We start from the raw sequence: 71,907 nt of genomic DNA on the forward strand, positions 1-71,907 counted from the left end.
GAGGATGACGTTGCCATGGAAGTGCAGAGCCCTAAGGTTTGTGGGATGATGAAAGGGGTTCTGAGAGAGAGTGAGAACAAGCAAAGTTTTCCTTCCTGGCATCTTCAGTGTGGGAGTCATCTTTGGGCGTTTGGTATTTTTGAGCCCGGCCTAGGGGAGAGTGAAATAAAGGTGTTTTTTGAGGATGAAGTTGCCAGGAAAACGCAGAGCCCCAAGGCTTGTGTGGCAATGAAAGCAGCTTCTCGAGAGAGTGAGAACAAGCAGTTGTTTTCCCTCCTGGCACCTTTGGTGTGGGAGATATCTCTGGACATTTGGTATTTTTGAGACTGGCCCTGGTAAGCGTAGAAAAAGGTGGTTTTGAGCATGACATCGCCAGGACATACAAATCCAAAAGGTTTGTGGGGTGATGAAAGCAGTTCCTAGAGTGAGTGAGATCAAGCAACAGTTTTCCCTCCTAGCACCTTTTGTGTGAGAACCATCTCTGGATACTTGCTATTTTATATTAAGACTTTTTAAGGGTTTATGAAAGGGAGGTCCTGCCTGACCAACTTGATCTCTTTCTATGACCATGTGACCCGCTTTCTCGATGAGGGGAAGGCTGTGGATGTTGTCTACCTGGACTTTGGTAAGGCCTTCGACACCATCCCCCACGGCATTCTCCTGGAGAAACTGGAGAATCATGGCATAGACAAGTGTACCCTCCGCTGGATAAAAAACTGGCTGGATGGCCGTGCCCAGCGAGTTGTGATTAATGGAGCAAAATCTGGTTGGCGGCCGGTCACCAGTGGTGTCCCCCAGGGCTCAGTTTTGGGGCCAGTCTTGTTCAATATCTTTATTGATGATCTAGACAAGGGGATTGAATGCACCCTCAGTAAGTTTGCAGATGACACCAAACTAGGTGGGAGTGTTGATCTGCTTGAGGGTCGGAAGGCTTTACAGAGGGATCTAGACAGGTTGGATCAATGGGCCAAGGCCAATGGGATGAGGTTTAATAAGGCCAAGTGCCGGGTCCTGCATTTTGGTCACAACAACCCCGGGCAACGCTACAGGCTTGGGGAAGAGTGGCTTGAAAGCTGCCCGGCAGAAAAGGACCTGGGAGTGTTAGTGGACAGCCGGCTTAACATGAGCCAGCAGTGTGCCCAGGTGGCCAAGAGGGCCAATGGCATCCTGGCTTGTATCAGGAATAGCGTGGCCAGCAGGAGTAGGGAAGTCATTGTGCCTCTGTACTCGGCACTGGCGAGGCCTCACCTCGAGTACTGTGTTCAGTTTTGGGCCCCTCACTACAGGAAAGACATTGAAGTGCTGGAGCGTGTCCAGAGGAGAGCCACCAAGCTGGTGAGGGGTCTGGAGAACAAGTCCTATGAGGAGAGGCTGAGGGAGCTGGGCATGTTTAGTTTGGAGAAGAGGAGGCTCAGGGGAGACCTCATTGCCCTCTACAACTACCTGAAAGGATACTGTAGAGAGGCAGGGGTTGGCCTCTTCTCCCAAGGGAATAACGACAGGACCAGAGGAAATGGCATGAAGCTGCGGCAAGGGAGATTTAGATTAGATATTAGGAAGAATTACTTTACTGAAAGAGTGGTCAGGCACTGGAACAGCCTGTCCAGGGAGGTGGTGGAGTCACCATCCCTGGAGGTATTTAAGAAACGTGTAGACATGGCTCTTCAGGGCATGCTTTAGTGCCCAAGATTATTGTTTGTGGTGGGGTGTTATGTGTGGGGTTGTGGGTGTGGAGTTTAGTAGGTGGGGTGTGGGTTTTTGTGGGTTTTTTGTTTTTTTTTTTTTGTGGTTGGACTCGATGATCTCAGAGGTCCCTTCCAACCACTAAGATTCTGTGATTCTGTGATTTTTGAGGCCGGCCCCAGGGAGAGTGAAAAAAGGTCACTTTCATTATGAGATCACCAGGAAAGTGCACATCTGCAAGGTTTGTTGGGTGATGAAAGCATTTCCCAGAGAGAGTAAGAACAAGAAACAAGTTTCCCTCCTGGCACCTTCGGTGCATGAGCTGTCTCCAGGCATTTGGTAATTTTGAGCCCAGCCTTGGGAAGAGTGAAAAAATGTGGTTTTGAGGATGACGTCACCAGGAAAGTGCCCAGTGCCAAGGTTTGTGGGGCCATGAAAGGGGTCCCAAGAGAGAGTAAGAACAAGCAACACTTTTCCCTCCCGGCACCTTTGGTGTGGGAGCAATCTTTGGACATCTGGTATTTTTGAGCCCGGCCCTGGGGAGGAGTGAAAAAGCGTGGCTTTGAGTGATGTCGCCAGGAAAGCACAGAGCCCCAAGGTCTGTGTGGTGATGAATATTCGAGCCCTTCCCTGGTGTTGTGGTTTAGCCTCAAATGGCAACAAAGAACCATGTGGCCACTCTCTCAAACTCCGCCCCCCCCTCCCCCCGCCAGGGAAGAATCGTAAGAAAAAGGCAAAACTCGTGGCTTGAGACAAAGGCAGTTTAACAGAACAGCAAAGGGAACTAGAAAAAAAAAATAATAACATGGATAGAGGAACGTACAAACACGATTACGGTACCACCGCTTACTGACTGGACCGGAATGCTCATGCACACTCCCAAGCGGCGACGTCCTGCCCTCTTACCCCGCAGCTCCTGGCTACAGACTGGGCATGACTCACATGGGATGGAAGACCAGTGTCCCTGTCAGAGCCTTGGGGGAATTAACCCTTATCCCCACTGGAACCAGGACACCTGGGAGAGTGAATATTTCTTATGTTAAGGACAAAGTTGCCAGGAAAGCGTGGAGCCCTAAGGATTGTGGGGCGATGAAAGTGCTTCCCAGAGACAGGGATAACATGCAACGCTTTTCCCTCCAGGTAGGGAATTGTGGGAGCAATTGCTGGATGTTTATGATTTTTGAGCCTGGCCATGGGGAGAGTGAAAAAAAGGTCTTTTGGAGGATGAAGCCGCCAGGAGAGCATGCTTCCCAAAGGTTTGTGTGTCGATGAAAGTGCTTCCCAGGGACAGTCAAAACAAGCAATAACGATCCTTCCTGGCACCTTTGGTGTGGAAGCAATTGCTGGTCATTTGCAGTTTTTGAGCCCAGTCATGGGGAGTGTGAAAATAGTCTTTTTGAGGATAAAGTTGCCAGGAAAGAGTGGGGATGCAAGGTTTGTGGGGTGATGAAAATGCTTCCCGGGGAGAGTCAGAACAAGCAACACTATTTACTTCTGGCACTTTTGGTGTAGGAGCAATTGGTGGATCTCTGCAATTTTTGAGCCTATCCCTGGGGAGAGTAAAAATTGCTTGTGTTGAGGATGAAGTCGCCAGGAAAGCGTGGAGCCCAAGGTTTGTGGGGCAACGAAAATGCTTCCCAGGGACAGTAAGAAGAAGCAACAGTTTTCCCTCCTGGCACCTTAGTGTGGGACCGATCATTGGTTGTTTCGAATTTTTGAGCCTGGCCCTGGGGAGAGTGCAAAAAAAAGTTGTTTTGAGAATGAAGTCAGTAGGAAAGCATGCAGTTGCAAGGTTTTTTGGGCAATGAAAGTGTTTTCCAGAGACAGTCAGAAGAAGCAAGAGCTTTCCCTTTGGTGTGTGAGCAATCGCTGGTTGTTTACAACTTTTGGAGGACAGCCATGGGGAGACTGGAAAAAAGGCTTTTCTTCTGAGGACAAAGTTGTCAGGAAAGCACAGAGCACCAAGGCTTGTGGGGCAATGAAAGCATTTTCCAGAGACACTCAGAACAAGCAACAGCTTTTACTTTCATGTCTGAGCAATCTCTGGTCTTTTGCAGTTTTTAGCCCAGCCCTGGATAGAGTGAAAAAAGGCTTTTTTTTGAGGAGTAAGCTGCCAGGAAAGCGTGCAGACCTAAGGTTTGAGGGGCAATGAAAGCACCCACCAGGGACAGTGAGAAGCAAGAGCTTGCCCTCCTGGCACCTTTGGTGTGGGAGCAATTGCTGGATGTTTGCAAGTTTTTAGCCCAGCCTTTGGGAGGGTGAAAATTGCTTGTGTTGTGGATGAAGGTGCCAGTAAAGCACAGAGCCCCAAGGTTTGTAGGGTGATGAAAGCGCTTCCCAGGGACAGGGATAACATGCAACGCTTTTCCCTCCAGGTACCTTTAATGTGGGAGCAATTGCTGGATGTCTGCAATTTTTAAGCCCGGCCACATGCTCAGTGAATAAAAGGTTGTTTTGACTATGAAGTTGCCAGGAAAGCACAGAAACCCAAAGATTGTGTGGTGATGAAAGCACTTCCCAGGGACAGTGAGAAGAAGCAATACTTTTTCCTCCTGGCATGTTTAGCATTGAAGCAATTGCTGATCATTTGCAATTTTTGAGCATGGCCCTGGTGAAAATAAGTCTTCTGGAGGTCGAAGACTCTAGGAAAGCACAGAACCCCAAAGGTTTGTGTGTCAATGAAAGTGCTTCACAGGGACAGTGAAAACAAGCAAGAGCTTTTCCTTTGTTGTGGGAACACTTGCTGGATGTTTGCAATTTTTGTGTCAAACCCTGGTGACGGTGAAAATAGTCTTCTTTGAGGATGAAGTCGCCAGGAAAGTGCAATGGGGAAGTACTTCCCAGCGAGAGTGAGAACAAGAAACAATTTTTCCTCCTGGCACGTTTAGTGTGGGAGCAATTGCTAGTCATTTGCAATTTTTGATCCCGGCCTTAGGGAGAGTGAAAATAGGTCTTTTGGAGAATGAAGTCACCAGGAAATCATAGAGCCCCAAGGTTTGTGGGGTGATGAAACCGCTTCCCAGGGAGAGTCAGAACAAGGAAAACTTTTTTCTCCTGGCATGTTTAGTATGAGAGAAATTGCTGGATCTCTGCAATTTTTGAGCCCAGCAATGGGGACAGTGAATATTGCTTGTTTTGAGGATGAAGTCACCAGGAACACACAAAGCTCCAAGGTTTCTGGGTCAATGAAGGCACTTCCCCAGAATAAGCAATTGCTTTCCCTCTTGGTACCTTTGGTGTAGAAGCACTTGCTGGACGTTTGCAACTTTTGAGTCCAGCCCTGGGGAGACAGAAAAAACGTGATGTTGAGGATGAAGTCGCCAGGAAAGTGAGTAGCCGAAAGGTTTTGTTGGATGATGAAAGGGTTTCCCAGGGACAGTCAGAACAAGAAACACTTGTTTCCTCCTGGCATCTTTAGTGTGGGAGCAATTGCTGGACATAGTCAGTTTTTGAGCCCGGCTCTGGGAAGAATGAAAAAAGGCTGCTCTTTGAGGATGAAGTCGCCAGGAAAGTGCACACCCAAGGCTTGTGGGGTGATAAAAGCACTTCCCAGTGACAGTGATAACAAGCAATAACTTTCCCTCCTGACACCTTTGGTGTGGGAGTGTCGGGGCGGCTAGCGGAAAAGTACAAGTATGCAAGAAACTCGAGGGCATGCCAACCTTGCAGATCTGGGACAAATAACTCTGAGGAGTCAGGGAACAGCTGGCCTTGCAGGTCTGCAATAAATAACCTTGAGGAAGTAGGGAGTAAGCAACAAGTTATAACTGTAGCTTCTAGCACATAGCAAAACCATAGCTTCTAGCATGTAGCGAAACCGCAAGTAGGAGGGATTATTGTAATGAAATATTTAGAGCTAAGCCAATCAGAAATGATAGAATTTGTGTAATTTGTGTAACTGTTAAGTAGCTGTATAAAAGGCTTTCCAATGCGTCTAATAAACTGACATCTTGCTTGCATCAAGCAGTGTCCCGTCTCTCAATCGCGGCATGGGAGCTCTTGCTGGTCATTTGATATTTTGGAGCCTGGCCCTAGGGAGGTTAAAGAAAGGTTATTTTGAGAATGAAGTCACCAGGAAATCGCATAGCTCCAAGGTTTGTGGCATGATGAAACTGCTTCCCAGAGAAAGTGAGAAGAAGCAACTGCTTTCCCTCCTGGCACCTTCGGTGTGGGAGTAATCGCCGGACATCTGACATTTTTAGGGCCTAGCCTGGGATGATTAAAAAAATGTTGTTTTGAAGATGAAGTCGCCAACCCCAAGCTTTGTGGGGTGATGAAAGGCCTTCCCAGAGACACTGAGAAGATGCAACAGCTTTCCCTCCTGGCACCATCAGTGTGGGAGTAATTGCTCGACATTTGCAATTTTTGATCCCAGCCGTGGTGAGAGCGATATATGTTAAGAGGTTTAAGTCATTAGTCATGTGCGGAACACAAAGGTTTATGTTGATATGAAAGTGCTGACAAGGGACTGTAAAGAAGAGCAACGGCTTTCCCTCCCAGCACCTTTAGTAAAGGAGTAGTGAGTATACGTTCGCAATTTTTGATCGGTTGTCTGGTGAGAGCGAAAAAAATTTTGTTTTAAGGATGAAGTTGTTAGACAAACACAGAGCCCCATGGTTTGTGGTACTATGAAAGCATTGACAGGGGCAGAGGGGTGTATGTAAATTACAGTATAGCAACTTTTGGGCTTTGTACTGGGCCATGTTGTTTAGATGTAAACTACTTCTGAGAGTGGAATGTTCCAAGAAACATCACCTTTTTGAAGTGGTTACGCTTCTTGATGTTATCAGTATAAACAGTACAGTACTACTAAATTAAATGTTACTGATGTGTTTCAACTGGTTTTTAATGTAGTTACTAAACTTCATTTCCATATTGTGGGAGTAGGCATTTGGATGCTTGATTTTTCTGTTCTAGAGAAGAGAGTTTCGGTACAGATTATTTGTACTTGAAGGCAACATATTTTCATTATGCACAACATACCTGTGAGCAGTGACAAATTTTGCTCAGTGTGACCAAGTTTTCCAAAGGACATCAAGCACAATTCATACATATTCTCTGGCTCTAAGGGAACCTTTGGCACTGGGAGTGTAATGAAGACCTAGCTAGCGTGACCTGGGACTATGCCTATATTCTGTCCTTTTACAGCAGCAATATGAGGAGAAAGCAAACAACGGGAGGCTTGATAATAACTGGACAACAGCATTAATAGAATTTTATAGAACTAAAAGCTTTGAAGGTTGGGAATGACAGAAAATATTTTAAAGCTGTGAGAGAGTAGGTGGCCACTAAACCTGTCATTCCACATAACTCCATGCAGATGCAAGTGCCTCAAATCAGCCAAAGACCTAGAGAACAGACAGTTCTTGAGATCACACTGAATGGTTATCCTTCTTGTATTCATATGTCCTGGGGGGACTGTCTGGCAAGATCCAGAAGCCTGAGACTTTGTTGCGGCATATAGATAGATGTGAGTAGGAGAATGCATTTTACCAGGTTGCTTTGCCTATGCCACATCAGCTCAGAGAGTATCTCTGGCACCCAAAAATTGGGTGCCAACAAAGTATTACAGGGACAACCCATCTGTTTTAGGCCCAGCCTGAATATGCACAGAAGGGGGTATTCACTCAGGGAGGCAAGGCCTCAAGACATCTCCAGTCCAACCTCCTGCTGAAAGTGGAGTCAACACTGAACTAGAAGCAGTTCAATGCCTAAGGGCTTTGTCTGGTTTGGTCCTGAAAACCTCCAAGGAGAGACATTTCAGTTGCTCCGGGAAAACTGTTCCAATGTTTGATTCTCCTCGTCATGAAATCTTCTTTTCTTCCTATCAAATTGGAACTGTATTCTGGGTTGTTATTAAGAATAGGAGTCCTTAGGTTTTGATTTGTGAAACAGCAATACCCAGTGTCATACTCTGGTATGCTGGCAGCGAATAGCTCTGCATTTGCACCTGAATACAGGGCTTGTAATACACACAGCCCTTCTACGGAATGCTGTGCTTACCAGACATTTGTTTCTGAGGGTACCTGTAGAGCAATTCTTCCTCCATGTATATCTTTGTGAGACGAGCTGGCATGCAAGCAATTTTTAAAAAGTTCTGTGTGCACTGGCAATAGAAATGTGTCTATTTTGGACATTCTTGGAAACCACTAGCAAGACATGACATTACTACACTGCGGCATAACTTGCAAAGCAACAGTTATGGCCCACTTTCCCACCGCTGCTGCTATTCTTTCTCCACGCATTCTCTCTTTCTGCAACCCACTCATATTACAGATGTGCTGAAGAACAAGAGGCCGACCTCTATTCCCTGGAAACATTCATCAACTTTCAGGGCTTATTCTGATGGTTTCTGGTATTTAGACTCTAGTTTGCTTCTCCCCTGGGACTAGGCAAGGTCACCATTGGGGGAGAAGGGGATATGGAGGCTATTTCCAAAATATCTTGAAGAAACCGGCATTCTTTCTCACAAATTAAATGACAGCACAACATGGTGTGGATAATGGGACCAGGGAAGAAATCTGTCCTCCTTGGACAGTTTTTTGTCAAGATGAAAATCTGCTGGGGATTCACGACATAAGCAATGTGAGACCAGGGGAGTCAGTCTTACTTGCAGTGCTGATCTGCTACTGGGTCTGGGTAAGGACCTGCATTGCACATAACGGCAGCTCGCTGAAGCAGAGGACACTCCAGTGCCCAATCTACAGGCACCCTTTAAGGTAAGTTAGTTTCTTTTGTTTTGTTCTGGGGTTTTTTTGGTTATTTTTACTTACTCAATGTGCAGAGCAGCCAGTGAATTACAAGCACCACCTTTTCCCTGATGGTAATGGACCAGCTCATGCCTTCCTTCTCCTGTTACCTCTATTTGCTATATTAGCTTTCTCTCGCAACCTAGGGGCTGCTCTAACATTGCCTCCAGGACCTGCTTACCTCCCTCAGGTTCGTAAGTGTATGCTAAATGCTTTTCTTTGATCTTGTCTAGAACTCATCTCCTAGCAATCATCTGAGCTTGCATTCTGCAACAGGAATCTGTCTAGCGTGCACATCTACATAGTTGAATTGCAAAGTATGGCCTTGGGATAGAGGTACTGTGTGTTTCTGAACACTATCACGGGCTGATAAAGTTCACCCCCTATGGTGTTACTGGCCTGTGCTTCCCAAAGATACACTTTTGGTATCCCAGGTTGCTGCAGTGGCAGGAGCTAGCTGCCTTTGTGTGCCATTGCCTGGGGAGGCAGCAGTGCAGCTGGGGAAAGTATGGGATGATAAATAAGACTATCCTTTCCTAAGATCATGCTAGACACATCGATCTTCAGAATGACCTTGTTTTTCTGTTAATTGTTCCAATCAACTGGCAAGATTGTACCCCTCCGTTTTTTTTGTTTTTTTTTTTTTAATAGTAATAAAGCTGATGTAATGGACTCTTTTTCCTTTGTGGAAATTTGGCAACTTTTTCCCTGTGAGGCCAGCAACTGTAAGCTGGGATGACAGTCTCCTGCAGTCAGATGGGATTTGGCAAGTATCTCTGGAGGGGAGTGCACTGTAGGGAGCACCTAGGACTATATGGGCAGTGTCTTCCTGAAATGTAAACTTCACTTGTAATGATTCACTTCTTGCTAGACATTCTTGACCCCAACTGATAGTTACAGGGGGTGATTATATTTGTTGGTATGAAATAGGCAACAATTTATGCCTCTACAGGCTCAGATATTTTAAGTCTACTCCCCATGTTACTTGGCTTTATGCCTAACGATGGATTTTTGGACAGTTATTCTATACTTTGATCAGGTCCTCTACCTGTAATAGTGCCAGACTGAACAGAGTTAATCTGGAAGTAAAGAGGTTGCTGGCTGGCTGGCTGCCAGCAAATGTACACAGTAAAACGTTCATGCGTTCAGCTGCCTGTCAGGATAACTAGTGACTGACTCCTGCTGATCAGGGTGTGTCTCAGTTGCAGTGCTGAGGGCCCAATGCAGGACAGCAGGCAGCGCGTGCTCCAGCAGAAATCACTGAACCAGCACTCAAAACTCTGCTCACTGTGTGCTTGCCTCACACAGCATGGCCAGAACTGAGGCAGTAATAGGTCTTGTCACTCTGCATGAGTTTCACACCGACCGGTAAGAACTGGGGGTTGTTAGCTTCTATGGGAGATGGTGAATCTCTTAAGGCACTGAAGGTGATGCAGGTTTGAGGCCAAGGGGCTGAAGCTTGATTTTCATGCAAAGCTAGCTATTTAGACAGCTAGATAACTCCATCTATGGCCCTATTTTTAACAGAAGATTAGAGCAGACAATCTCCAGAGGTCCCTTCCAACCTAGACTTTCCTGAAAGAAAATGACAGAATTATACAAATTTTGTCTAAACTGATTTTTTTTTCCATATATGGATAATATGCAGTCTTACCTGCCTATGTCAGAAGAGTAAGGGGATACGGCTTTGTGAGCCTCAGTGGTTTCTGATGAGGAGTGCTAAGATGCCATGCCCTGAAGATCCTACCATGGATCACCTTAAGCCTGCTGGTCTGAATTCTGTAGAGCCACAAAGTTGTCATTGTGCTGTTTTGCAAGGGCCACCTTTAAGGACTTTGTACCTTTAGTCCAGTGCCGGCCAGAAGCGACCTGGAGTGGCTCCTGCAGGACCTCTGCAGCATCCTGGCTAGTGTTCCAGCAAAGGGTTCATTGGCCTGGCATCTCTGCCTTTGCTGAGCTTCATGCTCCAGGTAATCTTCCTGTAAGGTTAACTGTGAGGGAAAGAACTGTGACGAAGGTCTCTGCATGCAATCAAATTTAGTGCAATCTGGTTCAGGCACTCAAGGTTTTTGAAGTCGGGGTACCAGTAAGTTACACAGTTCCTGGTTATATTTCTATTATTCTGCTTCCTGTTCTGAGAGGCTGTATCATTTCAGATTTATGATCTGAACATGCTGCTTTGGAAAGCAATTTTAACCTGTCGTATTTTTGTTCTGCTGGTTTGGCACTGACTCATTTGTCCCTGGCAGTGTACTTTAATGCTAGTGAAGAGAGAGGGAAAATGGTTTTAAGTAAAACTTTTACAGAGTGCTTGCAACCTACTTGTTGAGTCCAAGAGTAGAAACGAGTCTGTTCACCAGCATAATAATGTGCTTTATCACCTGTCTTGAGGGAACATTGCTGGAACCTTTACTACATCAAACGGAGCAGGTGCTGGTCTCCTTCCGCCGGATTCTTTTCCGAGCCCCACGCTTCCACGTAGCTGCTGCCTCGGGCCCGGAGGAAGCGAGGCCAGCGTGGCGTGCCCGCCGCTCCACCTCCCCGTGCCTCAGCCCTCTCACGGCCAAACACCCTCCGCCTCACACCCTTGTCCCGCTACCCCCGGCAAGACGGTTAACGTGCCCAACGGAAAGCGCTGACGCAGCAGAGCAGCTCGTCTCCAGGGTAACGGGGAGGCGGCGGACGGGCCAGGACGCGAGCATAACCCCGCCTCGCGCCACGCCAGCAACCGCAGGCCGCGCCCTGCCGGGTTCGAGGGGGCGCGCGCTGCCTGGCCGCCTCCGGGGCGGGGCGGAACCTGCGGCAGCGGCGTGAGGCGTCCCGCTGGCGCGGGCCGGTGGTAACGGCAGCGACCGCCGTCCTTCGCAGCCCTCCCGCCTCGCTCCCTCCGCCTGCCGTCCGGCGCCATGTGCGAGCCCAGCAAGCAGGACATTGCCGCCATCTTCAAGCGGCTCCGTTCCGTCCCCACCAACAAGGTAAGGGTTCCGGGGCCGAGGGAGGCGGCAGCGGCTGCGCTCCGCCGTTGTGACACGTCGCACTGCCGGCGGGGCGGGGGAGTACCCGCCGACCGTCACGCCCCGCCGAGCCACCGGCGCCCCGGTCCGGCTGCCCACTGCTGGGGGTCGGCGCTGTGAGAGGCGGGAAGGGCCGGGCGGGCGGGGGCGGCTTGTCCCGGTGGTGGGGAAAGCCCTTCTCGGCCTTGGCTCGGGCAGCCCGCTGGGCTGCGCTGGGATGCGCTGGGCGTTCTGGGCTCAGCCCTTAATTCATAATGTCATAGAGTGGTTTAGAGTTGGAAGGGACCTTAAAGATCATCTAGTTCCAGTCACCCTGCGATGGACAGGGACACCTCCCACTAGACTAATTAGGGGGGTGCAGCTCCTTTTGGGTACCTGGTGTGTAAGAATTGCTGGAAGGAGGGTCAGCTTGGCTAAAAATAAAAATCAGGTTCCAAAACAGTGACAAACTAGAATACTGAATGTGCTTCAATGTGTTTCAGTGCCGACTTTAGTTTTTCAGTGGTGTGGAGCCCTGTTAGTTTTTTAGTATCCGTTATGTGTGAAGGTGTGCAGTGGCTAGCTGTGAACTGGGAAAGGTGCCTCAGACCACAAGGTGACACAGCAGGAGCTATGTGCTCCTGTGCTGCTTTTTAGTGCCGTCTGCTCCATTGTATTGGCTTTATGACATACACTGGGAATGTGTCTGAAAAACACTAGGAAACTTCGGATTAGCATTGTGAAGAAACGCCTTGGTTTTGTTCTATGGGAGTATGAATCTGGAGGTCTGTCTTTAGTCGAAAACTGACTTCCACACTTTGAGCGCAGATCGTTTAGATTGTATGGGTAATGGACACACATCTGGCTTCTGAAAAAGCAGAGCTCAAAGATAAGCACACACCCATTGGTTTCTAACACAAGTATTCCTAAAAACTTCCTTTGCAGTGGGGTAAAAAGTTAATCAAGGAAAGATCCTGGTCCCAACAGGGCAGGGTGAAGAGAGATCTTTTACAAGCTCCTGAAATTCACTGGCACTGTGTCTAAGAGATTCATTAGTTCTCTAATGCTATTGTGATGCTTTTTCCTGTACTGGGATCACAAGAGAATCAGAAAATATTGGCCACAGGTGGCAAGGGTTGAAAGCCTGAAGATGGAGTGCCTCAAACAGTTCCCCTGTACTGAACTCATCGTTACCATGTTAATAATTACCATGTTAATAAGTTGGATGTGGTACCCGTGGTTGCTCAGGCATATCTGTCTGTCCTTGCTGTCATGTCAGGTGCTACGTAGAAATTTAGTGCCAATGTTGACAAAGCAATACTGGCACAATATGTGCTGCCATTCAGACTAGGTCAGTTTGAAAGAAATAGTTTAGGCGCAGAGATCTCATTAACACTGCAGTGAAGCACATTCTTGTTGATCTGTAAAGACAGAGAGGGAGGAGAGCATGGAACATCAACAGCTTAGATCTCACAATTCTCCTGTGGTCTTGTATCTGCCCAGTCTTCTTAAGTAGAAGTTGTTGCTGACATCAGTCTATCCTCTTGTGTTTGATTACATCTTGTTTTGTTTCCTTTCTCTTGTGTTCCTCTTATTCAGTCTGCCCCTTTTATTTGTAGGGCTTTCCTGCTTGGAAAGAAAGACATGTGAAAGTGCAAATATTGGAAAGGTTCTGCATTAAAAGCTTAGTAATATGCTTTAACTGTTTTGTTTACATGCACAGTTGGGGAAGAACTGGTATCTCTTCTGTGCAGCATCTGGGATTAATGACTGCCTACTATAAGCAGGGACGTTCATTTACACTGTGCTAGGTGCTCCACAGTAGTTCTTAGTACAAATGATCTTAGGAAAATAATTCTCATTTAAGTAAATGTGTGGTGTAATTTGTGGATTATAGTGTTTAAGATGATATTTGAGTAATTGTCTTGAAATTTACATAGCTGTAATTTGGTCTTAGTTTCCTTTATGAGAAATAGGTTTTTTTGCTTTCTTGGTGTGTCTTTGGGTATTTTGTAATATACAGCTGCCTGACGACATTTAACAAACATATCACAATTATTAAATAGGATGTATTTTGTACATATAAAAATGTTCATAGTCCTTAAGCTACTTGATTTTGTTAACTTGAGCATTTGTAAAGCTCACCTGTTTTGAAGACTTGCACCCTTAGGCTGTGCTATATAGTCTTTTTTTAATCTGGCATTGATCTTTTCCTCTGAACCTGTTAGTTTTTCATTCTCTTCTCTCTGGTTCTTTCTTTTCATTTGTTGATGGTAGTATTCAAGTCCCTGCTTGGACACCCAGATCAGGGATATGTGTGTTGTGGTGGTTTATCAGTTGTTCAGTGTGTGTTGTGGGTGTGGTATTTTGTCCCAGAGCAGAGTGTAGTATATCATGTCTCACCTAAATCATTTTAGGACAGTGTCAGTTCCAAAATGGGCAGTCCCGTCTTCTTCCTGTGGCAAACACTCCTGTTCCCTCCCTTACATTGGCATTTCTGGTCATGTGGCTGTGATGTGAGTTGGACCTACCTTTGCTCTGAGTCAAAGCGGTGCAGTGCTGTTTTCGAGTAGGATCAAGAAGTGTGATTATTATTACTGATGCAAGAGAAGAAGGAAAGTATATCTGGATACGGTGGCTGGGAACTAAGAGAGTAGCTGCTTGGATTTACATCAGCTTCGACCAAGTGTGAAACTGCCTCCTGAGTTTTAGCTGGTTTAGTGTTCAGGCAGCTAGCTGTATGGTAGCTTTGCATGCTAGGAATGGCAAGCACAAGGAGATGCGGAGCTACCCTGTGGCAGTACCCCCACTAGATGGGAAGTTGAAAGCATCTATGTAACTGTGACCACAGGGATAAGCTTGCTGAACCTGCTCACCTCTTCTGAAGTGACAAAACTGTTTCTGTAGGCTGTATGTTATTACATTTCCATATCCAATAACGATATATATTATGTATGTATTTATTAGCATAGATATCTTGTGCAAGGTGGATGTTGTATGATCTAATGAGTGCTTGCTGTGGATTATAGCCAAATCTTTGTGTTTGCTCTGGTACAAACATCTCAAGTAGGGCTTTTGCTCTTTTTTTTTTTTCAAAGTGACTGTTACTGAATCTAGGCTGTCCTGAAATGCTTTAACACAAAATAAGCAACAAGAATGCAAGTGTATTTTAAAAGCAATAGATTACTTAAACATATCCTTTAAATTTATTTTCTATAATTACTTTGATATATTAATTGTACCTAAATCAGTACAGAAAATATACTGTATCTGCTTTTAAGATAGAAGCAATTTCATAGGGTGGCTGTGAAATTGGTTTTATTTCTTTCCTAATTCTTGTTAAATTTTCTGTGGTGGGAAGCACCACAATTGAGAAAACTAAACAAAATTAGTCTAAATATTAATGAAATATGCTTGTATTTTTGTTGTTCTTATATTACTTTCACAAGAAAATTAGATGTTCCTGCTTGCATCACAATCCTAAAAGCTATAGTTTTAAAGCATATGAGTAATTTTCACAGGTGTCTGGTAAATAGCTGATAGAGATGCCTGCATAAGTGAAGATACTGAGCTATACTGCTATGTGGCAGCTAGCTTTCTAGGTGATGTAATTGACTTTCAAGGTGTTGAAATTAAGAAGTGCTTATAATTGTATCGGTGAGGAGGATCTTTAGGGATGTTTATAACTGAAATTTTGTAAACATGGGTTTTTTTTAACCACCTGCTGATACTCAAGATTCTTGTTTTCTGTTTTTACTCCAGGGAATTTCCACAGGACTTAACAACTGTAAGTCTGCTTCGCACTCTTTCATTAGAAGTGAGACCAGGGCTGTTCTGTTAGCTTTGGTTTCAAGCAGAATCTTCTCTTGTTTTGTTTTCCCCATCCTCCTTTTGCCTTTTTAAGAAAAAGCCTGAAAATAGACAATTTAAAATGAAGACAAGGCTCATGTTGTTTTTTAAGCAACCACTTCAAAGAATGGAGAGAATTAGAAAAAAGATAATGAGTTCTGACTTCTCAGGCTGTGTGTCTTCTTAGCATATGGCGTACATGAAGAGTTACTCATTCATCTTTTTCCTCACTCCCTGTATTTTGTTCTTGCACCTGTGCTTGTTTCAGGGGCTCCCTCTAATCCTTCCTTTTGTCACTCATTCTGTGTAGCTTTTATCTTATTTCTTCTTGCTGCTATATGTCAGTATACTTCTACATACAACAGTGGGATACATAAATGACTTAGCATTAATAAATATTAAGTCTCTGTTGAGAGAAAAAGAGGCGACTTGCACATGCAGGAACTGTGACCTCCGTGCTTTCTGTTTGTGTTGCTAGTCATTAGCCTAACTTAAGCTCAGACTTAAAACATTCTTATGTTGGAAGAGCTAATGCTGGGTCTGCTGGTAAACTTTGCTTGTGCTTGGTAAATTTGGACTGTACAAATTTAAATAGACCTGCATTAAAATGAGGAGTTAGCCTCAAACTGCTCCTGGGCTTGTAATTGAAATTAATTTGTTTGAATGATAGGTGAGCTGACCTGAGTGCAAACTCAGGTCTTGTTTGACTGGGTACGTACAAAAAAAATAGAGACAAAAGTCTCTGTTTTAGTTATGTGAATGGGGTTTCTAGCAAGGAGACTTCTTTTTATTTTTCCAGCCTGATGAGGAGGTGCTGGAAGCATTATGGCCTGCTTGTAGGGTGTACCATATGTCCCCAGCTGACTCAAAAAACCCTTTTTTTTTTCTTTTTTTCTTTCTGCATATAGCTAGAACTTCCCTTGCTATCTGAGAATGCATTAAATTTATAGGAGGATGTTAAATGATAAAGTTGCAGATTGGAACTCTATCAATTTTTGTGTAAAACTTGTCTCTCTGTGGAGTTATTTCTTAATAGATGCTACTGACTGTACCCCTAGATGCTTTTACTGTAGAAGTACTTCTTTGCAGCCCATATAAATACCACTGAAAAAGCATCAATCAGATAATGAAGTGCTTTCATACAGGAATAGGAGCATGCACATGGCATTAACTAGGAATAGCTATTTCTCTTTAAATTGGTGTTCTTCCTTGCATTTGAAAATTGGTTTGCATCAGATAAATTTTTGTTCTTGCTTTCCTTGTCCAAAGAAGTACAAAATTCGAAATAACCAAAACAGGACTTGAAAGTTGTGATCTGCAGACCTGTAAAGTATGTGAGATGTAGACACAGATACCTCTTGTAGTTTTGGCTGAATGTTAGGAGTCTAACGTGGTGGCAGAGGACAAGAAAAATTTGCATTTGTCTATGCACTAATTATGGGCTTATTTGCTTTTTAACCAGTCTATGTTATGAACATATTGCTGATGCAGCAATACATGTGTGGTACATCATACAGTCTTGTCTGCCAGAGGGTGCTTGCTTGGCTAGGCAGTACACAGCATGGACACTTTCTTCACACAGCTGGATTTCGGTGGCTTGCTCTAAGGGTCAAGGACTCTATATAGGAAACTAGGTAATGGTATCATTAGTGCTGCTGATAACTTCAGTGACATGTACATTCTCAGGAAAGAGTAGATGCAGTGGTACATCATGAAGAGAGACAGCCCTTGGGAAGATATTTCTTAAACGCTTCCATATTTCAGTAGTGCTGGAAGTACTGCGTTAAATGCGTATTTGAACTAGGCTGAGGTGGGTTATCTGACCCACGGTTTCTCAAACTGTGGCCCCTGTGTACGCTGGTTATAGTTGGAAACTGAGAAGGCACGTAGTCCTGTCTAGTTAGGGCAAAGATACACAAGTGTGGACAGATTGTGTAACTCCTCTTTATAGTTATAATACTAGGATAATATGAAGTTGTCATGTCAACAGATGCCATAAGGATGAGTTAATTAAGTTTGATCACTGCCAGGGTGTTAGTGTGACCTATAACACGTCTATAAGACATGGTTATGCTCAAGTCCTGTTACTGATCTTTATTTTCTTTAAGGTATGTTTTGACTGTGGAGCAAAGAACCCTAGCTGGGCAAGCATAACATATGGAGTTTTCCTCTGTATTGATTGTTCAGGGACCCATCGATCACTTGGTGTTCATTTGAGTTTCATTAGGTAAGTAATTTGTGTATTTTTATAGTAAAAATGGCATCTTTTAATGTTTTTGTTTGTTCAGACACCTGCTCAAAGAGGAAAATCCATTCTTCTCTCAACCACTGATTCAGATCTTTTTAATGTTTGTATTGGCTTTGATGTATCTCATAGCTGCTGGGGAGTTAGGTAAATAGGTAGAGTTCAGCAGAATTTGTACCGTGCATCCATTCCCATTACCTGCTTGTCGTGTTAGTAATGCACATTTGTTGGCAGGTCTGTTTCTACACTGAAGATGATGAAAATGAAGAATAGAGTAAACATATTGAAGTGTTTTATCATTCCTCCAAATTAAGACTGAGACAAATACTAGTTATCTTCAACATGTTATTATTATCTTCAGCAGTGATAATGCAGTGATAATGCAGTGATAATGCAGTGATAATGCAGTGATAACATATACAGTGATATAGTCAGACCCCCATCGAGCCAGTTCAGACAGCTAAATAGCATTTTGCCAGCTTTGCTCCCTGAAGTAGTTCATTATGGTATCACCTGAGTGCTAGTACTGGGGTAGTGTAAAGAGCTATCCTTTTGGCAGCTGTTTATCTCAATCAGTCAGTTGGTGCAGTAAATCTGCACCCTGAGCTTGTCACGTTTCAGGTTAGTATCCTAACCGATGGCCTGGGGGCCTTTTTGGCCAAATAATTAATTACATATTTGAAATGTAAGGTTCTGCTTGGAGTGAGTGCATTCAAAAATGAATTGCAGATAAAAATAGCTGTTTTCCATCAACTAAAATTCTTCCTCTGCTGCCTTTTCATTGTATACAAGAGTGTTAGAAGAGGCCTCTCAAGAATCCATTCCTAATGATCACAGTATTCATTTTTTTCATACTCACTGAGCCCAAAATTTTTGTGGTGATATGACATTCAAATTGTCAGTTTGTCCATGACACATATGTGATTGTCACTGCTGTTGACAGAGTTCAAATGTGATTCCTGAAAATGTATCTTATTAGTGCTTTTTAAAAGGGAGAACTTGCACTCTTTTCAAGCTTTTACAGTTTGAAAAACTGTGGCAGTTTTATGTGACTTCATTGATTTGTTTTGCACACTGTGTATTGTTGAAGATTTTTTTTTCCATAGCTGCATGCTTTTCACTTTAGAAGAGGGGGGGAGAAACACTTTACAAAAAAAAAAAAGGTGGAGAGATTTTAAATTGCTTTGGAGATAACATTAAAAATGTTTCCTGCTGTTTAGATCTACAGAACTGGATTCCAATTGGTCTTGGTTTCAGCTGAGATGCATGCAAGTTGGAGGAAATGCAAATGCTGTATGTACTCCTAAGAATTTGCTTTGCACGTTGAAGCTTGTTAGTCTTGGAAGCTATTGTCTGTACTTATTGTCTCTTTTTCTTTTTTTTTTTTCCCCCTTGTTTTTAAGAATTCCTTTGAACGTTGACTTCATCCACCATACTTCTTGCAACTTTTCAATCTTGGTATAATCTGCAAATGTTTTATTTTTTCTTACAAGTCATTAATAAAAATCACTGAAAACGCCAGACTAGATTCCTTGTCAATATATGTCTAATTTAACAGGGAAACATTAACAACTGCTGAAAGTTGGCTTTTCAACAGCCCATAAACCTAGTTTATGGGCATCTTCCTGTGACATGTTTCCTTACATTATGAAAATATCATGCTGAAAATTTATGAAGTTTTGTCTTTCTACTTGGATGTCACTGTTCTCTATCACACATTGTACCAAGAGGTGTAATATACCCGCAGCCACCCCTCAAATACCTCACATTCACAATGGCCTGTTTTGGATTGCCTAGGAAGGTTATTTAAAGACCAGTTTAGTAAACTGTCCGGGCCTTTTAAAAAATAAAATTAAAGTGGTTTTTTTAATGCAATTAAAAGAAAAATTCCCTTTTTGCTCCAACTAAAGGCCAAATTCTGTTTTTACTAACTACTGTTTAGAAGCACTATCAGATTAAAATTAATCATTTGTATTCTATAATTTATATTCTATTTGGAGTTTCTGTTGGTTTATTTATACATAAAGAGGTTACCAGAATGGAGTTTTCTTTTTTTATTTTGGAGATCTACATAGACTTCATAATTTAAAAAGATTAGATTTAGGTAGAGGAGCAGAGTATTTTGCTGCATTGTGATATATTTTCATGTTAAATGGGATTAGTTTTTAAACATGTTTCTCATAGCATCTCAGCCTGACGATGCTGCATCTTGGGTAACAGCAGTCTGAGCTTCATAGCTATGTATCAGATTGCTAGAAAATCTGAAGTGTTCTTAGTTCCCTTTGTTTTCAGAATAAAAAAAATGAAAAAAGCTCTGAATGTCAAGTTCATAGGTGTGTATATATTTAAATGCAAAAATGCATTTTGGCATCTGTGATGTTTATAACTGTTTCTGTCGTAATCACAGAAGTTGACTGTCATTATCTCTCTCCTGCATGGCTGTTGCCTAATCTTTATATGAAGTCTGGTACTTGTATACTAGATTTATGCTTTGCAATTGCAGCATATGAGGTCATAACCTTAGCTTATCTAGACTTACTGATCCTATCAGAAACTTGTTTCTTATGTTTTACTGTAATAGTCTGACATGTTCTTCTGTGCAAGAATGTATGGTATGATTTGCTAGTGAATTCTACATACTGCAAAATTTTTTTTTTGATCTTTCAAATAACTTGTGGAACTCTGATACAAATGTATTGATTTGCTTTTGTTTCAAGATCCTAAATCGGAATAAAATTTTTCGTTTATATGAATACACAAGCATACAAATATATATGACTACATATGTATGTGCATACACACACTTTTCTTTTGAAGGAAGACCATTTTTATAAAGTCATTTTAATGCTATTGAATGTACATTGTTCTCTCTAGCATGCTAGAGATGAAGCCAAGCAATGCCTTTTAGAATATCAGGAATGTCCTTTGAAGCACAGGTATTAGCAATCAATTTTACCTCTTCCTTTCTACAGTTAATTTCAGAACTAGGATTCTTTGTATATGATTGCAGGTTTGCATTTGTATATGCCTTTAAAAGATCCCACTAATGTATTTGGGTTTTCTATTGTTTTATTTATACATAAAGAGGTTGCCAGAACAGAGTTTTCTTTTTATTTTGGAGATCTACATAGACGCCATAATTTAAAAGATTAAATTTCGGTAGAGAAGCAGGGTATTTTTCTGCATTGTGATATAATTTATGTTAAATGGGATTAGTTCTTAAACCTGTTTCTCATAGCATTTTCTGTCTTCTTCATAGTCTGCTTTTTTCCATCAACATGGATGCACAACAAATGATACTAATGCAAAGTATAACAGTCGTGGTGCTCAGCTTTACAAGGAGAAGATTAAATCTCTTGCAACACAGGCAACAAGAAAGCATGGTACTGATGTGAGTAGTGTGTGTCCTGTGTCATTAAGATTTCTGAAAAACTTTATCTTCTTTCCCCCTAGAGTAATTTTAAGTTTCTAATTAGTAATGCAGAAGATTATCTGTCTTCGAAAGGTACTGATACACATTGCAGTGAAAAGGCAAGCTGGGGAGTAGGTTATTTGTAACTTACCTTTTTTGTTGGGAAAAATAATATTGAGAGAGCTCAACTGGATACTTCAGGATCATTTCTGGGTTATTCAAAACATTAATTTTAACATTTGCAGTAACTTGTAGGAGTTGTAGGCAGAAACTTAAGGTATTCTTCAAAATGGAAACTTCTTTGTTTGCGGGTATGCTGCAAAATCATACTTGTGGTATTGCGTAACAAAAATGTCAGCACTCCTCCACGAACTATATAGTGTTTTTATTTTTGCTTATCTGGAACAGAATTATTATTAAGAAGTATAGCATGTAAAAATGTAAACGTGCTATAAGGAATTAGCTACAAAATATTTGTGATTTAAGTGGGATTTGTTTTGAACAGGTAAACGTGTGTTTTTGCTTCTTTCCCTACAAAAATAATATTTGAAAAATTAGCAAGTTATGTATGTCATGAATTTTCTGTTCACCATTAAAAATGCTGAAATGGTTCATGCATGCTGTCAAAACATTGTTAGATTGTTGACAAGAAGACATTATTAGCAAAGTATGCAGAATTACTTTGCTGAGGTATTAAATAAGTTTGACAACAGTTCTTTTCCGCGAACACAGAAAGCATGTTTTGATTGTTTAATTCAGCTTGTTAAAGTCTGTGACTGATTCATTTGAAGTTGATCAGATGCTTAAAAGAAAAGCGAGAAAGTTTTGGGGTTTTTTCTAATCTATGCATCAAAGCATGAAATTAAATGGATTATAATAATTCTATATTATAAATGTTATAGACAATATAGTTCACATCCCTAACTTCAGAGAATCATAGAATTTCCTAGGTTGGAAGGGACCTTTCAGATCATCTAGTCCAACCATCAACCTAAATCTGCCAAAACCCATCACTAAACTATATCTCTAACCACTATATCTACCTGTCTTTTAAATACCTACAGGGATGGTGCCTCAACCACTTCCCTTGGCAGCCTGTTCCAATGCTTAATAACCCTTTCAGTGTAAAAATTTTTCCTAATATCCAGTCTAAACCTCCCCTTGCACAGCTTGAGGCTGTTTCCTCTTGTCCTATCACCTGTTACTTGGGAGAAGAGACCGACCTCACCTCTCTACAACTTCCTTTCAGGTAGTTGTAAAGAGTGATAAGGTCTCCCCTCAGCCTCCTTATCTCTAGGCTAAACAACCCCATCTCCCTCAGCCACTCCTCATACGACTTGTGTATTTCTGGAATATTTGTTTTGACTTACTAAACAGCTTTAGATATAAAATGTGTTCAAGTAAATATACTATACCATGTGCATTTAAGTTGACACTTTGAAGAACTGTAATTATTTTGCTCCAATTACAGATTCCATCCAATTGAATTGTTTGATATTAATTATTTTAAAATTTTAGTAAATATATTTTTTAATGATGTACTGCAAGCTTAAGTGATTATGTGCTGTATAAATTGAAGTAAATCACTCAGATAATTAGATTTAGTACTAATCATCCCCCCCCTCTGTCACATTTTAAAAAATTTCTTCTCCGTCTTACTGATAGTGTCAACTGTTCAATGATGAGGTAAGCTTGTTGCACATTCAGTAATCTTTTTGACAGAGGTCATTATTTTTGGTCATGTATCTTTTGCACATAGTAGAAAGAACCATGAGAAATTATTTGCCTGTGAGTAACCTTGGAGTACAGATCACAGGTTACAGTCCTGTCCTGCACAATGCTAAGAATAACCTGTGGCACTGTGGGCCCTCCAGCCCACCCTGAGATCAGGCATTGCTCAAACCTGTTAGCATCTTGCAAAACTCTGCTTTAACTGTAGCAGAGGTTTTGGGACTCTGCAACTAGATGTGAAAATTGATCTGAGTACCAAACCACACTGATGCAATTCTGAAAACTGTTTCCAATGACTATTAGTATTATGTTTCAATTTTTTTTGCTTTGGGCAAAATAAGAATATTAGAGAGAAAATACCTCATATGAGAATATGAAAAAAACTAATTATAAAGCTCTAGTGATACTAAATATTGACAGTATTGCTGCAGCAGAGTTTATACGGAGCATTTTGTTAGGAAGGAAATGGTTAATCTGAAGGAACACATCAAAGATGTATGAAATAAAAAAACAAACAAACAAAACAGGAGTGGCATATATTGAAGCTTGAATAAATTCATAAGGAAAAATCATGTACCATGAAAAAAAAAAATCAATAAATTTTTAACCTGAAAAAAAGAGCGTAGTTTTAAGATTAGTGCATTTGAAAAAAATATATTTATGCAATTGTCCTGTAAAATTCTCTCTCTCTCTCTCTCTCTCTCTCTCTCTCTTAATTCTAGCTGTGGACAGATGGATGTGGAATGCCACCTGTGTCACCTCAAAACAAAGAGGAAGACTTTTTTGCGTCCCATGTTTCTCCCAAGGTATAGATTACATGTATTTACTTCTTGTTAGCTTTCTAAACGCTTAGGTTAACTGTGATCTATGTTGAAGATTAAACCGTGAAAGAAAACGTTATTGAGAAAGGGTAGGTCAGTGAGTTAACATTTATCTGCTTTCCTTTCTGTGGGTCTCAAAATTCTTCCTGGATGTGAACCATTTTCTAAGGTGATAATTTAGAACGACCCAAATAATAGCTAAATGTGGAATGAAAATATATTTTTTTGTAGGCTTACAATTTCCCTTGGGCTCCTGATTCCTTGCTTGGGAGTGCTCTGATTTAAATATACTATGTGATAACTTTGTTTTTTTTATCAGTAAAGCTTAACAGATCTTAAAACTCTTGTTAAGCAGAAGCTTTTTTTTCTTCCTCCAAAACACTTACAGCCTCTTTGAAAATGTTAAAGGCACTTTCATAGAATCACAGAATGTGTTGGGTTGGAAGGGACCTTTAAAGGTCATCTAGTCCAACCCCCCTGCAGTAAGCAGGGACACCTTCAACTCGATCAGGTTGCTCAGAGCCTCATCAAGCCTGGCCTTGAATGTCTCTAGGGATGGGGCCTCCACCACCTCTCTGGGCAGCCTGTGCCAGTGTCTCACCACCCTCATTGTAAAGAACTTCACCCTAATGTCTAATCTAAAGCAACCCTGCTCTAGTTTAAAACCATTACCCCTCATCCTATCGCTACCTGCCCTTGCAAACAGCCCCTCCCCAGCTTTCCTGTGGGCCCCATTCAGGTACTGGAAGGCCGCTATAAGGCCTCCCCAGAGCCTTCTCTTCTCCAGGCTGAACAACCCCAACTCTCTCAGCCTGTCTTCATAGCAGAGGTGCTCCAGCCCTCTGATCATCTTCGTGGCCCTCCGCTGGACCTGCTCCAACATGTCCATGTTGTTCTTGTGCTGAGGGTTCCAGAGCTGGACACAGTACTCCAGGTGGGGTCTGACGAGAGCAGAGTAGAGGGGGAGAATCACCTCTCTCGATCTGCTGGCCATGCTTCTTTTGATGCAGCCCAGGATGCGATTGGCCTTCTGGGCTGCAAGCGCACATTGTTGGCTCCTGTCCAGCTTTTCATCCACCAGTACCCCCAGGTCCTTTTCTGCAGGGCTGCTCTCTATCACGTCGTCCCCCAGCCTGTATTGATAACGGGGATTGTCCCGACCCAAGTGCAGGACCTTGCACTTGGCCTTGTTGAACTTCATAAGGTTTGCTCGGGCCCACCTCTCTAGCTCGTCCAGGTCCCTCTGAATGACATCCCATCCCTCCGGTCTATCAACCGCTATTGCTAATGTTGGTTTTCTTTTATTTGTTCCTACCTCCTTAAGGTGATAGATGGTGTGTTTATTGCCCAGATTAATATTTCAGAGACTCTCGAGTCTGGTATTTTAAAAACACCAGTGAAAACAACTTCAGCAATTGTGATCTTCAACTTAGAGTAGTATTCCTAAATATTACAATAATATTAAGTGTTCTACTATAATTGCTTTCTAGTACAGTTGCAGTCTATGAACACCTAAAACACAAGTATGATTATGAGGCATATTTTTGGGTAGAGAAGAATTCAAAGAGCTTGGGTATATCAGATTAGCCCTTGTGAAAAATCTTCACCAGTTAATATGCATGTTAATTCCCCTGTCATGATGTTATGGTTGTGCATGTGCATAAGCAGCAAGTAATAAAAACCTACGCAAGTTGCTCGTATGTACACCGGGGTAAAGAACACAGCAAAGATGACGTAACTTTTTAGTGACTTTCTAATGTATATGGGATACTTAAGAAAAAAACTGTAATTTAAATGAAAAGTGGTGTGTTTTTTCCTTTTGGTTATTCAGTTGTGACCTTTCAAAATGTAACTTTTTTGTTCTATTTGTGAGGTTTTGAAAATGGTGCATTTTAAAGGGAAATTCAGCCTTTTTGCTATTGATTGGTTTTATTTTAGGAACTTTTACTACAGCCAATATTTGAATGTCATTGAAAAAGTGAAATAGTATTTATATTTTACAGACTGGGGAGGTTGGTGTATTAGTCAGAAATGCTCATTGCAAAGACCAAAAAAACCCAGTTATTGTGAATTCTAGTCAAGTGTCTTTACCAGAAAATCATCTGTCCTGATAATAGAAAAATAAATGGAGTATTTCTGTTTGCAAAAGGCAACTTGGAAGAATACTTGCAGTTGAGTGGGAAGAGCATAAACTGAGGCAAGATAAAGAACTTTAAGCAGAAAAGTGTTGTAAATATTTCTGTGGTTAAGGACGAGAAGTAGGAACTTCATACAAACCCTCTTAAGAGAATGTATGGGTAGGATAAAGTAAATTTTCACAGCAAACTTTTTGGGTAGCTGCAAAGGCAGGAGGGTAGAGACAAGCAGCCTCAGGGCAAGAGATTATTGGGGTATGCATGTTTTGAGAGAGATGTCAGGAAGTTTTGAGATTGAGGTTTTAGGGAATAAATAAGCATGAATTGGCAGTGGCACAGCACTGGTGGAAAAGGTAATAATAAGCTGATATTGTTGTGACCAGGTCACAGACCTGCCAGTTGAAGAGGATGTGTCTGAGGAAAGTGGGAGGACTCATCAGGAAGACTTTGGGAAGACTGCTCACAATCACAAATTAGGTGTTGAAAAATTGGAAGTGCAAGAGCTTAATGTGGGGAGAAAACTTGGTGATTGTATGTAAATAAATGATACAGATTTTCTGTACTGTATTACTGAGTAAAGACAATAGCCAGCATACAATAAATAAATCTAAAGCACAGTTAAAATAGCTGTTATTTTTTTTGATGGTAAACATACTGAAATTCCTGAGAGGGAAACACAGGTGCTCAGGAGTGGTTTGAAACCAGCTTGCTTTTAATAAAGATAGGCATTTCTTCTAACTTTAATAACTGCCCTTCTGAGAACAGGTTTTAAACCTAGAAGCTGTAATCATAAGAATCCAATATTAACTAATCAGTGATGCTTAGGCAGTCTTTGAGCTCAGTGCTCATATTTATTTGCTGTATTCTATTTTGTGTGCACTTTTGAATTTGTGATCTTTTTCAAGGCAAAGAATACACAGTGGGTGGTATCAGAGCCAGTTTCCGTACAGCAGAATACTTCAGAAAATATTCCGGAATGCTATGAAGGTATGACTGATTCTTTGTTAACAATAAGCTGCAGTTTTCTGGTAGTCTCTTTGTTTAGGCTCTTTTTGCACTGCTTTAATAGTTAAATAACCTAACCATGCTAGTAACGCAAGAATTTTGGAGAGGAAGGGCCTTTTAGACAGATTATGCTAGAATGTGAGCCACTGTATGTTCCTTTAATAGAGTTTAATAGAGATACAAATTAAAATTTGAATCAAAAGACTTCAGATCAATCTTTGGGTGCCTGTTGCTCTTTTAGTAACTGGTAAAGCTGTGATAGAAGTAATGTATTACACTAGGTGTATCAAACAGTACAGTGAGTTGAGTTTTGGTATTTTAAGCATTCTAAAGAGCCTTCTAATATTCTTACCCTTGTTATTCATTATCTTTTAGGACCAGTACATGGACCAAGTCTTGATTGCCTTAGCACATCACCAAAAGCTGCATTAGGTAATGAGTGTAAGCAGAAGATAGCAACTGGTATAGTGTACTTAAATACTCATTTGTACAGAGAACATGTGACTGGAAAGAGATGTGGAATACTTACTTTAATATCAGTCTGCATGAGTTAGTTGAAACATCTGAATTTGTGTTACAGCTTCTTCTGTTAAACAGTGTACTCCTTCTAAGAAATTAATTTTAGTCAGTGTTGTTCTGGTTTTATCTCTCTTATCTTAGCTGACCTGATGAATTTAAAAGCAACAGGTATCACACCTAGTAAAGTTGACCATTAATGTTTTGCACCTCCTGTTAGACTGCTTTAAGTTCTGCCTTTAAAGCACATAGGTGGAATAGAGCATTGTGTTGTGATTAATGGCCTGTTATTTATGCTAGGCAAACACATCTTGTACTAATAGGTCAGTCTTTCTATCTAGATGTAGGTTTTGCTCCCTTTTCAGAAAATTGAACATAAATATTCAGACTGGAATAATGTCCAGAGTCTTAGTTTACTTAACACTGAAGAGTGTATCATACCATAAGCAAGTTTAAAAAAAAAAGTTGGGGAAAACAGAATAGAATAGAATAAAATATACCAGTGATTTATCATTTTGAGGGTCATCGTGCAGGCCTGCAGGAGCACATTTCTGAGAATACATATTGATTCTCAGCAGCACAGGGGTAGTAAAGAAGTGGTGAATGGGACTAACTCAGTACTTCAGGAAGGTATGGTCTTCGTCACTGTTCTTATATTCACTTGGTTGTGTTTGCTTTTGGTCATTTGGGCTTTTCTGTTGTTTGTTTGTTAGGTTGGGTTTTTTTGCAAGCTGGATACTAGGAAAAATAGTTAACTGCATACACTTACAGGTTTTCTCATTTGTATCTTTAACACATGTTCTCATAAAACAAGTGCTTTTCTTGTTTGTTTTGAGCATCACAAGCTCTATCTTACATGAAGAATTTCTGTTCTGTATATGCCTGTGTCACTCTCCACTCAGAAGAGAGCGGCATGACAGATTTGCAAGTCCCCAGCATGACTAAGATGACACAACTCTCAAGGTCCATACGAATATTTATTAGATTTCTGCAGTGATTAATACGGCTCTTAACTAGGTCCACGATAATTGATTAGGTATATAACAAAAATGTGGCAGTGGTAAGGTACGCCTTGTGTTACTTAGTAACAGATGTACAACAAATTATGGTTAGTGGTACTTAACAACAGATGTACAGTGAATTATGGCGAGTGGTAAGGTATGCCTTGCATTACTTAACAACTTTAAAAGGAAAGAGAAAAGAAAAAGAAACAGAGGGATAGGAAAGGAGAGACAGAAGGAGAGAGGGAGAGATGAAGAGATCACTGGTCCTGGTTCCAGTGTTGGTCTGGCCTACGGGGGGTGGGGCAGGGAGCGGGGGTGTGTGCATTGGTCCCACCAACGGGGTGTGGGAGGGTGTGTGTGCATAGGGGCGCTACGACCAGTCCCACTGCGACGGGGCAGTTTGGGGCAGTTTCTTCTCGGGTTCCCCACACCCCCCCGGTGGCATGTAGCATGATTTGGGTGGACAGACGAGGGCTATTGTCATATATGTTAAGCATGATCTCAGCAATCTTCATTAGCATATACAGGGGTGTCAACTTTAGTATGTATTTTGCGGATAATGAGGCAAAGATCATTCATCTGGCACAGCAGCCTTTCGAAGAAACAAAAAACTACGCAGGTTCCTGTTCTCTTGTCCTTGCCAATGAAAATCAGCGCTGTCCTGTCTCCATAGGACTTCCTCCTCCAGACACCTCCGGGCGCATCCTGTGCTCCTCAGGCCTCCCACATGAGTCACACAACAGATAAGCAGATGTTAGCCTCATCAGTTCTTTGAGCAGAAGGCCTGGTACTTGCAAGTGTTTGGGACATTCCTCAGAAGGCCTCCTTCCCCTCCCCTTCATCTTGGAAATAATGCACGATCAGGTGGACCTCTAGTCTGGTTCAGAATAGCGAGTACCATATTCTTGTTCTGTTTAAAAGCAGGTATCTACAACTGAAAACTAAGCTGTAATTTTATTACTATTGTGTATTTGCGAGAGATACCGTATCCTCAATCAGAGACGGTTTCCCACATTTTCTTGGAGATATTCACAGCTTTGTTCCCTGTAAGTCAGTTTAGTATCTCAGTCTCTTAGTGTAGAAACTGTAATACTTCAAGGCATTAAAAAAAAAATTCCAAAAACTGTATTGAGGCTGATATTGTGGAAATGATCTTCTGCAGTTCTGGAATTAATAAAATTGTATGTCAAGTAATGCACCTTCAATCCTTGCAGAGAGCACCACCTTCATAAAAAAGAAGTCAAATCAAGCTAAGAAGGGGGTAAGTGTTATATAAATAATGCATATTTTTATCTGTATTGTGTGTCTGTCTTATCACTTGCTGATACTGGGTTGCAGGGTTTCTTCAGTCTTTCACCTAAGTTAGTTGGCATTGAGATCTTTTTGTAGCAAATCCTGAAAACAGAGGGAGGGAGTTCCAATAGCACTTTTGAGTGCTATTATGCCACACATGCTAAATATGCATGTGTGGCATAGTCTGTGAATATAAGGTGAGTTTGAGACATTCAATATGTGTTTCTGGAACACTCCTCATCTCATACCACATAGCAGTATGGTATTTGGCTGTATTTATAGATAACCTGCAGCTGCATTCAATTCAAGATAGTTTCAAGATAGTTTACAGACCTGTTTCTACATGGGGTCTTAGCACTTTCTTAGGCATCTGGTCTGTGTAAAGAAGGCATGAGGAGAGTTGAGTATGCTGGTTCAAGGAACCTGAAATCTGAGTAAGACAGCTCAAGTTAGCTAAAAAAAACCCCTAAGTTTTGAATGTATGGCTCCTGAGGCCAAAGAAAATAGCCCTAATATTAGGCTAGAGGAAGGTGTCCCTGCCCATGGCCGGGGGGTTGGAACTACATGATCTTTAAGGTCCCTTCTAACCCTAACAATTCTGTGATTCTATTAGGGTGACAATACGTTACAGGGAGTAACTTCTTTTCAGTCTGGGCTATTCGATGGCAAAAGATTTTGAAGATTTATTGGAGCAGGTTAATTTAGATTGAAGCCTATTATTTCTTGTTCCCACTAGAGGGCCCTAACATGCAAGAGGAACTTCTTATTCTATATGGTTTATGAAGATAGTAAGTAAGACGTAAGAAGAGTTCTTACAGTAAGAAGAATATAACTAGGTTCACAGGGGCGTGTACAGTTTGTGAACTGTAGCTTCAGAGCCTAAAACCATATGTATGTAGGCCAGAACTTTTACATGAAGACTTTAAAGCATTAAAAGGGTAAGATATGAGTACTGTGAAAATTAATATTGCTGCAGTGTTGCAGATAAGGAATTAAACACACGGGACACTGAGAACAGCAATTTGAGTTCTGTTGCCCCCATCTGAATTGGCGTCATTTTATCTATTCATATTTGTAGTATTAAGTGTTTTTAAAATCTTTGATGAGTGAAAGAATATGTATCCCTCTACTGAAGTAATATGAACTAGAAATAGAATTATTTTAAAAGAATGAGTGCAAAACTGGAACCTCTCAGCTGATGTGTTTATCTAAAAAAAGTTTACAATGCTTTGTCACCTGCGAAGGCTAATCGTGCATACACATATATAGAAAACTTGTATATTGCTCTTCTACCATGAATCAGTAAATATCTATGTACGCATTTATTGAAAATATGAATAAATCAATACATAATCTTAAGATAACACACTAACACTTGCCTGTGAAAACGAATTGAAGAATCTTTGCCACTTCTAAATACAAATTTTGATTGAAGTGAATGAGCACCAAATGGTTTCATTGCAACCAATTTTATTATGTTATTCCTATGCAACAAAATGATTATTGGGAAACTAAAGTTGTGCTACATATTACAACACTTACTTGAGCGTGCCAAGCTCCGAACAATTAAAACTATAATAGTTTCATTACCCTGGGATGTTTGACTGCAGAACTAACTAAATTTGTAAGAGTTACTAGAAGAAGTATGTAGAAGGTCAAAACACGAAAAAATATTTTCTCTGCTCCAAATTTTCATTGCTGTTTGCATATGCTCCTGAACAGAGTATAGTGTTTGCTGTTGCTTTGAGTTGACTGTAAATTACAGTGTTGGGTCTTTTGCTTTTTGTTGTTTAATAAATCAAGCTTGGTGCCAAAAAAGGTGGATTGGGGGCACAAAAAGTGAGCAGCCAAAGCTTTAATGAGATAGAAAAACAAGCGCAAGCTGTAGATAAAATGAAGGAACAAGAGGAACATCATAGCAGTAAGACAACTGAGAAGGAAGAGCCACTGTAAGTATGAATTATATATACAACAGTAAAACATGAAGCCTAATTTCATGTTAATGAAGTAATTGTCAACATTTTAAATACTACCAGAGACTAGCTCATGCAAATAAAACTTTGATTATTGCTTTAAAAAAAAAAAACACCAAATGTACATGAGGTGGGCCAAATAGTAATTCCCCCATTGCCCTTTTTTTTTTTTGGCCATTAAATATATATTTCTACGGTTGATGATTTACTATAGAAATAGCCCAATGCTATCTTTAAAACTAACCTTAGTGTTATTCTCATTTAGCACAGAAAATAAGAGACATTCTATTGATGCATGTGAATAAAACGTGAAATAAATCTAAAATATGTTAAATTTAAGTATTGCAACAGAAGACTCTTGCCTCTTGAACTTTCTTTACCCTGTGGCAGTTACCTAGTTTATTTTGTTTTGGTGAACTGAATACTATTTAAAACAATCTTTCTAAGAGCATAGGCAATATACAGATATTCGGCTTTATTTGTACTTATTGGGTAAGAGGCAGGGGGTATTTTAGGTATCCCATCCGTATAGTTGGAATTTAATCCAATTAATAATGAATATTTTCAGTGAACATGGAACATACAGCACTACAATATATATTGTTAATTTTCTACCAGTATTGGGTTAGGCACTCGGTGTAGCATTTTTACAGCTGTATGTTAACTGTATGTTTTGTTCTAGTGTATCATCTTTACGGTTGGCCTACAGAGATCTTGATATTAAAACAAAAGAAGAGAAGTTTAATCTATCTGGTAAGAAGAAAAGTGAATTGGAGAGACTTGGCATGGGGTTTAGCAGCACCCGAAGGTATGTGAAGTTCTATAAACTGTATTTAAAATACTCCGTGGCTTTATGTAGTTATTCTTCATTTTACTTAGGAAACGAAAAAATATACTGCAGTGTGTCATGGAAACTTAAACAATATCATCAAAGAATCTAGTATCTGTCAGAGGGAAGGGGCAGGATTGCTTCTGATAGAGTTAAGTTCTGACCTGCCAGACAGGAGTTACCCTACAATTTAGGTTATCTGTAGGGTATTTGCCCCCATTATCTGACTGTGAGGGAAGTAGCCATGATGTTTTCAGTAAATAGTACCAACCTTAAGTATACTCTGTCTTCTACAAGCCAAAACTCTGAAGAAGTCACACTGCTGTGTTTTCCAATTTTTGGAATGGTATGTGTGTTCAGAAGTCCTGTCACTACTTCAGAAAACTACTGTTCAGTTTTCCACAGCTTTTTTTTTTTTTTTTGCTCCTCCTTTTTTCTTAAATGTTTGTATAGCTTGGGCTTTATCAGCAAGCTTCAGAAACTGGATTTGGGCTTTCATTTCTTTCCTTTTTAAGGTGTTAGCTTTGTCATCTCTTTACATACTTATTTTCTTCCTGTTGACAGTGGCATTTCTCACTCAATCACCTCAGATATGCAAACAATAGAGCAGGAAACACCTTCAATTGCAAAGCAGAAGAAAAAGTACACCGACGATGTAGAAGACTCATATTTCTCTTCTAGTTCACGGTAACATATAAGCTTTTTATTTTGAGTGGGCACAGAAGTATATAACGCATGTTACTTATTTAAATATATACAATATGTTTGAACTTAAAGATCAAAACAGAAGACAATTGAACACGTTTACACACCTAGCATATTTTCAGGGCATATCTGAAGCAGAAAAGTTGTGAAACAGTTGACCTTACATCAATGACAGATGTATTTACAAAGAAGAGAGGTTATTATGTGTTTACAGGCTTTGTCTTGTTCAGCGTGTAGTCTCTACTTGAACAGACAATTGCCATATAAGCATTTATTTGCTCTATATTGAATCCAGTGGGTTTTTTGTTGGAATGACTTGTGTTCATTCTTGTGGTTCTGTCCTCAACTTTCAATTTAAAATTAAACAAAGATTGGAGTCTGATACTAGGTATACTATAGTTGCATCAGTCTTTTAACTGGACGCATGCTAAATGCAAAAAACAAATCTTTTTGAGGTATTGTGTGTTAAGTGTGTTGTGTAGACATCTGCTGTCTTATTTTTTTGCTTATATTTTATGTTCAAATACATAAAAGTCTATAAAATAATTGATGAATCTTTGATCAGAGCATGAATGCAAAACAAACTATAAAATGCTGCTGTTGGGAGGGAGAAGAAGAAGAATTAGTCCTACAGGCACTAGTTGCAATGAAACAGGTGTTTCTGGACTGATAGATAGAAACAGGTGTTGCTTTTATAAACTGCCTTTATTGGATTGGTACCACAGAAACATAAAAAATTGTACCTAATTACTTGTAGACAGGCAAATAAAACCAGCAAGCCTTTTGTGTCATTACTTGGTAGTGCAATCACTGGTGGCAGAAATGCAAATATGGTACCAAGTAAACTGGCAGCAGTCTTGTAAAATAAAACTATCATTTCAGTGCTTCTCTATTTGTTCCTTGAAAAGAACTGTTACTGCTCTCAAATTATTCATAACCCTACTAGCATGCAAAGGATTAATGGAAGAGGCATTTAAATCTGTTTTGGTTCAATAATTAGAAGATAATTGTAACCTAGCTGTTCACAGCTCTTGCTCTTCTAGTTATAGCAATAGTAGAATCTAATTGGAGATGGTGCACAAATTCATTCTCTTTAAAGAAAGTATAAAGTCATTTTTTTTGGACGTGGTAAGGTGGTTGTTATCCTTTATTCCAAAATGTGACTTTGAAATAGAGGTTAAGTAATTTAAATATCATCTTAATATATGCCCAAAAGCAAAATAATCATGCTGGATATTAGAACCACACAGTCCAATAAACTCTGTTATCCCTTTCCTCCTCGTGGCTGGAGGCAGGGCACCTCTAATGCTGAGGACACCATCTACGATTAGCAGATGAGCTTCTATTGGACTGGAGAACTGCTTACGATGGGTTGGAACAGCCACCCTCCTGCTGGAAGAATTCTTTCTTCCATCTCCTTTACCTTGCAACTCAAGCACTCATGGTTGTAGGACCAGTGTATTTCTGGGGTTTTTTTTTAAATCTCATTTACTCATATCCTCTCCATAATTGCAGACACAAAGCCACAGGAAATCTCTAAGCGGGTCCTGTTTCTCTTGAATCTGTTTTGTAGGAGGGTGTTTTTTCTTAATGACCGAGACATGGGTCTGTTGAGGGGAAGAGTGGGATTCTTTCCCCTTCTCAGACAGTTTTTCAAGCAGTTCATGAGAAAGTTTATCAGTTTTCTCGTTTTGCTTGGCTATTTTCTTACTCATTGTCTCAGCCATTTTTTCCACAGCTGCTACAGTGAGGGGACGAGAGCGGCTGTCTTCATACTGGCATACCCTATTACCTACTTCCTTTACAGTTGGTGCATCAATATTGGATCCTTCCCAAACCATTGTTGACAATGTATGGGAATACATTGATGGTGCGCTCCGCACAAATTTTCTTAGCAAAGATTGTTTGCATGGCATTTCATCAGGGTCTACATTCACTTACCAGTCACCATAAATCACCTCTCGCACAGCCAGTTCCCTCAAGTACTTGATACCTTTTTCCATGCTTGTCCGCTTACTTGGATGGCATTTGATATCATCCTTGAAGGGATACCTGCCCTTTACAGCTGATAGCAGTCACCTCTAGAGACTGAGTGTGTTTGATTTTTCTCCCAATCACTTTAGCAATACCTCCATCTCTGGTCAGGTTTCCCAATTGCTTGGCTTCTAAGTCTATGGAAGCAGCTCCATTATCCCAGCATTGGAGCAACCAGGAGATAAGTGTCTCCCCTTCTTGAGGACTAAAGTCCTTCCTCGTGTTTCTCAAATCCTTTATAGAGAAGGATTTAACAGTTATCTCTACATCTGAGTCCTCCTGCATTGATGCTGCCTTAGCAGGACCCTTTCCTTCATCTTTGCCAGAAGAACTCTCCCATGCTACCTGGCTTCTGCTGGCCTTTATGGTAAGGGGCAGGGGAACAAGTTGATCTTGTTTTATGCTTCCTGGTAAACAGGGCAACTTGTACTGCTTCTGTTGGAGTTTGAGTACCAGCAGTACTCATTGTTGAAGCAGCTGAAGTAGTGACAGCAGCAGCTGGTGCTGATAGGGAGGTAGCTTGGGCAGTGGTTTGTATCTGTGCCAGCTCTGAATTGGCCTGTGGGATATGAGTAGCAGCAACACATGTAACACAATGCCCACTCCTGCAACATATTCAGGAGAAGAAGCAACAAAATCACAATCTTTTGAAAGTAACATTCATTTTCTAAGCAGCCCAAAAGGTTTCCATCCCCTAGCTCTTTGACATAAGCATTGAAGGGCAAGATTAAACCTTTCCCAGGTGAAACCAAAAGTGTAATTAGTAATAAAATCCATCATGTGATGCCTGAAATATACAGGTATAGCCATTATCCAAGTAACCATATTATACATCTGAATGACAAACCATACAAAAATAGCACATTTAAACCACTGCATACAAATACAAAGAGCAAGTAAACCATGCAACTTATTTACCACATTCAGCAGCATTGTATCTGTTAACTTCAAACAATGTTCTCTAAAGGCACAATATAACATTTTGCTTAGGAATGACATTCCCTGAGAAAACTGGAAGCTCATGCCCCACATTGGGCATCAATAAATCTGTCATGGTGTGGGCCAGATTGGCCAATGACAAGATAACAGATACTCTCCCCCAACTCTCACTCTAAGGAGAGGAAGAAGAGAGATAAAGAGATTTGTGAGTTTAGAAAAAACTAAACTAATGAAAAATTAATAATAAAATGAAAAAGTATGTAATGAAATAGATATAATATAAATAAACATATACAAAACCAGATCAAGTTCCTAGGAAGATGTCACTGGCAGGCACTGGGAAAGTTCCCGACTGGACTCAGTGACAAACAGGAACTGGAACACGGTGACCGGGATCAAAAGGCAGATGAGCTGACAGGGTCCTCCTCAGACGTCAGTCATTGAAGAATAACCCACTAGAGAAAATCCAAAGAAGAAAAGCCCTTGGAGGGGAGCCAGCCTGACCCCTTTGATCCCTCAGCTTTTATACTGAGCATGGCAGATGGGTTGGAATACCCTATTAGTCAGTTGGGGTTACCTGACCTGTCCACAGGTGTAACCTTTCCACAGGGCAAACAACAAGTCAGCTGACCCTGATTGCCACAGCAACAAGCAAGAGCCTCTGTCACTGAAAAGAAAGATGGCTCTGCTCCAACCCAATACAGAACAACTGTGCTTCTACACTCTGCTACCATAAGAACATATGATATAGAAACTCGAAAGTTAGGCGAAAACAAAATGACTCTGGCTGTAGGAAAGCATGTAGTGCCTTGCCATATTTCTAAGCTGGTGTAAGGGAGAGAGGCAGCTGAATGAAGAAATTTGGAATACCAGCTACTCTCTGGTGGTGTTCCATTCTTGTTTGGGAGTTTCTGCTTTCCTTTTATTTATTTTACGCTTGATGTTGCACTGAAAACAACCTAAACTCACAGGAACAGTGAAAGATTGAATTAGTGTAGTGATCTGCCCCAAAAAGTAGATACTGTGTTTTTCCTTTCTTTTCAGCTTTCATCTATGACTCTTACTTTGGATTTCTCACCTGTATCTAAAAGGTGGAGGGGGTAAAAAGCCTCATTCATCAGTAAATCTACTGGGTGTAACATCTACTCTGTGGGTTGATACTGTGAAGATGAAGATTGCATTGCAGTGAGTCTCCTTTGCTCAGAGCACTAAACGCACTTCCCTTTGTCTGTCAGAAGAAAGGGGGAGAGATTCCTGCTTTTTATAGAAGTTAATTCCGGATCTGTCCATGCTATCTTATATACGCAGAGGTGGGAGACTTTGCTGCTGAAGGTGTCACATTTCTCATAAACTGCAAAAACAGTGTCCTGACTATTCATAACACAAACATGGAGAGTGTTTTTCTTAAAGGTACTTTTCACAAAATACAGGTGCGGACGTTAATATCCTGTGCTTGTTCTTTTGAATGATTCCGTTCTGCTACGTTCCTGTCGTTTTGATCATCTTACACCCTATCCTGGTCATATCCAAACTTTAAGAAAATTTACTTAACCACAAAGGGAAATTTTTAATCTTTGGCATTTTAATAGTTGGGGTCTATTTCCAGTATTTTCCATATAAGTTTAGATATGTGTAGATAATCAAAGGGGAAAAGGTCAAGATAACATGCTGCTTTTTTTTTTGCTTTTTTTTTTTTGTTTTCTCTGTAGTTTTAGTATGCCAGAGAAGATTGTCTTATTAAATTAAGGCACCCTTTTAAGAGATATGTTATTTAGCATTGTTTTAATAAAAGATGTTACAAAGGTCAGAGGTATTTAATACTAATATTTGTATTAAAAAATACATCCAAAACCAGAGACAAAAGCTTTCCTTACTGCTCTGAACTATGTTTGTTGATGCCTTGGAAAATAGGAGCAGATTCTCTGGTTGTGTAGCTTATAGATTGACTCATATGGAACTGTGAGATTAGCCTCTGTCAGCCCGTTAGTTCAAAAATTTGCCCTGTGTGAAACCACAGCATGATTGGATACCATGGGTTAGGTGCTCATGGCACTCTGGAGTGTTCAAAGTGGCTTGAAAGTCGTGGTGGCTTTTTTCATAGCTGGTTTCTTAGGACCAAGCCTTTACAAGCAGACCACCGTACCTTGTAGGATCATAGAATGGTTAGAGTTGGAAGGGACCTTGAAGATCATGTAGTTCCAACCCCACTGCCACGGACAGGGACACCTCCCACTACACCAGGTTGCTCAAAGCCCCTGTCCAGCCTGGCCTCGAACACTTCAAGGGGTGGGGCATAATCATCATGATGCCTTGCTCACAGGGTCCATCCTGAAGTTTTCTTAGCTCCTGAAGCTCTTAAACCAGCCAGGTATCTTGACAGTGTTCTTTCCAACACTTTGTCTGACGCTGAAGAAATAATACTTTGAAGTAATGAGAACTTTGCTCTGCTGTTTTTGATGTGACACGATCTTTCAGGCAGTCCACTGCATTCATGACCATATCCAGCCTAAAGAAAGGCAAAACTTTTCATTTGGTTAAATATGCGTGCAAAAAAACAAAAATCCATTGGATTCAACTGCAGAAAGCTTCTAACCAATATCATGAAATCCAAGTTATTCACTGACAGATACTGTTGTGCTGAAAACTTAGTTGCTAGTGAACAATTATTAAAGTAATATTTATTTAACAATATAAAGTTCCTGCTTTTTCAATACTTTTTTTTCTTCTTTTATTTTAGGTACTATGATTCTTCAGATTTGAGGAGCAGTACTTTCTCTAAATGGGATGACACTACGGATTCTTTTAGGAAGAAAGAAAATAACAGTAGAGATGTTGATGTAATGTTAACTTCAAAAAGTACAGGATTTTCAGACAGGTATACAAAGAAAACCTTACTGATTTTTTTGTATAACAGGCCCAAGCTTGTTAATATGATTTGAGTCCTGGTCATAGTAGTGGGATTTTTTTCAGTCTAGAGAGAAAATTTGGCCATAACTTTCAGCAGTAGTCAAGAGACTTCCTTGCTGAATTTCTTTTGCAAGCTGAATTTCCTGTTTAGTTATTTACATATTAAGCACTGTTTTGCTTAGTGCTGTTGAGTATATGTGTTGGAGGTAATTTCCAAAGCATTTCAGCAAAAAAATAGATAAAAGACATGGCGAGAAAAACAAATATTTACACTGTTCTGAGAGCATGTTTGCTTTACTTGCTTTGTTTATTGTGTAATGAACCCAGTTACCAAATGAATGAAGCTGTAGGGTACTCAGCTTTCGGGTGAAGGTATTGAAGATACTTGCAAAAACAACAGGTCTAATTGTTGTGATGTTGAAAAAAAAAGGAATATATTTCTTCTCTAACAAGTGTGTTTTTGTCTTTGTAATCAAGTGCAAAATGTAAGAACATGGGGTTTTGTGTGCTTGGTTGTTGTTTTCTGCTTCAGTTATTATTATCCGTTTACCTGCACAGTACAGTTTGTGCACTTAAGTACCACTTCTTTCTTTTTCTGAACACAAGCATGTTCTCTTGTTTCCTGAAGACTGGACCAGTGATTCATATTACAAAAAATAGGAGTTCATGTCCATAACGAAATTACTTCCTTATTTGAGTACATTTTTTTTTTTTTAAAAAAAAGGGAGAAAAAAGGCAAGTGTTGAATATGTACATTTGAGGTAGAAGGCAGTTACAGTTCAAAAGATGGTGAACCTTTTTGTACTATTAGTTTAAATCTGAATTTAACTGACATTGTGTTTTGGTTTTTTTGAGGTTTTATAGAAATATTCTATCCTTGTTGACATAATTTTGGCTTGCTTTTTAAATGAACTCTGAAAATAAAGATACAGGATTAATGAATTTGAAATACTATATATTCACCATCTTGTAAAACTGTCACTGGAATTTTATTTGCTGCTATTATCCACTTAGTTATCTGAATTTCTTTATCCTGGGTTCATAGTGATTTAATTTTTATTAAAAACAATAAATCACAATTATAATTTTAGGCTTCACAAAACAAAGATGATAGTGCTTGTTGTTTGATTTATTGCATTCTACCATGATATAAATAAAAATTACGCTCACTAATGCAGTTTGTTTTTCTTTTAGGCCTACATCTCGTCGTAAGCCTGAATATGAACCATCTTTAAACACAGATGAGGCACAAAAAAAATTTGGCAACGTAAAAGCAATTTCATCAGACATGTATTTTGGAAGGCAAGATCATGCTGATGTAAGTAGAAAGCAGTGATAAATATTTTTGAGCGTTAAAATATTCTTTGACTATAAATATGATGTTCTTGTATAAAGAGAAGGCAATAAATAGTTGAAATTGGTAGAATTAATAAGTTTATAGAATTACGTCCTCTTGAATATTTGTTTGATAGAAACGTACAAGTTGCAGGTGCACATAGGAACTTACCTCCAACATCATTCCTCTCTGATAGAATTGGTAGGCTATTATTCAGGAGTCTTTATTTTTGAAAGAATCAGCCTGATGCTGTGTGAAGGCTTACTTCTTTTGTAGTAACATTATTATTATTGTAAGACTAAGCAAGCAGATAAATGGTTCAACAAATGACATGTAATTGAATCAGCATAGGAATAAAAAACAGATTAATATTATGTTGCATTTTGGAGGTGAGGGATCATTTTAAAAACCCTATTTTTAATGAAAATTAACAATGTAAACAGTAATGAAAAAAAAATATAATCAATGCATTACTGTTCCCGAAGAACTCAGAAAAAGTTGAATTAAGAGCATCGTGTGATTAGAAGGGTTAACATAATGTTAACTGCCATGCTTTTTCCTTACCGTACCCAACCACTGCATTTCACACTTTTCAGTAGTTGTTTTTAATGGTCGTGTAGTTCGTTTTCTTCTGCCTATTCAGCAATCCCCTTTTTTCAGGGTATCTAGCAGTGAGTAGGCCTGTTGGTTGTGCAGTGGTGAATTTCCCTCTTTGATCAACTCAGAAATGGGTTGAGATGAGGACAAACTCACACCGTCTAAGTCATGTGAAAAATACAAAATGGGAACAGCTTTCAGAACGGTCAACTTCAGCTGGATTTTTATGTTCTGAAACTGTACCTGTAATCTCATGAATTATTTGACATGACCTTGAAAGATGACAGCATACTATTACAATACTTTTCAATTCTTTTCTAGTATGAAGCAAGGGCTCGACTAGAAAGATTTTCTGGAAGCTCATCTATAAGTTCAGCTGACTTGTTTGAAGATCAGAAAAAACAACCAACAGGTACATATTGAACAGAGTGAGAAATTGTATTATGCGGTGAATACGCTCCCATACTCTGCTTCTAGTTACACTATCGGCGGTATTCTGCAAGAAGTGTGCAAAGTACAGTATGTTCTAGTATTGCTAATAGGTCAAACAAGCATAACAAGTGTAGTCATTATTTAAAAAAAAAATCTTAAATTTCAAGTTCTGTGTTTTCATTTCAGTAAGTTCAATATTTTATACTGGTTTTTATGTGACTTGTTGCAAATAATAGACTAACTATATTGTGAATAATTTTTATCAAAGGAGAACTGTAATATTTTTTTATAAAAACAAATGAGGTAACACCTAAATTGACTATCTGGCAGGTTTTTTTATAAGTTACCTTAAATAACCTATGTATTCATAGACGTGAAAATAGCTGTCATAATAATAATAACGCATCTAAGAGGAATCTTTAATAAAATGTTAGTGGCCTTGATATTCCTATGTAATCTGTTGCGTGGCATATCCATTCATCATGATATCTGCTTCTAACACTGATCTTGCTAAACAATTAAGGAAATTTTACAATTGGTTTGTCTGTTTAAAATATTTGTTGGAACACCTTACAGTGGGGAGTATAGTTCATCAAATCAGAAAGGAGGAAGCATTAGGTACTCAAAAGTAGCCCCTTAGGCCACTGAAAATCTCACAGGTTTTTTTTCCAACACCCTTTTTGGATAGTGCAATAACGTGAAATAGAAAAGGTAAGAAATACTAGAAAATTTTATTGACTTGGTCAGCTGGATTTCATTCAATGGAGTTTTATTCCCTTTCATTCAAGAAATGGAAAAAAAGTATTACTGAAGAACTTGAAATCTGTGAGTAATTATATAAATAGGCTAGAAAAGCAAGCAGTATGTAGCATCTGATTTTACTTTGGAAAAGTTGAAGGGGGGAAAAAAAGTGACTGTTCAGTTTTGATTCCCTGAAAGCAAGTTTTGAATACACTGGCTAGTATAGGAATAACTCCTGTTACAGTTACTTAAGCTGGATTTTAGTCAATTGAAATGTAAAAAAAAAAAGTTAAAAATTAAAAAATGAAAAGATGTGTAAAATATTTGCATGGTGTCATACTTGTGATTAAAAAGATGTGGGGAACACACACGCAGGGAAATGGTATTTCTTTCTGAATTTGTAAACTATGTTTTCAAGTATACATGGGATTGTGATAAATATTATTTTGTTATCTATCTGTAGTACTTTCTTTGTGTGTTTCCTTTTAATTTTCTTACATAGAAATTATTGTATATGGAATTAATCATTTTTTTCCTTTAATTTGTGTAATATGTGTGGGGCTTTTACACAGTAATGAATAAGAGAATGAACAAGGAAAAGGTAAATGTAAGTTAAAGATGGGGCAAATTGTATGATGTCATATCTCTGTGTGTGTGTGTATATATATATATGAAAGTGCCTCTCTATGTACACGCATGTGATCAAATTCTCACTGTATTCTGAATAAGGGTACTTACAGGCAACTATATAATGTTTACTATGTGTACACGAGTTGTGCACACATGATTATTCATCATTGACCACTTGGAAAGGTTCTTGGGGCTTGTGGGGGAATGCAGAGATTCCTCATAATGGGATGAAAAATACCTGCCTGTGACTCGAGGTTAGTTACTCTCTGTGACTGGCATGTAACCAAACAAGTAAATTTAAAGACTAAACTTCTGATAAATTTTGTGGGTTGTTAACTCCTCTAAAATAATAGTGAGGAAAAAATAAACTAGGAATTATTGGTTTGTGTATTATAAATTCACATTATATTCAGTCTACAGAATCTTGCCTGCATGTTATTCTGTTACACCCCCCACCCCATTATCTTTTGACAGTGGCCCTTCTTGGACTGCGCTGACAGCTTGTCTGGTGTTGAATTGTTGCCAAGGCCATTATTAGGTCCATAAAATAAAGGCAATCAGGAGACCAGAGGCTGGCAACAAAAACACTGCTCTAATTCTGGGATCCTTGCGAGAATAAAATGTCCTTTGAATCTGAAGTTGTTTTTATGAGCACTGCTGAGATTTTAGGGTAGAACAGTTTTGGGATGCTTGCTTTTGTATAGAATGCTGTAGGAGCTATTTACCAAAAAGAGGGGGCTGCAAGAAAACGCTTTTACTTTGCGTTATTTCATACCTGTTGCTTACAAAAGATGCCATGTCAGATGGCTGACTTGTAGTTGCTGATTTTTTGAAGGAAATCACAAGAAAAGGAGTTGCTTTCCTGTTTCATTGACAAGAAGTTTTTCAGATGGCCACACATAACCAGAAAAACACGAAAAACTTCATGTGGCTAGAAGTGCTTAGAGCTTTTCTCAGGTTATTTATATCTGCAAGTTTTATTTCCGTGACCCTACTTTAATAACAAAAATGCTGAAGCATTTGATAAGTTGAACAAATTGTAAGGAAGTCAAAATTACAGTTCAGAAATAGGGCTGCCTCAGTGACAGTGAATTTTTGAAAATAATCTATAAACAAGTGTGCTCATGCATTGTAGAAACAGCTGCTAGGTGGCTTTAAATAATGGAGTGGGAAGCTCTCTTAATGTGACTATGTACCTCTCACAGTGAGTCAGCCACTTAACTTAGGTAAATCAAATTGTCTAAGGTCATGGCTGTCTCGGCATGCTAATGAGGGAGGTGCCTTTAATTTCCCATGAAAAGAGGGGCTGCAGGTTCTCTTTCTCTTCCTCCTCCACCCCTGTTCAAAAAGAAAAAAGAAAAAAAAAAAAAGAAAAGAAGGAAGGGCTGCCAGTTTGTAGAAATGTCCTGTGTGCAGCCGCTGTCAAAAGGGTGTTACAGTTGTGCAGGTTGTGGAGTCTGCGGCTGGATGAGTTTGTCCGAGGTTCAGTAACTGCTCGCAAGTTGTGTCCCGACTGGCCATGCCTATCAGTTGGTTACGTGCCTAAATTAAGGCTACAGATTGCAGTCCCTGTTTTGAAAATGGTCTGTTTTGGAATGCTTCCTCTCAGGAGCCCCATTTATTCCCAAGATCATAGTTCTGTGATGCTGTTTTACTGCCATTTGTGCCTTTTACAGTATCAGGTATTTAATATAAAGGTATGCCAGTAATTGTTTTTGCAAATGAGTGGGTGATTGTAATTGTTAGCATGTTAATGCTAAAAACTTGCTTATCATGCAGTGAGTTTTGAAACATCTTTTGATTCCTGTTTCCTTTAGGCCTATACTTTTCATAATAGCAGTAGAGCTAACACTTACTGGCTGAACTATATTGACTTCAAGTAAGAGTGGATTGCCAGCTTTGTTTTGGAGTTTTAAAACTTTTACTATAATTTCTATAGAATTTTCCAAGCCTCAGATGTAGTAATGCAAAATATGTGTGTATATACAGCATGCAAAGCATACCTATGCACGCGCACAAATAGGGTTCATCACTTCAGCCACCGCTGAGGTGCATTCGTCTTTAAACTGCAAGGTAATAACAGCTGTTTATGATACAAGACAAATAACATTGCAACAGATTGAAAGTGCAGAATAAATTATCTCTTATTCAAACATTTATTGCTCAGCTGGGGATACAAAGTGTAGAAGATGACACTGTGTGGAATTATGAACATCTGAAAAAAATGTAAAACGAAGATGCATTCAAGAAATTTGAGATCTGTCTAGTGTTTTTTACAGTGTTAATCAGACATTAGTCTTTTATGCTTCTAGTAGTATATTGTATTTCAGGGGGAAAAAAGTCTACTTTTAATATAAAATTCTGTTGTCTTCTTTTGTGTGTGTGTGTTCTTTTAGGCAGCTACAATATTACAAATGTCTTGCCTTCAGCTCCTGATGTAGCTCAGTTTAAACAAGGAGTGAAATCCGTGGCTGGAAAACTTTCCGTACTTGCTAATGGAGTCATGACAACTATACAGGTTAGTGAAAATATTACAGGCTATTAAGCATCAGTTTAAGTCCTTTTGTAGAAATTTAGTATATGGATCTTGCCATTGAATCATCTTTAGGGAGAAAAGAATGAATTTGGTTTTGAGCTTTGTAGGCCTCTCATGGTAGACAGTAGATCTTTTATCTTTTTAAAAATAAACCTGTAGCTGATAGCTCACCTTCCTTAGAATATCTTTTTCATCTTTTTCCTTTTATAGTTTATATCTTGTCTTACAACTGAAACAAAAAATCCATCATGGAAGTTATTTGTTGTCACTTTATTTTTAAAGTAGTAATAGTTCATAACTCAGAATAGAATAGTTCAGTTGGAAGGGACCTATAGAAATCGTCTAGCCCCGCTCTTGTATTGGCTCTTTAATTGACTTGACAGTAATACCTTTGATCCATGTTTGTGCACAAAATTAAGACATCTTGGTCTCAACAGTGTGAAACATGCATCATACTCCAGTTAGTTTGCATTTCCTGTATGAGGTAGTGAGAGGTGCCAGATGTTTGAAAATCAGCCTAATTATCCTGGAGTTTAACCATAAACTTCAGTTCTTGGAAATGCTGGTCAATTTTCTTTAAGTCTTTATGAATTAAACTACTATTTATTTTATAAATGTAAGTAAAATTAATTTCTTTCAATGGAAAACAAACTCTGTCTTTTTTTTTTTTTTACTTTTCTAGGATCGGTATGGTTCATAATGTCTTTTGTATCAACATAATTAAGTACCTTAAAGAAGGATTTTTCTTCAGATATACAAGTAATCATATTGCTGATTCGAATGAAGGTTGCCTTAAGACTGTTGATGTTTTTAAATGTCCCAGCATATTTGTTTACTTGTGCAGCTTTCTGGCTCAGCCTCTTCTTACTGCTCTTTATCTTTACAGAGCGGAAATCTTGTAGCAACTTGTTACATTGCATATGCTTTTCTTTTTTTTACTCCCCTTTACAGTCTCCTGTTTCTTAGCGACCTTAATTTTAGATGTTGGAAGTTTATTTTATTACTGGTTTTGGCTGTGAGGCATGAAGGAGAAAGAAGGATGAACCATACATTGGAAATGAGGCTTCCTAATAGAAACCTGTGTGCAGTTGCATCCTTACTCACCAGACATAACTTGTCTTATGACAGTTTTACGAGCTATGGAGAAGATTTAAATTAAGCATTTACTGAGGTGGTATTTAGTGGACTGTAGCCACATATAGAACTAAGTTAAACCTGCTCTTATCAGGAAGTAGAAGCTCTTGCAGTCATAAATTGATGTGCATTAAAATGATGGGGAATTGGTATTTTAAAACAGTATTCCTGCTAGAAAATTGTATGTTTAGATGTGAGGTATGGAGAAGACAAGACACATGGTATATTGAATAGTGGATTTCATCTTGTCATGGGAACAATCTATTTATTCCTAATTTTGAAAATTAAAAAAAAATTGCAATATAGAATCCTTAAGTGCTTTTTAAAAATCTGTATTGTGTACAAATTGAAAAAAACCTAAAATATATAAAGGGCCTAATAGTGCAGTTAATTAAATACTTGTTAAAAATGTTTAGAACAATCGTAGCTTTTTGATAACTTATGCAATGTTGAATGAAGAAATATAGTGTGGCTGTGTTTTAGACAGTCTAGAATTGATTGTTCATGATATCCTGTATAAAAACAATTATGAGTGAAGAAAAAACCCTCACAACCAAGAATGAGCTCAAGTTAATTCTGTTCTGTAACTTTATTTCTTAATTCAAATTTGTAAACTGCTGATATCTAATAAAAACAGTTGATATAAACTCATATTTTAATTAAATTTCTATGTGCAGACACTAGTCTCCAGCTTTCTAAATACTGCCGTCTGTATTCTGTCTGTACAATGACCTGGTAAAATTAGCCTTTCATTTCAATTAGTGAAACTAGCTTTCTCATTAAATTGCTACAGTGATTTAAAAATCAAAACAGGCTGGGATAGAAAAATAGGCTACTGTATTAAAATACTGTGGTGAAATACAGTTAATATAGTATAGCTGTATTTGTTTTTTAATTTCTAGCTGCCTTTTGCATCTAACTCTTACTTCTGGTAATTTTCTCTCATGGCTGTTGTGTTTAAATTTATTAATCCAAAAATGATCTTTCATTTTTGAGAGTAGATGAGCATTTTTCCTGCTTAACTGTAGAGCTTTACAATAGAAGACTTGCTTTGTTTTTTCCTTTTTTCCTTTCCCACCCTACAGAGAGGATTTTGCTCATATAACAAGAAAATGTTACTGATCAGGGCTTGCTTTGGTTTTCTGTAATTTCAGGTAACGATTCTCAGTTTTCAAACTAGTCTTTCAGTTCAGTCTACACACAGTAGTAAATTTATTACAAGTAATAAGTGGTCTGATTTTCAGAGTTGCAATAGACCTTGCAGAAGACCTGCTCCTCTGATAACTAGGCTGCGTATTTAGACATTTATGTATGGATGCAGTTGCTTAAATTAAGGCATTGGAGTATAACAAAAGGTAGTTCTGTCCCTTCTTGTGATTTCTCATAAATAACAATGTAAGTGAGATCGCCTACACTGAAATAATTGTGTGTAATTTTTGTGCATCATTGTAATACAGCAAACCACTCACAGATGGAAAAATATGAAAAAAATGATATTTTTAGTACAAAATAAGAAGAAATTCTTGGAGGGAAAACAACTATGGGGTTATCTTAAATACCATAAAATACGTGCAACTCTCTAGCAGATGTATAAGCTTTTTCCTCTTTGCTGCAGTCTGAAGATTACACCACAAAGTTCTTTTACGGGTGAACAACAATGCAATATTTTCAGGAATATTGTGCAGTTCAACATAAATTGGATTTGTTGTTGCAGATTCTCTGTGGCAACCTGTGTACCACTAATACATTGTCTTGAAGATCTCTTGCTGTAATGGCTGGATGAATAACTCTTGACCTTCAATATGCCTGTTTGTGTCTTCGATAAAGATACATGAGGTGTCACTATGTTTCATCAAGTAGAGGTGGGGAGAGGTTGCCATGTACACTGGAAGAGGCAGCTTTAACTCCTCTAGTCTTCTGGAAATTTAGGATGCTATGGCACCTCTGATCCTGCAGGATATGATTGGACTGGATCACAGTAAGAAAAAGTCTAAACCTAAAATGAGGTTTGCATTCCCGCTTTCTTGTGTGTCCTTTTCCTTTCTCTCATCTTTTGCCTTCAAATGCGTTTGTCAGCCTCTGGTAAGAGGGGCAAATGACTGATGCTTCTGCAAGCATCACAGGTTTTAGAATGCGTGATAAAACCACATGTTAGATCTGGTTTTGCAACAAGTTTCCAAGTGAAACTTGGCATTGGTCACTAGTTGCATTTTGTTGCAGTTCTTCCTTTACTTTACCTCTCTTACTACAGATACACATCTTGCTTTTTCAAAGCTGGAACTGAAGGGCGGCAGCAGCAACTGTGAACCATTCAAGTTAAATTTTTCTCTTCTTAAAGTCAAGTAAGGATACTGTATCTAAGGGATGGGGAAAGGGGATCATTTACATTTCAGAGAGTTAATTTTTGTGGGTTAAAATGAGTTAGAAAAATGTTTAAAATTAGTTGTTACAACACCAGAACCAGCATTAATTCAATGCAGACACTTGTACTTTTTGATGCAGAGACTGTGCTCTCCTTCCCTGAGTAAACAGTGGAGGGGGGAATCTTGTTACTGTCTGTCTGTTTCTCTTGCTTTCTGCAAAAGGGAAATGCTCAATGCTGTCATTCTGGTTTGCTTCACGTCATTTGTTCCACTGCTGGGAGAGGCAATTCCAGAGCCACTTTGATGCCGATTTAAGCTTTTTGTTTTAGAAGGATTTTGTAGTGCAAGAGTGGGCTGAGTGACTCCATAGCACAGGAGTCTGTAAATGTTACTTCACCTGTGTGTATTTTAACACTGCTCTTGTCCTGCTCTTGCATGAAAAAAGTCTAGCTGTTGCTGTAAATAAAGGGTGAAGCTGAAGACCACATAGAATGGTGTGTACTTGATTTGGTTTTGAGGGGCTTCTACACTAATTGCTTTTTTGCATACCCATGCATATGAGACTGGATTCTCTTCAATCAATAGTGGTCAAACTGGTGTCCTATAGACCTGGAGGTCGCTGAAGTTGTACAAAGCAGAAAAATTGCAGTCATCCTTTGTTTTGCTGCTCACAACTTCAAAGACAGACGGTAGCACTGCCTTTGTCTTCTTACAAGATCAGGTGCAACTGTCAGAATATGTTACTTCTAATTTTAGTGCTTTCAGTTTAAATTTGCTCTTGGTGTTTACTATTTAAAACCTTCCAAGGGAGTCTAGCCATGTGGTCTCCAACACAAAGCAGTATGATCTCATGGTTTTTTTTCAACTTTGATTTCTGTGAGGCATTTCCTTCCCTTTACATGGTGAGCAACATTGCTTTCTTCCCAAGAGGATGTGAAAATAGAGTATAGCCCTGTTGAAGTAATCCAAAGAGCCTTGTGGTGCTTGGAGGTTAAGTCAGGGGTTGTGTCCATCCTGTTTGCAAACTATGGAAGAACAGTTTGGCCTCTGGTTTGCAAGCCTCTACAGGTGTACCTTCTTCAACAACCTCCCTGTTTTCAGAGAGAAAAGAAGGAAAGGAGTATAGAGGACTTGCAACTTCCACCTCCAGCTTGGCTCGCAGCTACACACTGAAGCTCTGCAATACTTATTTCTTCTTTTGTAGCTTTGGATTTTGTGGGTAGTCTCACCTTTCTGTTCTCTTCAGTTGTCTCTAAGTGCAGGTTTTGATCTTAAAGGTAGATATTTCGGTATCCTAGCTAACTGGAGTTCAAATCAGTTGCCTAATTATGGGCATCTGCTGCCACAAGAGAATTCTTAGCATACCTTGCCTGGTTGCTGGCTGTGACATCAGAAGGTGTGGGTCTCCTGTAGTGCTGCATCATCAGTCACAAACACAAGGGCATCTGTGGAGCTGCTGCACATTGAGCAATATGGATATCTACACCCCACCATTTGTACTGATGCTCTGTATGTTTACAGCAAGGACTCCTACATTTTCTCTTAACTGGGAGATTGTTATGGAAGAGCTGTGGCTTTCCTTGGTGAAGGGTGGAGAAAATAATTATGTTGTTGACAGGCTGGTTTGAGAAAGCATACAGCAGAAGTGTCCATGAGACAATGTGCAGATTTGGGTATGCAGGAGGCAGGTTTGATAATGTTCCCATGTTCCCATCCCAACACTGCAGGATTCGGTAGCATGAGAACAGAGGATCATGCAGTCTGAAGTTTGTAAGTCAAATGCTTTATTAGTTCATCAACTCATGAACCAATCAGTACAAACCAGCGTTTATATCTGTGTTTATAAATTGATGTGGTTTTCTCTTAGTTTCTGTTTCTGTGATGATTAAGGGGACAAAATCCTTAGGGATATGAACAAGGTGCAGTGCTTTGTGGATGTGAAGATTGCTAGCAAAACAGCTCGATCAGAAATTATATATATTCCAGAATTAAATTATACTGATGAATGTGCTGCCATCCATTACTTAACCTCTGCCCAGTGCTTCAGAGGTTTGGCACGTAGAGAGGAAAGGTGCTGATGCAGTTACCTTGCTGAGAGAAGCTCCTTTGTCTGCAAAGACCAGTTGTGTGACAAAACATGCGCCCACAGCAGGGAAAAATCTAGTACGTGTTACTGAAAATGATAAAAGGGGAAGGAAATGGACATTGCCAGTGTTTCTTCAGAGAAAGATTTAATTTGTTATCGAAACATACTCAACTCCCACACTCTGTACCATCTCTGAGCTCCATCGAAAGGCAGCCTGTGAAGCTCAGAGTGCTTGGGCATGAGGTAACTCTGCATAGGAATCCCTTTTAAAAGCTGATGTAGAGCTGGATTTCTGAATTATAGCAGCCAGTCATTGAAAGGGCACCCACTTTCTTTTTCAGTTTTCTTATTATATTGATATGAATTTCTGCATTCCTTTCTGGTAATGCATAATGTGCTCATAATGTCTCCTATTTGTCCTACAGTTCTTTCCTGTTTGTATCAAAATTACTTGGCCTGGTAATAATTCATGATTAATGCAATTACAAATGTGAGCAATGCTGGAAGCATTAATAGGATGCTTTGGAGACACACAGCTTACAAGAAGCTTGACCAATTGGAAGTGAATGGACTGTATTGTTTTTGTAATGGGCTGGATTGCGTGTATTTTCCAATCCACATTTTCAGCTCCTTGTTTTCAATATTTGAAGGTGACTGTTATGTTGTATAATACTAAATACCACCCTTTTCTGTCTCAGCCTTGAGAACATCAGAAAAGAAAGGAAACACAAAGTGAATTTTCTAGCTAGCATCTTAACACCAATCATCCACCAAAGAGGAATGCATTTTTAATACCTGGTTGCAACAGGGAATAACTTGTGTCGAACTGAGAGCCTTACTAAGATAAAGGAGATGCTGCTGCTCGTGTAATAGTAATCTAACGATGGATATAAGTGATTATTTTTTTTTTTTTGGTACGTGCTCCTTTCCTGCTCCTGAGCTATCACTTGTCACCCCCTTTCCCTGCCCTCCTGTTCAAGGTTAGAACAAGCTGGGTAAGAAAAACTAAACTGAGAGGCAGCAGAGCTTCAGGGATGGGTTTGGTTCCAGTGCTTTGGTCATTTGGGTGAACCCATTTTTCAGAACCATGTAGCTACAGTGGAGGGTGGTGAACTGAGGGGGCAACTGCTGGAGTGGGCTTTCCCAGCCAGATAAAGTGTTATGGTGATGTTCAGTGGGAGTTTTTTTCCAGATTTTGGGAGTCACAAAGGAAATTAAGGTGATCGCAGCAATCTTGCTTCAGCCCCAGCCAAATGCTCATTGAGGCTGGGTTTTTCTTAGGGAAAAGATCTCTTCTTCTCTTCCCCAGTTTGGCTGAATTGAGAAATAAACATTTTCCTTTTGTCTGATTCTGATTAACAAAAAGTTGTCTTAGTTTTAAAAATAAGCCGATGTTTGTCTCCATAATTTTTGCTGTCTGAAACCCTTTGCTAAATTCAGTGAGGAGGAAGCGAGGCCACTGACACCCCCTCAACTATTCTTCAGAAGCTCAGGATAGCTTTGCTCTGAGATGTATTTTAAGAGTGCCCCACAGACCGACCTGGCAGTTGCCATGAACATGGAGACAAATGCTGCCATCATGTCTGAGGGAAGTTTTCTGGTGCCCCAGTCTGCTGGATCTACTCTTTCTTAGGGATGACTAAAATGTGGGTACTAAAGCAGCAACATCCAGTTTCCAGTGGATCTAAGGAACGTGCACATTGCTGTCCTGCGTCTATAAATCCAACTGAAAATAGGATTTCTCTGCACTAAGAGAAGTCTCTCCTGAGACAAGACAAGAGCTCCAGTTCATCTCTGAAGACTAATGCTGCAGGTAAGCACCACCACCATTATCTGGTTTCTGAAAGACAGATGAAGGACTTACACAGGCCATTGTAGTGTTCCCAAATCCTTAAATGCTTTCAACTGTCCTTGAAATGCAATGGAAATCTGTGATTGTGGATGTGAAGGCACAGAATTAAGGCACATAGAAATGATAAAGTGAACCCAAACATCCTGCTCTTGGGGAAAAGTGTACCTATTAGTTTATACTGAAAAGGCTGCTTTTCTGCAAAATAAGTTGTATCCACAGGGAAAATGTAGGGCAAGAAAAGAGGATTTGGGTACTTCTGGGTAGAATAATGTTGAAATTATTTTTCTTTTTATTGAGTCCAAGGTATGAATCCTTCAGACCCATCTAGCCAGTTCCTCACTGGAAGCAGAGACATGTTATGTGCTTCTGGGGGTGGGAGGAGTGCTCGTTTAGGGGAGCAAAGGGCCACCGTGCACTAGATGGTTCTGCTTTGCGTGGCCGCTGGAGTTTGGTGGTGGTGTTTGCGTTTATTCTTACAGCTAAGAAGTTTATTAAAAGGTTTTCAGGAAATTTTGAGTTTAGATAATCTTGCCTGTGTTGTAGGTTAGAGGTATGAACTGCTGTGGTCATTTTAAGTGCTAAATCAATTGCCAAAATAATTATTTAAATCGTAGCATTATTACCTACAGGTATCCAAACACTTAGAAAAATTAAAGGAAGTTTTCTATTGCAAAGTTACTCAGTGGTTATTTTCTGAAATTCACTGTGTGGTATAAAGTTGGTAAAGCCTTACAAAGCTGTTTGCCCTGAGTCTGGGAAATGGGTTGAGTGTTATTCTTTCCTCCTTCCTCTCTCCTTCCTCCCTCCTTCCTTCTGTCCTTCCGTCCTTTCTTCCTTCCTTCTGTCCTTCCGTCCTTTCTTCCTTCCTTCTGTCCTTCCGTCCTTCCGTCCTTCTTTCTTCTTCCGTCCTTCTTTCTTCTTCCGTCCTTCTTTCTTCTTCCGTCCTTCCGTCCTTCTTTCTTCTTCCGTCCTTCTTTCTTCCTTTTTTCCAAAGTAGGATTTGAGGCTAAAAACTTGTTAAAAACATTAACTATGCTAATTCATGAAAACTACAAAATGAAACCAGTCTGCTCTGATGAACGAACCGATTGAAAAACAAAGGAGAAAAAATGCTAGGATATTTCTTTTGCTTTATGATTTGTGAGACTTTATCAATGAAATTGGGGAAAATTGATTTAAAATACATTAAGGCAAATCTTGCTTGATTTCCCCCTCCCCCTCCAAGGTGCACCTTATTTGTGTCTTTCATCTAACTGGCACTTCTACCAAATGAATGCCAAGCAGTTCAGCTGGCCAAGATGGGGCAATACTTGATTAAAAGGCGTGCGTAATAGCTTGTCTCCACTTTTGCTTAGTGAACGTCTCATACTATTGTGCAATGTTTGTCCTGCCTGCGGGATTTCTCTGTCACCACGTGGCATTGCCAGCATCTGCCTTGCGTTCCTTTCCTGGGAGGAGAGTGAGCTTTATGAAGCCTCTCTTGTTTTGGTTGGTTTTTTGACATCTGCTTGTTTTCTAAATTCAAGTGCCAGGAAGCAATGGCCATGTTGGGAAGGGGCTGCACTGCTGAGGATGTGTGGGGTTTTTCTGGGCTGCCAGGGCTGAAGGGAAGAAAACCATTCCTATAAGGAGGCACCTTGTCCTCCCTGTGACTGGCTGGGGTGATGCTGGGGGTGTCTGTCATGGGAGCTCCCCAGAGGAGCTTTTAGCTTGGTGCCATGCAATGAGAGGACCTTGAAGGTAAGGACTAAAGACTTTGTGCTCTGGCAGGCATTTGCAGCCTTTCTGCCAGCTCTCGCCTGGCCACCCTGGGCTTGTGTCCTCCTGCCTCCCTTTTTTTGTCACAGCAAGAAAACAGACCATGGCTGGAAACCCAGGACAAGGCATCGAGGCAGGGAAGGACTGACAGCTCACTGTCCTGGCCTGGGAAACACAGAAGACAGGGATTTGAGAGCCTCCAGGCTTAAACTGGTTTCTCACAGAAGTTGCTGGAGGGGTAACCAAGCAGAAACCCGGAAGGTGCAAGGATGGGCAGAAACGAGCAGCGGGCATCAGCCCAGCAAACCAGACCTTCATCTCCAGAAGCAGGTCTGGAAATAGCATCACAGGCAAAAACCGGCTTCCGCAAAATTGCCTGCTCATCCTCTTCACTTTACAACCTCTTCATCCTTCCTAACAGGACAGTATTAACTATATGTTGTGTCCCTCAGAAATTTTACCTTCTCTGGTGTGTTTGCTCACACTGCCTTCTCCTCTCCCCTATGTCTTTTTTTTCTGTCTAGAGCTCTCTGTGCTCATCTCTCAGCAATCATTTTTTCCAGTTAGGCGATGCTAGCTTTTGTAGCCTCTGACCTCCTGTTCTCAGCACTTGTGTCCCGCATCCTTTTCTGCTTTGTTTCTTTCACCTCAAGTGAAATGCTGTGCAGCTATTTTGAACGTTATGAAGCCAACCCTTTAAGGCACTGTGTGTATTTACAGTGGTTTGGTTTCTCCCATTCTTTAATGACATTAACACTTACTAATACCAATTTCAGTTCTCTGCTCAACTTCTCTTCATTTTCTGAGACCTAGTAGATGAGTGCAAAATTTCTTAATGAAATTTTTGTCTACGAGTTTTCAGATACCAGGGCTGTTTCCAAGGTGGCAGCAGGCAGCCTGCAGCACATATTAGTCATAGTGACTTCTCTCCCTGTTCCCGGAGTTACGGAGATGTGCTCCTGTCACCCACATGGCCGGTATGGGCTGAGATCCCAGCTGAGGCTGGTGCCTCATCTGGTGGTGTGGATGCAGATGAAACCTGATGCAGAACACCAGCTCCCCCCTCACCAGCTCCTCACCTGTTACTGGTTGTTTTGATGTTACAGTCCTGCTGTCAGCACTAATTAATTCAAATTTATTCTCCCAGATAACCAGTTCCAGCTCCTCCACCCACTGGGAATGGATGGAGAGCTGAGGCTCTTGGACACTGTGGCTGTAGCCGTCATTCATACTGGTGTGCACCATGAACCAGGCATTGCTGCTGTTGGGATTTGGTTTGAGATCGACACCTCAAGTTGGTGTCTGAGCTCCCTTCGCAGCTGGCAGACACCCAGGCACTGGGCCCATGGGATCTGCCGTCCGGCAGAGCCTTGGGGCGTTTGCATTTGGTTGGTGTTGCCTCAGTCTCTTCCAGCTGGAGAGGAAGCTGGGATGCTGCTGCTCCAAGCCTCGCTCCCCAAAATCCTTAGTTTCTTCCTGCACAGCCAATAACTTATGCTGCTTTGAACCATAAATATTTCCACAAGGAACTAATCATACAATCATATGGGGTGCCTGGTGATGATGTGTTTTAAGCCATGGTGGGACTGAGTGTGGGTCTGGGCACAGCTGAGGCATCCTGCACCCCCCCAGACTGCTGCTTGCTGCACCCAGTGTCCCAAAATCAGCTTACCCCTGCTGCTCCTGCCTTCCTCCTGCCTGTGTTTCTTCTGCCTCACTGGTAATTGCTTTTATGATATGTACACTGATGCTCACTTCTGTCTGAAGCCGTCTGAGCTTTGTTTTATGGCTGCTGCAATATGCAGGAATGAAGCCATGCATCAAGCATGAAAGCTTTCTTGGCCGAGCAGGGCAGGGAAGAAGCCACTCGGCCTTGGTATCTTGTTCCTTTGGCTTTGATGGAAAACAATGGTGGTTTCTGGAAGCTATTACAAACTAGGTCTGCAGGCCAAAAGCAAATAAAATGTGCTCGCTTGAGACAAGATGAGACACTGAACAATGTGATGGGCCAGGAAGGTGGAAGAGCACACACCCGAGGCTTGAGAAAATAGGGAGTGGGCGGAAACGTTAGGTAAGGCATTACTTAAGCTTAGAACTGATACGTAACTGCATAACTGAGATAAAACTGCTGTTCTGATCAAATGTGGCTAATGGAAGAGAGCTCAGCCAGCAAATCACTAGCAATTATTTACAGTCACTTTTTTGCCTCATTTCAAACATCATCTGCTCTGGCTTTTTTCACTTTTTTCTAAGTTTTCTAAGCATCTGTGGAAATATGGCTTAATACTTTCTTCTTGCCCTTTCTCTCAGTGAAAGCTGCAGGATCCCACAGTGGGCTGGATCTGTGAACATCTCCCCAGGCTGCAGCAGGTTTCTGCAGCCTGGGAGGTGGAGTTGAGCAGCAGTGAAGGCAGCAAGCAGGCAGGAGCGTGGAGCTGCTCATCTTTGCCAGGCAAGGCAAGCAGGCCTGGATTGCAGCCTGGTTTTCTTCAGTCTTGGTTCCTCTACCGCTCTAGATTAATGCACTTTTTGTTCCCCTCAAAGGAAAAGGTTGTTGTGAAGTCCGGGCACCTTGGGGAGTGAAAAAACAGCGTCTGCTCTGACTCATCCCTCGATGCACGGGAGTATCTTCATCGATGAGAGAGTACCTCACTGGTTTCAGAGAGTCAGTGAGTTGCCGTGAGTGTGTGGGAGAAGAGACGCAGCCCCCATTGCCCTGCCAGCGGCAGGTGAGCAGCATGGAGGGAGGTCACAAGCTATAGGGGAGGTCTCTCCAGTGAGAGGGCACGTACAGGTGGTTTCACTCCAGCTGCAGCCTTTCCTATGGCAGACTTAATACCAGAAATACCAAGGGAGGAGAGGAGGCGTTTTCTGAAACCTTACAGAATTTCAAGCAAAACGGTGCATTGGTTTTGGGAAGCATCAAAATCATTATGTAAATGCTAATAAACATGAGTGAGTACAGGCTCTTGTGGAGACTAGTGGGTCCATCATGCTACAGCGCTACGTGAATAATCAGTTTTGAAAAAACTGTAGAAGAAAAGTTTTGTTCTGACTCAAAGCAATTAAAAAATACCAGGTGAAAAACAAGTAAATAAAATGGCTTGGATCAAACTAAATACCTTGTTCAACCTGAGAGGTGATGCTTTTTTCAAGTCTGAGACCTTTCAGTTGAAGGACGTCTTACATGCACTTAAATGAAAACCAAAAATACTGATCAAAAATGCCAGGAAGAAATTCTCTTTTCTCTGCCTCTTTCCTTTTATTTCCCCATTTGGTTTTTTGGCATGAACAGTCTGGAATCCACAAAATGTTTTGTTGGCATTAAATCTGTACTTTTGTGTTGGAAAAAGCTGCTTCTGAGTTTGGCGTTTTTATTTTTGTTGGGGGTTTTGTTTTTTCTCTTTTTTCCTGGCCTCTCCCTCACTGTGTGCACAGGGTAAGTTACAGCCCATTTCCCAGATTGCTTCCAGTCTTCCTCCTCCACTGGTAGAGGATGGGAGAGATGCCCTCACTGGGGCTGCATTGGGTGAAAAGGGGGGCTGTAACACCAGTGCACAGCATGGAGAAAGCCCAATATCCCCACATAGAAACATGGAGTCGTAGCTAAGACTAAGCTCCCACACTCGATTCCTGCCCGCTTGGGTCAGGACAGAAATAAGCACTCTGCTCCAAAAAATCTTTAACTTAATTAAAAAGGAGCCTCAGAGATGTGTGGGGGAGAAAAGAAAGAATTAGGATGCCTCAGCCATGCACTCAGCATGTGAAAGGAGGGGTCAGCTTTGGTCCCCACGTCTGCAGCAAGGGGGTTGCTGTGGGTGAAGCAGCGGAGCCGAGAGGAGGTGGAAGGGCACGATGCTAGGGCGTGAGTAGCAGGGGTTGCCCAGGTAGGCAGCCCTACAGGCGCACTGGTGAGAGTGGGTCCGGTTTTCCCCGGCCAGAGCAGCTGAGCTAACTGGAGATCCCCTGCCCACAGATGCTTCCCATGGCCCTGAGCCACCAATTTAGCAATTATCTCGGGAGCAGATAAATAAAATCCCAACTCTCCATCTAGACCCAGGGCTAGTGCTAGGTCGGGTGCCCAAGCAGGTCCACAGCCTCAGAGGTGGCCTTGACAAAAGCTAATGGCATCGTCTCCCTGGGCCAGGTGCAGCTGGTCTGCATGTGCACACCTGTATGCCCCGCCGCATTAAAGCCAGCCTTTGTTTGCACTGGTCAATAGCCTTTGCAGTTTCTGTTTGTTTTCAGCTTGGGACAAATGGTGTCTGCAGTCAGCCCAGGTGAGCTGGTAGTGCTGTGGATGTAAAGAGCTCGCTGGACCCTGACCTGAAACGGCTGCTCCGGCACCAGCAGCTGCAGCACAAGCAACTTTTCCATGCGTTGCCCAGGGCTGGCCCCTAAGGCTTTATTGTTTGTGTTATATTTTAATTTCCATGAAATTCAGAAGGGTATTTGGAAAGTGGGGAGTAATAAAAAACTAACTTAAACCAGTATGCTAGCTGGCAAAAGAGATAGTGTCACATCCTAAATGTTTTTTTCAAGGCATCATTTTTGACAACAAAATTAATGCTTAAGAAATTCAGACTAGAGGAATATAGTGAAGCTACACAACAGAAACACTCAGTAAATTTATTTTTAGGGAGATTCCTGTTTGTATGAGAGTACTCACATTATGCAAAATCTAAGTTTTCACTAAAAATGAATTTAAAAAAATCTTTCACGCTCATAGTTGAGGAAATAACTTCAAATTAACGTATCTTAGGAGTTACTTCTGCCTGACCCTCTACAAAACCTGCAGCAGCAAGGTTAATGCCCGGTTCCCCACAGCTCTTCTGCTGTTCAGGTGACATGTTGCTTCCCCTTCTGCAGTAGCCACAACAGGAGCACTGCACTGAGGAGCTCAGCCACCCTGAGGGGTCCTAGGTGGAAAAGAGAGGTGAGAGGGGGCAACCGGCCACTGACACAGCAGGTGCTTTGTTGTGTTTCTTCCTTTTTTTTTCCAACAGCAGGGTGGTCAGATGGAGGATGATTTTAAGCTTCTTCCTCATCTTCCTAGCCTGAGGGTCTCCAGGGAAGAGGATGACCAGCTCTGGCACTCTGGCCCTGACCACAAGGATGTGGCTGCTGTGGCTCACCCAACAGCAAAAGGGTGTCCAGTAATGGAGGTCCAGTGGTGGCACCCGGTGTGATTTTTGGCAGAATCCACGCATGGCATACAGAGCTGTGTCTGTACCCTATGAGCTGGGTGACACCTCCACCAAGGATGGGATGGGCGTTTTTGAGCACATCCAGAGAAAAGGCAGTGGCGTGGCCAAAGCACACAGGATGAGAAAGCCGGGCACAAGCTTGGGTGTCCAAAGGGAAGGCTCCTTGCAGCCAGGTGGGGTTGGAGCAGCTTGTGTGCCCACAGCCACCGCAGCACCTACTCCTGGGGCTAGGTGGCCTGTGGAAAGCAAGTGCTGTGTCTTGGGCTGCTGGGAGGGGCAGGAGGCTCCTAGGGGCCTGCCCTGCTCCAAAAATTCATGGTCAGTGACAGGCAGGGTCTGCCAAGATGGACTTCACTTATGCTTATTTTTTGGGAGCATGCTTGGGAAGGTTCATGGGCTTGTTGAGATAATTGCAAGTCTGCCAGGATGAGTACAACAGCACTATAGTGCCTTGTGTAAAATGGCTTTCTCTATTAATTCCAGGTGGGTTTTTTGATGTTTTAAGATATTTCTATGAAGGCTTTTGTTGCAGCTACAACTTTCTGTTTCTTTCTCTTGATAACTGAAACCGATGGGACTTTGCACAGGCAGGACGTGTGGTACATGGCCGCAGAGAGGATCAGAGCTCAGCAGGACTTGTCTGCTAAAGCAGCAGCTTTATCAGAAAATTGCTGTGCACTGAATAGATGGATGATGTACCCTTACCCAGCGCAGTGCTTGTCAGTGTTTCTTTGTAATTTGGAAAGTGCCTCCTCCCAAGGACTAGCTTTTCTTCATCAAATGTTCAAAATGTTATGTCAATATATTTTCATGTAAAACCAGGCATTCCTGGTTTGCACATCTTGGAAATAAGAGGTCTATGTTTTTGTGAGACAGGGACAGACTTCGTCTTGATCTGGCTACCTGTTCGATGCGAGCCCTGTTTAGCTGCATTGGTACCAAGGGGTACCAAGAGTAGCCCTCAGTTCCTTTGCCAAATTACTCATTTTTCTCTCCTCCCTTCCATTTTCCCCAGGACACAGAGGGGTTTGACCTAAAACCTCCCTGTCACCCCTTTGGGCTGGGAGCTGAGGGTGACCTGACTTGGGGCCACCCCTGCGTCGCTGCTGGTGGACGCAGCTGTGCCTCTGGCCAGGCCGGCAGGTGGGCAGCCAACCCTCGCAGGTGTCACGATTCATGCTCCCACTGATGTTTAATCGTTAACCTCCCCGGGGCTGCCCTTGCCAGCAGTTTGCTGGGAGGCTGGGGTCCCACCAGGGCAGTGATAGGCAGTGATGGCGTCACCTCAGTGGTTTTCTGCACCGTCTCAGCCCCTTGGCTTGGCAAGTCCTGGCTTGCTGCGGTGGCCTCCAGCTCTCTGCACGTGGGTGTAACCTTTCAGCATGCCTCTCCCTCATAATGTGCCCTTGGAGCCTCCTTCATAGAATCATAGAATCGTTTAGGTTGGAAAAGAGTCAAACCATCAACTCCACTCTACAAAGTTCTCCCTCACACCATATCCCTTAACACCACATCTAAACGAGTCTTAAACACATTCAGGGATGGTGACTCGACCACCTCCCTGAGCAGCCTATTCCAGTGTCTAAAGTGTCAGTTCCTGCCCACTTCCTTGGCCTTCCCGGCAAGGGCTGCGGTGGATGCTTCTTGTTGGCAGCACTCGGTCCTGCTGCTTGTTTTGGCCTCCTCGCACATGGGAATCCCTACTCTGACACAGATGGGATTGCTTTAACTGCTTGTGACTCATTGCTGGCCATGTGGCACCCCTGGAGTCCCACCAGCAGGACGCCTATGCCAGGACAGCAAAGGAAGTAGCGCCATGCTGGGCACAAGAGTCTCTCTTGGGTACAGAGCAAGTGTTTTGGTTTAGGTTGTGGGTTTTTTTTCAGAGCTGATTTGGGCAGGTTTCAGGTGCAACCTCTACAGGGATGAGTCTCCATGACACTTTTTAAAAGCAACATGTTTTCTGCTGGTTTTTGCCAGGTGGGCGCCCGGTTAAGGCCACTCACTGGGGCATCCTGACACTGACAGCCCTGCCACTGCCTGAGGGTGTGCTGTGGTGCCTGCTCAGCACCAACACCTGGCTTTCCCTCAGGGAATTCCCCCCAAAAACCCAATGTTGCCCTTCCTCCAACATGGGCTCAGTGGGCCAAACCAGGCTGTCTTACAACGTGATTTCCTATGCTCCTGGAAACGATGAGATAAACCTTCAATGGGAAGGAAATACAGGATAATACTTGGTGATCCCCAGCTAGAGGCATTTAGGAGGACAGAACTGAGCTGGTGAAGGTGCAGGTGGCGCTGAGCAATATTGCCGGCAAGAGGATCAAAATGCTGTTTAAGAAAACCGAAGATGTACTAAAATACCTTGACCCTCAGTACATTGATAGGATAGATGTTCTAGACGCCATGAAGCTGCAGTTCATCTTGGCCGAGGACCAGGTTATTCCTTCCCAAGCAGCCCTTCTGGAGCAAGTGAAGAACCCCCAGCCCATCTTTGACAGTGCAGTGTCTCCAAGTAGCACTGCAAAGTGAACAATATCGATTCAAGAAAGACAAGGAACTACTGGAGAGAGTCCAGCAGAGGGCTATGAAGATGATCAAGGGACTAGAGCATCTCTCTTATGAGGAAAGGCTGAGAGGCCTGGGTCTGTTTAGCCTGGAGAAGAGAAGACTGAGAGAGGATCTTATCAATGCTTACAAATATCTGAAGGGCAGGTGTCAAGAGGATGGGACCAGACTCTTTTCCATGGTGCCCAGTGACAGGACAAGGGGCAAGAGGCACAAACTGGAACACGGAAAATTCCTTCTCAACATCAGGTAAAACTTCTTTACTTTGAGGGTGACCAAGTCCTGGAACAGTGCCCAGAGAGGCTGCATAATCTCCTTCTCTGGAGTTACTCAAAAACCGCCTTGATGCATTCCTGTCCAACCTGCTCTAGGTGAACCTGCTTTGGCAAGGGGGTTGGACCAGATGATATCCAAAGGTCCCTTCCAACCCCTACCATTCTGTGATCCTGTGACTAGTTTTACAAGCAGAGGGCCTGAAACCATTTTTGAAACCTAGATGTACAAATATCTTCCTATCTAAAGTGAATATTTGATTTTCCATTAATAAATTTAGGAAGCCTGTAAAAATAGCTGGCCTGAACTCAACAGATTGTACTTTCCAGAAGGCAAAGGCATTATGCTGTTAAGTGGGTTATGTTCAAATGTTTAATAGTCCAAATTGCTCAGCTGAGGGGAAGGTTTTCACTTTTTGCGAGAAACTCCTTTGAAATTACCTTATTCTGTGTCAAAAATATTCAGACCTTTGAGACATACATGGTTTTGTGGCTGCACCGTTGATCTTCCCAGCCAATGCAAAGATAGGTGACATACAGTGAATTTGGGCAAGGGGCTGAGGGGGAGCCTGGCCATGGGAGGGCATGTCTCCTGGAGGGACTGCTTCAAGTGCCCCGTCTGCTCTTCAGAACTGACTGGCTTTTGAGGTGAAAGTGTGCAGGTCCTTGTTTGCTGTGTCAAAGCAGGGTTATGGAAGATGGGTGAAGACCAAGCGAAACCTCTGGGTTTCTGTGATTGACGCACACATTGCTGAAAGAGAGGAAGCATGGTGTCGGTGGTGTGCAGGAACTGCTGTCAGCTGCCATCATAATGTGAGGCCATGCCCACCACATGTGGCAGTGGGGCTGCTCCTGAGCGGGTGAAGTAGTTCAGCCTGTTTTGGATGTGGGTGGGTGTGAGGGGCAGGGAAGCTGATGTCTCGCTTGCCTTTTGGACCCGGGCAGGCTTCATACCATGGCTTGCTCACAAAACAGGGGGGGACCACCATCTTGCATGTGCCAACTCTGTGCTGCAGCTGGGCATATGTGCCTGGCTGGTGCCAGCTTCTGGGGGGTGACAGGGGCATGTGAGGGGGCCACCAGACACTGGCATCCCCTCATGGGCAAAGCCATGCACAGAGACGGGAGTGGAGCTATTCCATTCTCTTGACGCCTTTCCTTATTTGTTTCAATCATGACAACATGATTTACTTTATCTATAAATATCCCTCTGGCACAGGGAGTAACATGTTGGATGACATTTTCCAGATGGTCTCGTGTTCATGGGCAAGGTGATCCCCTGGCATCATTTGAAAAGGGAAGAAAATGTGATCTGCAAACCTGCACGCCATTTCGCAAGTGACTTCAAAATAATTTCATGTCTATCCCTGCTCTCAGGACAGAGCAGAAAGAGCCCGTTTTGACACGTGGTGCAATCCCCTGGCTGAGACCCAATACCCTTCAAAATCCAAATACTGCAAAAAAACTATCAGGCTGACTGGAGTCAGTGGCCTTTCTCCTGCCACTGAAAACTTTGCTGCTGTTCCTTATTTTGGGGTTTGTTGTTTTTAAAATTTCTTAAACTCGCTTCAAGGCTAAGAGCTATTCAAGGCAGGCATTTAAAACTTGCCATTACAGTTCAAAACACCCTGTATTTTTTTCAAGGCCTTTGGAAGATCATCCTGACCAAGGAGCGCCAGCAGACCATGCCATCATCAGCCGCCATTAAGTTGTTAAGATGAAGCGATCTGCCTCCTGCGGCCGGACAGGCAGGATCACCTCGGGGTGCCATGAAGCTCCTGGCCAGCTTCCCCAGGAGCTCAGAGATGTCCCTGCAGGCTGGGCTGGCTGCAGACCAAGGCAAGAGCCAGAGCTGGAGAGTGGGATGCTGACAGAAGGGCTGATTTGGTTCATCCTGTGCAGGAACCGGGGTGATGGACCAAGTTGTGTGCAATGAGATGTCCTGTCCCTGCACGGTGTGCCCAGGGTACTGGCTGGGCAGGCAGGGGTGCTGCTGAGGTGCGCTGCGGGGGTTGGTGGGGTACGTCTGCAGCCGCTGGCCGGTTGCTCAGAAAGAGCTTGGAGCAACTGGATCAGCTCTGTGGGTAGGCTTCTGCAGGTGGATGCTACCCTGCGGAGGAGGGACAGCCTGCTGGAGTGGTGAGGAGACCTGGGATCTGGAGCAGAGGGGAGCAAGCAGAATTAGCCAGGCACATCATACAGGTGTGCAGCAGGTTTGTGCTGACTGCAGGGACTCAGGGCACTAAAGGCAACACACAAGCCAAACCATGGCCTGGCAGAATATCCAAATATTTTGTGCAAATCCAAACAGGTATTTTTTACTGTAATAATCTATTGATTATTGAGTTATCGGGGAAAAAAAAAAAGGTGACACAATAGCTCAAAACAAGCAGCCCCTTAGTAACTCCCTCCAGGTGGCTGAGCTCACACCTCCAGGCTTTCAGCCAGGGTCCAAACCTTGTTCTGACATCCAGCACGCAGAGCCATTGGCATCTGGGAGAAATCCTCGGTGTCCAAAATTAGGAAGCTATTAGCTAGGAACCAAAGATGCCCGTGCACCTGAAACAATTTAGGTATCCTCAAAGGCCCAGGAGGACAGAGGGTTCTTGAGTGTTATTTTAGATATTATTGGCATGCGTAGGAGTACAAGAAGGCAGCTCTGGCCTCAGTCACCATGACAAACTGCACTGACTCCTGTACCTGACTTGCTGGCAGCCGCCTCAGGGAGAGTCAACATGCACATTGGGAAGCCCTTTTGAGCCATTGCAGTTCACAGCCTGGCATGTTAAGAGGCTCCCCCAGGTCATCTCCTGTTTGCTTTAATACACCTGTCTTTGAGGAGCTGCTTCCCAGGGGGTCTGCATCTCCCTATATGGTAAACGCACCCCTGTATGGCAAATGCAGAGGCCTGGAGTGAGTGGCGAGTGTGCAAGGGCAGGTGCAGCCAGGGAGCAGCTCCCAGACTGTGTGCACTGGCTACCAGCAAACCCTCACTCCTCCACTGGTATTTGTGCCCTTACTTATCCCAGTGCTCTCATCGTTACCGGTGTACCGGTGTGACAGCAGCACTGGAGTTTTTGGATGGTGCCCCGTCCTAGGGAGGCCAACGGGGCTGTCCTCAGCTGTAGGAGCTGGGGGCTTGCAGGGTGGCCGCTCCCCAGGCAGGACCACCAGCCACGGGTGGCAAGCACTGCCTGGAGCTGAACGTAGTAGGAGAGGTATAAAACACAGAACAGGCTTTGTCTGGTGCCTGCACTGTTTCTGGTTTGAGAAGAGGAGCCCTGAAAGCACTCGGGGTGTGGGAAGGGTGCAGGGAGGGTCCAGGGAGGATGCACGGAGAGAGACCGACCTGCCCAGGTTGCAGCTGGCCACTAGCCACACCGGGCATATTGCCAGCTCATCTGCTTTGGAAAGAGGCAAAGCTGCCTTTTTTAGGACCTCTGCCTTTACTCACTAAGTAAAAGGGCTGGTAAGAGGCTAGTACGGGGGCCGTGCTGTCAGCAAAAGGTGCCACCAGGCAGATCTCACCTGTGGGGTTGTGTCAGTGCTGATTTATTGCAGGGGCCTCCCTACTGCCGCTGCTCCCAGGGCCACTTGTTGCATCAGAGCCGAAATTAGAATTGTACCTCCTGGTGATACTGGCGTTTGCTGCCTTAGACGGTCTTGAGGAAAACCTGGGGAGGGTATGAGCTTGTACACACCTCTTGGAGATGGAAATCACAGCTTAGAAAAGGTCCTTCAACTTAACCTGCTAATGACACATGTAAGTGTGGCTTCTCCATCTGACTGTCCCCAAACCGATAACACCACCGTGCACAGCTCTGCTGGTTTTAGCTTTGTTTTATTTTGGGTTCGTTTTATTTTAGTTAACCAACCGCAGATTGGCTGTTATTTTCTCTCTGAAGCCAGGGAAAGCAAAAATGTGCAATGCTTATTGAGGGTCCCCTGACTGCCGCAGCTCTCAAAGCGAGCTGCCTGCGTTGGGCAAGCCCTAAGTGGCAGCAGCTTTGGGGACAGTATGGGCACGTCCTCTTCACACCAACTGCAGCTTCATGGAGTGGGGGACATCGGACATGCAAGAGTCTCCTAAGCCAACCCCAAGAGCTTCGGGCTCTTAATCCAGGAAAACATTTCCCATGGCAGGGAGTTCCTGTATTCCTAGGGCTCGGAGCCTGCGGTGACAGAAGACCTGCAGTCACAGTGGTGTGAATAATTCCTAACCCTCCTCTGCTGTTGTAAGCAATGATATTTTTCCTTTTCTTTCTGTTGTTGTACCAAGGGCTTAAGGCAGACCTGCCTGCTGTTACTAGTGAATACACAAGTTATCCACCAGTCAGGAGTAAGAGCAGCGCCAATCCGCTGTGTTTACCGACTCCATGACTACTGTGGAAAACCACTCTGGGTTTCACGGCCACGCCTTCTTCCTTATCAATCCAGAGGTGGCTAGGACGAATGATTAGAGGAAATGGCAAATATTATACATGTGCTACCGATTCTACTTTTCTAATTAAAACCAAACAAAATTAAGCCTCACACGATGCCAAGGAAAAAAACTCGGGTTGTTGAAAGACTATTAAACTTTAAGGAGAGGAATGTTACCTAATCAACATCAGCTATCCATGGCCTGCTGAAGACGAGGAAAACCTCAATAAACATCAGCAGTTCTGTGAGTGAACAAAAGGACTCTATTTCACTAGTTAAATACTTACTTTAAACTTGGTAAGTGCTGCGTGTTGGCATTGGTTGTCTCAGAGGGAGTGAAAATCTTCCATGACCGTGTTTTTCCCTGCCAGTTTGGTGGGTCTAACAGCCTGCTGTCATGCCCCATCCCGGAGATGGATAGATTTCAGTGGGAGAGAGTAATTTCTGGTTTGCGTAGGTGTTGTGGGCTCTTTGGTTTATACAGCACCTCTAGCACATGGCTGGGTCAGTGCTTAAGCACCTGCTAACCCTTTAAACTCAGGCTCTGGCCTCATGCTCAGGAGCCTGGAGCCCTACCCAGCTGGACCAGCGGGGACCAAGGAGGAATACTGCCACCAGGAAAACCAGACGACACCTCTGGAATTAGCCCAGACAAAGGTCAAACCCTTTGCAATACACTAAGAGGTGGAAAAACCCCTCTATTACACAATATTTCTGTGAGATGGCTGACAGGTGTGAATGTGTCCGTGTCCATTCCTGTACTTGAGATTTTTTTTGCCTGTTTCACAACTTAGTTTCAGTGGCTCAGAAATCTCAGACAGTTACACACTGCTTTCAAACTGCTACAGATTTCATATGAAAATGGTGCATCTACTTCAACAGGAAACTTTTAAATGAAAATATCCAACTCCTCAAAGCCCCAGCACTCAGACTAGACCATCCTCTTTCTGGAAGTTGTATAAGGACACTGAGAGAGCAGCCCCAGATCCAGAACAAGCCAGGCAGATTTTTTTTTAAAACAGACCTGCATCCACCTATATTTATAGTCTTAAATGTATTTTACTTCCATTCAATAGCCTCAGAGGAAGGAGTAATTCACATTTAAAGCATAATATTTAACTCAACAAATATCCTTGAAGACCACATTAAACAAAGGAGTAACAGGCGACTTTACTAATGACCTTTATTTGCATAGGAACACAAGAGTCAGTTGCATTTAGGACCATCCTTACCACCTTAATTATAAGTACACCCCATGATAGGTTAAAGTGTGAAAAGCAATGGTATTTTATCCCCTGCCACACTGGAGCTGGGAAATGCTGCAGCTGCTTTCCTTACGTTAGGAAAACTCTGTGTTGTGCTCTTGGATGGTAATATTAGTTCTGATAAGTGATAAACATTAACAAACATGGGAACACAGGGAGAGGGGAGAGTCAAACACTGGGTGTTTGTAATAATCTTAATGCCCACATCAGAACCACCTGATCTATGGGAACTGGCAACTCTTACTGACCGCAGCTTTACAGATTTGGGCCCTTATTATTAGCTACAAAATTTGTCCTAGAAAATCACTGCCATAATTGGTGGAGTCAGTTTGGGATTTTTTTTTAGTATTTTGGCTTTTCTGACATTTTTCCTTTCAAACTGGCCTTCTGGCAGGAAAGAGTGAATTTTAGTGAATATAAAAATTAAAAGAAAATGTGGTGCAGGGAGATAAAGCTGGGTGAAAAAATTTCCAGATTTTACGCTTTCTAAGCAAATATTATCCCTCCAACTCAAAACAATTATTCCCTTTGAAACATTATTTGGGTTTTGAGTTATTTCAATATGATACAAATTAAAATGATTTGACACAATCAGCGCAAAAGTTCTAAATACGATCCAACCCAATTTGGTGGCAATTATTAATTCAACACTCTTTTACTTTGGACTTGGGCCAGGGAAAGCTGTTGCAATCTCAGGCTTTTATACAGAGGGAAAACTGTCATTGATTTTTATGTACTCAAATGTTTCCAGATTTTTCTGCAGCTTCCCTGCAGCCAGCTAAAGATACATGGGGGTCACCCTTAGTGATTCCTGTCTGGAGTGAGCTCGGTCACATAGAAAGCTGAAGTGGGGACACACTTAGAATCATAGAATATGTTGGGTTGGAAGGGACCTTAAAGATCATCTAGTTCCAACCACCCTGCCCTGGGCAGGGACACCTCCCACTAGACCAGGCTGCTCAGAGCCTCATCAAGCCTGGCCTTGTATGTCTCCAGGGATGCGGCCTCCACCACCTCTCTGGGAAACCCGTTCCAGTGTTTCACCACCCTCATTGTAAAGAACGTCTTTGTTATATCTACTCTAAATCTACCGTGCTGCAGTTTAAAACCATCAGCCCTCATCCTATTGCTGCAAGCCCTTGCAAATACTCCCTCCTCAGCTTTCTTGTAGGCCCCCTTTAAGTACTGAAAGGCCACAATAAGGTGTCACAAGAACCTTCTCTTCTCCAGGCTGAACAACCCCAACTCTCTCAGCCTGTCCTCATAGCAGAGGTGTTCCAGCGCTCTGATCATCCTCATGGCTCTCCTCTGGACCCACTCAAACAGGTCCATGTCCATCTTGTGCTGAGGGCTCCAGAGCTGGACACACTACTCCGGGTGGGGTCTGACAAGAGCAGAGTAGAGGGGGAGAATCACCTCCCTTGACCTGCTGGCCACACTTCTTTTGACACAGCACCGGATATGATTGGCTTTCCAAGCTGCAAGCGCACATTGTCACCTCATGTCCAGCTTTTCTTCCACCAATATCCCCAAGTTCAACTTGGCAGGACTACTCTCAATACATTCATCCGCCAGCTTGTATTGATTCCGGTGGTTGCCCCGAGCCAAGTGCAGGACCCTGCACTTGGCCTTGTTGAACCTCATGAGGTTCACACAGGCTACTTCTAGAGCCTGTCAAGGTCCCTCTGGATGGCATCCTGTCCCTCAGGTGTGTCAACCACACCACTCAGCTTGGTGTCATCTGCAAACTTGCTGAGGGTGCACTCCATCCCCCTCGATGTCATTGATGAAGATGGTGAAGAGCACTGGTCCCAGTACAGACCCCTGAGGGACAGCACTTGTCACTGATCTCCATCTGGACATCAAGCCATTGACCACTACCCTCTGGATGCAACCATCCAACCAATTCCTCAGCCACCAAACAGTCCACCCATCAAATCCATCTCTCTCCAACTTAGAGAGCAGGATGTTGTGGGCGACTGTGTCAAAGGCCTTACAGACATCCAGATAGATGACATCCATAGCTCTTCCCTTGTCCACTGATGTAGTCACTTCATCATAGAAGGCCACTAGGTTTTTCAGCCAGGACTTGCCCTTGGTGAAGCTATGCTGGCTGTCTCAAATCACCTCCCTGTCCTCCATGTACCTTAGGAGGATCTGTTCCGTGATCTTCCCAGGCACAGAGGTGAGGCTGGCAGGCCGGTTGTTCCTGGGGTCCTCCTTTCTACCCTTTTTAAAAATGGGTGCAATGTGTCCCTTTTTCCAGTCACCAGGGACTTCACCTGACTCCCATGACTTCTCAAATATCATGGAGGGTGGCTTGGCAACTATATCAGCCAGTTCCCTCAGGACTCTGGGGTGCATCTCATCAGGTCCCATAGACTTGTGTATGTTCAGGTTCCTCAGGTGGTCACAAACCTTGTCTGCACTTACAGTGGGAGGGTCTTTGTCTCCCAGGTCCCCGTCTCGCAGTTCTTCAACTCGGGAGGTGTGAGGAGAGAGGTTGCCAGTGAAGACCGAGGCAAAAAAGTTATTGAGTATCTCAGCTTTCTCCTCATCTGTTGGTACCAGTTTGCCATTCTTGCTTATGGGTGGGGGGGGAGGATACACTTTCTTTGAGTTTTCTTTTCTAGTTGACATACCTGTAGAAGCCCTTCTTGTTAGCATCCCTTCCCAAGTTCAGGTCCAGCCGCGCCTTGGCCTTCCTGACCTCATCCCTACATACCCAGCCAGCATCCCTATACTCTTCCCAGGACACCTGATCCTGCTTGAACCGCCTGTGCAGTTCCTTCTTTTAGTTTGACCAGCAGGTCCCAACTCAGCCATGCTGGTCTCTTCCCTTTCTTGCTTGATTTCTTACACCTGGGGATCAAGAGCTCTTGTGCTCTTATGGAAAGCATCCTTGAAGATCTGCCAGCTCTGTTCTGCCCCCTTGTCGCTGAGGACTGTTTCTCAGGGTGTCCCATTGACTAACTCCTTGAAGAGCTGGGGGTTTGCTTTCCTAAAATTCAGGGACCTGACTGCGCTCCTTGTCTGACGTGTATCCCTTAGACTGTGAACTCCATCAGTGCATGATCACTGCAGCCCAGTCCCGGGGGAGGGGACAGGAAGTCCCCAGTTGGGAGCAGGCTGAGGCATCCCCATCCGGTGGGTAAGCAGTGGTACCATAATCGTGTTTGGGTATTCCATTATCTGTGTTATTGTTGTTTTCTTGTTCCCTTTGCTGTTCTTTTAAACTGCCTTTGTCTCAACCCACCAGTTTTGCCTTTTTCTTATGATTCTTCCCCATGGGGGTGGGGGCGGGAGGCAGTTTGAGAGAGTGGCTGCGTGGTTCTTTGTTGCTGTCTGAGGATAAACTAAGACAGGGGGCAACAGCTCCACCCCTCCTTCCTTGCCTGTCCCTTCTGAACAGCTTGTAGCCATCGATAGCCACGCTCCAGTAATAGTATACGTCCCACCAGGTTTCAATAATGGCCGCTATGTTGTAGCTTTCCAGCAGCATGGTAGCTTCCAACCCTTCCTGTTTGTTGCCCATGCTGCATGCATTTGTATGGCACTTCAGCTGGTCTGTTGGCTGTGTCACCTTCTTAGAGGAACACCCCTTGAGGTGTTTCACAGGTGTTTCCCTATTGACTCTGGCTACCTCAGAAGCCTCTGGCTCATCTCCATAACACTTTAACTGTGATGCAGTGTCCCCAGCATGCCTTGGGGCAACAGGTCAAAGACCTTTGCTAGTGCCCCATCCCTCTAACCCTGATGTGTTATTCCACTGCTTGTCCCATTTTTGTGCAAAGCAGATGGCTCCCGGCCTTTCGTCCAGCTGAAGGCTCTTAACGCCTGGGGTAGCACACCTCCCTTTGGGTTTAAATTACATAGCAGCCATCC

At 42.1% G+C, this 71,907-nt stretch overlaps 1 protein-coding gene across 1 annotated transcript; it reads left to right on the forward strand.

The window, feature by feature from the left end:
* Positions 1-11,109: 11,109 nt before the first annotated feature.
* Positions 11,110-49,084, forward strand: ARFGAP3 (ADP ribosylation factor GTPase activating protein 3). The gene is made up of 16 exons (XM_063356825.1): positions 11,110-11,407; positions 17,383-17,501; positions 18,740-18,812; positions 20,779-20,910; positions 23,385-23,468; positions 26,524-26,605; positions 26,999-27,055; positions 29,358-29,404; positions 31,240-31,385; positions 32,092-32,217; positions 32,803-32,925; positions 38,654-38,791; positions 40,018-40,141; positions 41,078-41,168; positions 44,956-45,077; positions 45,778-49,084. Exons 1-16 carry the CDS (start codon positions 11,339-11,341, stop codon positions 45,793-45,795), a joined length of 1,551 nt encoding a protein of 516 aa, XP_063212895.1. The 5' UTR covers positions 11,110-11,338; the 3' UTR covers positions 45,796-49,084.
* The last annotated feature ends 22,823 nt before the right edge of the window (positions 49,085-71,907 follow it).

This window comes from Chroicocephalus ridibundus, chromosome 1 (assembly GCF_963924245.1).
Source record: "Chroicocephalus ridibundus chromosome 1, bChrRid1.1, whole genome shotgun sequence".
Lineage (NCBI taxonomy): Eukaryota > Metazoa > Chordata > Aves > Charadriiformes > Laridae > Chroicocephalus > Chroicocephalus ridibundus.

What these genes read in the sequence shown, in the direction of transcription:
- ARFGAP3 (XM_063356825.1), top strand. Translation starts at nt 11,339, where the DNA reads ATGTGCGAGCCCAGCAAGCAGGACATTGCCGCCATCTTCAAGCGGCTC. An exon ending in TATTTCTCTTCTAGTTCACG is followed by an intron (nt 32,926 to 38,653) that starts GTAACATATAAG and finishes CTTTTATTTTAG; the next exon opens with GTACTATGATTCTTCAGATT. An exon ending in AGTACAGGATTTTCAGACAG is followed by an intron (nt 38,792 to 40,017) that starts GTATACAAAGAA and finishes TTTTTCTTTTAG; the next exon opens with GCCTACATCTCGTCGTAAGC.